Genomic DNA, 72,089 nt, shown 5'->3' on the forward strand with positions numbered 1-72,089 from the left:
AGTGTGAACATTTTCCGAGTGAACATTGTCCGAGTGAACACTGTCCGAGTGAACACTGTCCGAGTGAACAGTGTCAGAGTGAACATTGTCAGAGTGAACATTGTCCGAGTGAACATTGTCCGAGTGAACATTGTCAGAGTGAACAGTGTCAGTGTGAACATTGTCAGAGTGAACATTGTCCGAGTGAACATTGTCCGAGTGATCATTGTCCGAGTGAACATTGTCCGAGTGATCAATGTCAGAGTGAACATTGTCCAAGTGAACCTTGTCCGAGGGAACATTGTAAGAGTGAAAATTGTCCGAGTGAACATTGTCCGAGTGAACATTGTCAGAGAACATTGTCCCAGAGAACATTGTCCAAGTGAACATTGTCCGAGTGAACATTGTCAGAGTGAACATTGTCAGGGTGAACATTGTCAGAGTGAACATTGTCAGAGTGAACAGTGTCCGAGTGAACATTGTCCTAGTGAACATTGTCCGAGTGAACATTGTCAGAGTGAACATTGTCCGAGAGAACATTGTCAGATTGAACATTGTCCGAGTGAACATTGTCAGAGTGAACATTGTCAGAGTGAACATTGCCCGAGTGATCATTTTCAGTGTGAACATTGTCCGAGTGAACATTGTCCGAGTGAACATTGTCCGAGTGAACATTGTCAGAGTGAACATTGTCAGAGTGAACATTGTCCGAGTGAACATTGTCAGAGAACATTGTCCCAGAGAATATTGTCAGAGTGAACATTGTCAGTGTGAACATTTTCCGAGTGAACATTGTCCGAGTGAACACTGTCCGAGTGAACACTGTCCGAGTGAACAGTGTCAGAGTGAACATTGTCAGAGTGAACATTGTCCGAGTGAACATTGTCCGAGTGAACATTGTCAGAGTGAACAGTGTCAGTGTGAACATTGTCAGAGTGAACATTGTCCGAGTGAACATTGTCCGAGTGATCATTGTCCGAGTGAACATTGTCCGAGTGATCAATGTCAGAGTGAACATTGTCCGAGTGAACCTTGTCCGAGGGAACATTGTAAGAGTGAAAATTGTCCGAGTGAACATTGTCCGAGTGAACATTGTCAGAGAACATTGTCCCAGAGAACATTGTCCGAGTGAACATTGTCCGAGTGAACATTGTCAGAGTGAACATTGTCAGAGTGAACATTGTCCGAGTGAACATGGTCCGAGTGAACATTGTCCGAGTGAACATTGTCAGAGTGAACATTGTCCGAGTGAACATTGTCAGAGTGAACATTGTCCGAGTGAACATTGTCAGAGTGAACATTGTCAGAGTGAACATTGTCCGAGTGAACATTGTCAGAGTGAACATTGTCCGAGTGAACATTGCCCGAGTGAACATTGTCAGAGTGAACATTGTCAGAGTGAACAATGTCAGAGTGAACATTGTCAGATTGAACATTGTCCGAGTGAACATTGTCCGAGTGAACATTGTCAGAGTGAACATTGTCCGAGAGAACATTGTCCGAGTGAACATTGTCAGTGTGAACATTGTCAGTGTGAACATTGTCCGAGTGAACATTGTCCGAGTGAACACTGTCCGAGTGAACACTGTCCGAGTGAACACTGTCAGAGTGAACATTGTCAGAGTGAACATTGTCCGAGTGAACATTGTCCGAGTGATCAATTTCCGAGTGAACATTGTCCGAGTGCTCAATGTCAGAGTGAACATTGTCAGAGTGAACATTGTCAGAGTGAACATTGTCAGAGTGGACATTGTCAGAGTGAACATTGTCCGAGTGAACCTTGTCCGAGTGAACATTGTCAGAGTGAAAATTATCCGAGTGAACATTGTCCGAGTGAACATTGTCAGAGAACATTGTCCCAGAGAACATTGTCCGAGTGAACATTGTCCGAGTGAACATTGTCAGAGTGATCATTGTCCGAGAGAACATTGTCAGTGTGAACATTGTCAGTGTGAACATTTTCCGAGTGAACATTGTCCGAGTGAACACTGTCCGAGTGAACACTGTCCGAGTGAACAGTGTCAGAGTGAACATTGTCAGAGTGAACATTGTCCGAGTGAACATTGTCAGAGTGAACAGTGTCAGTGTGAACATTGTCAGAGTGAACATTGTCCGAGTGAACATTGTCCGAGTGATCATTGTCCGAGTGAACATTGTCCGAGTGATCAATGTCAGAGTGAACATTGTCCGAGTGAACCTTGTCCGAGGGAACATTGTAAGAGTGAAAATTGTCCGAGTGAACATTGTCCGAGTGAACATTGTCAGAGAACATTGTCCCAGAGAACATTGTCCAAGTGAACATTGTCCGAGTGAACATTGTCAGAGTGAACATTGTCAGAGTGAACATTGTCAGAGTGAACATTGTCAGAGTGAACAGTGTCCGAGTGAACATTGTCCTAGTGAACATTGTCCGAGTGAACATTGTCAGAGTGAACATTGTCCGAGAGAACATTGTCAGAGTGAACATTGTCCGAGTGAACATTGTCAGAGTGAACATTGTCAGAGTGAACATTGCCCGAGTGATCATTTTCAGTGTGAACATTGTCCGAGTGAACATTGTCCGAGTGAACATTGTCCGAGTGAACATTGTCAGAGTGAACATTGTCAGAGTGAACATTGTCCGAGTGAACATTGTCAGAGAACATTGTCCCAGAGAATATTGTCAGAGTGAACATTGTCAGTGTGAACATTTTCCGAGTGAACATTGTCCGAGTGAACACTGTCCGAGTGAACACTGTCCGAGTGAACAGTGTCAGAGTGAACATTGTCAGAGTGAACATTGTCCGAGTGAACATTGTCCGAGTGAACATTGTCAGAGTGAACAGTGTCAGTGTGAACATTGTCAGAGTGAACATTGTCCGAGTGAACATTGTCCGAGTGATCATTGTCCGAGTGAACATTGTCCGAGTGATCAATGTCAGAGTGAACATTGTCCGAGTGAACCTTGTCCGAGGGAACATTGTAAGAGTGAAAATTGTCCGAGTGAACATTGTCCGAGTGAACATTGTCAGAGAACATTGTCCCAGAGAACATTGTCCGAGTGAACATTGTCCGAGTGAACATTGTCAGAGTGAACATTGTCAGAGTGAACATTGTCAGAGTGAACATTGTCAGAGTGAACATTGTCCGAGTGAACATTGTCAGAGTGAACATTGTCCGAGAGAACATTGTCAGAGTGAACATTGTCCGAGTGAACATTGTCAGAGTGAACATTGTCAGAGTGAACATTGCCCGAGTGATCATTTTCAGTGTGAACATTGTCCGAGTGAACATTGTCCGAGTGAACATTGTCCGAGTGAACATTGTCAGAGTGAACATTGTCAGAGTGAACATTGTCCGAGTGAACATTGTCAGAGAACATTGTCCCAGAGAACATTGTCAGAGTGAACATTGTCCGAGTGAACATTGTCAGTGTGATCATTGTCAGTGTGAACATTGTCCGAGTGAACATTGTCCGAGTGAACACTGTCCGAGTGATCACTGTCCGAGTGAACACTGTCAGAGTGAACATTGTCAGAGTGAACATTGTCCGAGTGAACATTGTCCGAGTGAACATTGTCAGAGTGAACATTGTCAGAGTGAACATTGTCCGAGTGAACATTGTCCGAGTGATCATTGTCCGAGTGAACATTGTCCGAGTGATCAATGTCAGAGTGAACATTGTCAGAGTGAACATTGTCAGAGTGAACATTGTCAGAGTGAACCTTGTCCGAGTGAACATTGTCAGAGTGAAAATTGTCCGAGTGAACATTGTCCGAGTTAACATTGTCCCAGAGAACATTGTCCGAGTGAACATTGTCCGAGTAAACATTGTCAGAGTGAACATTGTCCGAGTGAACATTGTCCGAGTGAACATTGTCAGAGTGAACATTGTCCGAGTGAACATTGTCAGAGTGAACATTGTCCGAGTGAACATTGTCAGAGTGAACATTGTCAGAGTGAACATTGTCCGAGTGAACATTGTCCGAGTGAACATTGTCAGAGTGAACATTGTCCGAGTGAACATTGTCCGAGTGAACATTGTCAGAGTGAACATTGTCCGAGTGAACATTGTCAGAGTGAATATTGTCAGAGTGAACATTGTCAGAGTGAATATTGTCCGAGTGAACATTATCAGAGTGAACATTGTCCGAGTGAACATTGTCAGAGTGAACATTGTCCGAGTGAACATTGTCCGAGTGAACATTGTCAGAGTGAAAATTGTCAGAGTGAATATTGTCAGAGTGAACATTGTCAGAGTTAACATTGTCAGAGTTAACATTGTCCGAGTGAACATTGGCAGACTGAACATTGTCCGAGTGAACATTGTCCGAGTGAACATTGTCCGAGTGAACATTGTCAGAGTGAACATTGTCAGAGGAAACATTGTCCGAGTGAACATTGTCATAGTGAACATTGTCCGAGTGCTCATTGTCCGAGTGAACATTGTCACAGTGAACATTGTCACAGTGAACATTGTCCGAGTGAACATTGTCAGAGTGAAAATTGTCCGAGTGAACATTGTCCAAGTGAACATTGTCAGAGTGAAAATTGTCAGTGAACATTTTCCGAGTGAACATTGTCAGAGTGAACATTGTCAGAGTGAACATTGTCCGAGTGAACATTGTACGAGGGAACATTGTCCGAGGGAGCATTGTCCGAGGGAACATTGTCCGAGGGAACATTGTCCGAGGGAACATTGTCCGAGTGAACATTGCCCGAGTGAACATTGTCAGAGTGAACATTGTCAGAGTGAACATTGTCCGAGTGAACATTGTCAGAGTGAACATTGTCAGAGTTAATATTGTCAGAGTGAACATTGTCAGAGTGAACATTGTCAGAGAACATTGTCAGAGTGAACATTGTCAGAGTGAATATTGTCCGAGTGAACATTGTCAGAGTGAAAATTGTCCGAGTGAACATTGTCCGAGTGAACATTGTCAGAGTGAACATTGTCAGAGTGAACATTTTCAGAGTGAACATTGTCCGAGTGAACATTTTCCGAGTGAACATTTGCGAGTGAACATTGTACCAGTGAAAATTGTCCGAGTGAACATTGTCCGAGTGAACATTGTCCGAGTGAACATTGTCAGAGTGAACATTGTCAGAGTGAACATTGTCAGAGTGAACATTGTCACGGTGAACATTGTCAGAGTGAACATTGTCAGAGTGAACATTGTCCGAGTGAACATTGTCAGACTGAACATTGTCCGAGTGAACATTGTCCGAGTGAACATTGTCAGAGTGAACATTTGTCCGAGTGAACATTGTCCGAGTGAACATTGTCAGAGTGAGCATTGTCTGAGTGAACATTGTCCGAGTGAACATTGTCCGAGTGAACATTGTCCGAGTGAACATTGTCAGAGTGAAAATTGTCAGAGTGAACATTGTCCGAGTGAACATTGTCCGAGTGAACATTGTCCGAGTGAGCATTGTCAGAGTGAACATTGTCAGAGTGAACATTGTCAGAGTGAACAATGTCCGAGTGAACATTGTCAGAGTGAACATTGTCAGAGTGAACATTGTCAGAGTGAACAATGTCCGAGTGAACATTGTCAGAGTGAACCTTGTCAGAGTGAACATTGTCAGAGTGAACATTATCCGAGTGAACAATGTCCAAGTGGACATTGTCACAGTGAACATTGTCACAGTGAACATTGTCCGAGTGAACATTGTCCGAGTGAACATTGTCAGAGTGAACATTGTCAGAGTGAACATTGTCCGAGTGAACATTGTCCGAGTGAACATTGTCAGAGTGAAAATTGTCAGAGTGAATATTGTCAGAGTGAACATTGTCAGAGTTAACATTGTCCGAGTGAACATTGTCAGAATGAACATTGCCCGAGTGAACATTGTCAGAGTGAACATTGTCAGAGTGAACAATGTCAGAGTGAACATTGTCAGATTGAACATTGTCCGAGTGAACATTGTCCGAGTGAACATTGTCAGAGTGAACATTGTCAGACTGAACATTGTCCGAGTGAACATTGTGAGAGTGAACATTGTCAGAGTGAACATTGTCCGAGAGATCATTGTCCGAGTGAACATTGTCAGTCTGAACATTGTCAGTGTGAACATTGTCCGAGTGAACATTGTCCGAGTGAACATTGTCCGAGTGATCATTGTCCGAATGAACATTGTCCGAGTGATCAATGTCAGAGTGAACATTGTCAGAGTGATCATTGTCAGAGTGAACATTGTCAGAGTGAACATTGTCCGAGTGAACATTGTCCGAGTGAACCTTGTCCGAGTGAACATGTCAGAGTGAAAATTGTCCGAGTTAACATTGTCCGAGTGAACATTGTCAGAGAACATTGTCCCAGAGAACATTGTCCGAGTGAACATTTTCCGAGTGAACATTGTCAGAGTGAACATTGTCCGAGAGAACATTGTCCAAGTGAACATTGTCAGTGTGAACATTGTCAGTGTGAACATTGTCCGAGTGAACATTGTCCGAATGAACACTGTCCGAGTGAACACTGTCCGAGTGAATAGTGTCAGAGTGAACATTGTCAGAGTGAACATTGTCCGAGTGAACATTGTCCGAGTGATCATTGTCCGAGTGAACATTGTCCGAGTGATCAATGTCAGAGTGAACATTGTCCGAGTGAACCTTGTCCGAGTGACCATTGTCAGAGTGAAAATTGTCCGAGTGAACATTGTCAGAGAACATTGTCCCAGAGAACATTGTCCGAGTGAACATTGTCCGAGTGAACATTGTCAGAGTGAACATTGTCAGATTGAACATTGTCCGAGTGAACATGGTCCGAGTGAACATTGTCCGAGTGAACATTGTCAGAGTGAACATTGTCCGAGTGAACATTGTCAGAGTGAACATTGTCCGAGTGAACATTGTCAGAGTGAACATTGTCAGAGTGAACATTGTCCGAGTGAACATTGTCAGAGTGAACATTGTCCGAGTGAACATTGCCCGAGTGAACATTGTCAGAGTGAACATTGTCAGAGTGAACAATGTCAGAGTGAACATTGTCAGATTGAACATTGTCCGAGTGAACATTGTCCGAGTGAACATTGTCAGAGTGAACATTGTCAGAGTGAACATTGTCCGAGTGAACATTGTCAGAGTGAACATTGTCCGAGAGAACATTGTCCGAGTGAACATTGTCAGTGTGAACATTGTCAGTGTGAACATTGTCCGAGTGAACATTGTCCGAGTGAACACTGTCCGAGTGAACACTGTCCGAGTGAACACTGTCAGAGTGAACATTGTCAGAGTGAACATTGTCCGAGTGAACATTGTCCGAGTGATCAATTTCCGAGTGAACATTGTCCGAGTGCTCAATGTCAGAGTGAACATTGTCAGAGTGAACATTGTCAGAGTGAACATTGTCAGAGTGGACATTGTCAGAGTGAACATTGTCCGAGTGAACATTGTCCGAGTGATCATTGTCCGAATGAACATTGTCCGAGTGATCAATGTCAGAGTGAACATTGTCAGAGTGATCATTGTCAGAGTGAACATTGTCAGAGTGAACATTGTCCGAGTGAACATTGTCCGAGTGAACCTTGTCCGAGTGAACATGTCAGAGTGAAAATTGTCCGAGTTAACATTGTCCGAGTGAACATTGTCAGAGAACATTGTCCCAGAGAACATTGTCCGAGTGAACATTTTCCGAGTGAACATTGTCAGAGTGAACATTGTCCGAGAGAACATTGTCCAAGTGAACATTGTCAGTGTGAACATTGTCAGTGTGAACATTGTCCGAGTGAACATTGTCCGAATGAACACTGTCCGAGTGAACACTGTCCGAGTGAATAGTGTCAGAGTGAACATTGTCAGAGTGAACATTGTCCGAGTGAACATTGTCCGAGTGATCATTGTCCGAGTGAACATTGTCCGAGTGATCAATGTCAGAGTGAACATTGTCCGAGTGAACCTTGTCCGAGTGACCATTGTCAGAGTGAAAATTGTCCGAGTGAACATTGTCAGAGAACATTGTCCCAGAGAACATTGTCCGAGTGAACATTGTCCGAGTGAACATTGTCAGAGTGAACATTGTCAGATTGAACATTGTCCGAGTGAACATGGTCCGAGTGAACATTGTCCGAGTGAACATTGTCAGAGTGAACATTGTCCGAGTGAACATTGTCAGAGTGAACATTGTCCGAGTGAACATTGTCAGAGTGAACATTGTCAGAGTGAACATTGTCCGAGTGAACATTGTCAGAGTGAACATTGTCCGAGTGAACATTGCCCGAGTGAACATTGTCAGAGTGAACATTGTCAGAGTGAACAATGTCAGAGTGAACATTGTCAGATTGAACATTGTCCGAGTGAACATTGTCCGAGTGAACATTGTCAGAGTGAACATTGTCAGAGTGAACATTGTCCGAGTGAACATTGTCAGAGTGAACATTGTCCGAGAGAACATTGTCCGAGTGAACATTGTCAGTGTGAACATTGTCAGTGTGAACATTGTCCGAGTGAACATTGTCCGAGTGAACACTGTCCGAGTGAACACTGTCCGAGTGAACACTGTCAGAGTGAACATTGTCAGAGTGAACATTGTCCGAGTGAACATTGTCCGAGTGATCAATTTCCGAGTGAACATTGTCCGAGTGCTCAATGTCAGAGTGAACATTGTCAGAGTGAACATTGTCAGAGTGAACATTGTCAGAGTGGACATTGTCAGAGTGAACATTGTCCGAGTGAACCTTGTCCGAGTGAACATTGTCAGAGTGAAAATTATCCGAGTGAACATTGTCCGAGTGAACATTGTCAGAGAACATTGTCCCAGAGAACATTGTCCGAGTGAACATTGTCCGAGTGAACATTGTCAGAGTGAACATTGTCCGAGAGAACATTGTCAGTGTGAACATTGTCAGTGTGAACATTTTCCGAGTGAACATTGTCCGAGTGAACACTGTCCGAGTGAACACTGTCCGAGTGAACATTGTCCGAGTGGACACTGTCAGAGTGAACAGTGTCAGTGTGAACATTGTCCGAGTGAACATTGTCCGAGTGGACATTGTCAGAGTGAACAGTGTCAGTGTGAACATTGTCAGAGTGAACATTGTCCGAGTGAACATTGTCCGAGTGATCATTGTCCGAGTGAACATTGTCCGAGTGATCAATGTCAGAGTGAACATTGTCCGAGTGAACCTTGTCCGAGGGAACATTGTAAGAGTGAAAATTGTCCGAGTGAACATTGTCCGAGTGAACATTGTCAGAGAACATTGTCCCAGAGAACATTGTCCGAGTGAACATTGTCCGAGTGAACATTGTCAGAGTGAACATTGTCAGAGTGAACATTGTCAGAGTGAACAGTGTCCGAGTGAACATTGTCCTAGTGAACATTGTCCGAGTGAACATTGTCAGAGTGAACATTGTCCGAGAGAACATTGTCAGAGTGAACATTGTCCGAGTGAACATTGTCAGAGTGAACATTGTCAGAGTGAACATTGCCCGAGTGATCATTTTCAGTGTGAACATTGTCCGAGTGAACATTGTCCGAGTGAACATTGTCCGAGTGAACATTGTCAGAGTGAACCTTGTCCGAGAGAACATTGTCCGAGTGAACATTGTCAGTGTGAACATTGTCAGTGTGAACATTGTCCGAGTGAACATTGTCCGAATGAACACTGTCCGAGTGAACACTGTCCGAGTGAATAGTGTCAGAGTGAACATTGTCAGAGTGAACATTGTCCGAGTGAACATTGTCCGAGTGATCATTGTCCGAGTGAACATTGTCCGAGTGATCAATGTCAGAGTGAACATTGTCCGAGTGAACCTTGTCCGAGTGACCATTGTCAGAGTGAAAATTGTCCGAGTGAACATTGTCAGAGAACATTGTCCCAGAGAACATTGTCCGAGTGAACATTGTCCGAGTGAACATTGTCAGAGTGAACATTGTCAGATTGAACATTGTCCGAGTGAACATGGTCCGAGTGAACATTCTCCGAGTGAACATTGTCAGAGTGAACATTGTCCGAGTGAACATTGTCAGAGTGAACATTGTCCGAGTGAACATTGTCAGAGTGAACATTGTCAGAGTGAACATTGTCCGAGTGAACATTGTCAGAGTGAACATTGTCCGAGTGAACATTGCCCGAGTGAACATTGTCAGAGTGAACATTGTCAGAGTGAACAATGTCAGAGTGAACATTGTCAGATTGAACATTGTCCGAGTGAACATTGTCCGAGTGAACATTGTCAGAGTGAACATTGTCAGAGTGAACATTGTCCGAGTGAACATTGTCAGAGTGAACATTGTCAGAGTGAACATTGTCCGAGAGAACATTGTCCGAGTGAACATTGTCAGTGTGAACATTGTCAGTGTGAACATTGTCCGAGTGAACATTGTCCGAGTGAACACTGTCCGAGTGAACACTGTCCGAGTGAACACTGTCAGAGTGAACATTGTCAGAGTGAACATTGTCCGAGTGAACATTGTCCGAGTGATCAATTTCCGAGTGAACATTGTCCGAGTGCTCAATGTCAGAGTGAACATTGTCAGAGTGAACATTGTCAGAGTGAACATTGTCAGAGTGGACATTGTCAGAGTGAACATTGTCCGAGTGAACCTTGTCCGAGTGAACATTGTCAGAGTGAAAATTATCCGAGTGAACATTGTCCGAGTGAACATTGTCAGAGAACATTGTCCCAGAGAACATTGTCCGAGTGAACATTGTCCGAGTGAACATTGTCAGAGTGAACATTGTCCGAGAGAACATTGTCAGTGTGAACATTGTCAGTGTGAACATTTTCCGAGTGAACATTGTCCGAGTGAACACTGTCCGAGTGAACACTGTCCGAGTGAACAGTGTCAGAGTGAACATTGTCAGAGTGAACATTCTCCGAGTGAACATTGTCCGAGTGAACATTGTCAGAGTGAACAGTGTCAGTGTGAACATTGTCAGAGTGAACATTGTCCGAGTGAACATTGTCCGAGTGATCATTGTCCGAGTGAACATTGTCCGAGTGATCAATGTCAGAGTGAACATTGTCCGAGTGAACCTTGTCCGAGGGAACATTGTAAGAGTGAAAATTGTCCGAGTGAACATTGTCCGAGTGAACATTGTCAGAGAACATTGTCCCAGAGAACATTGTCCGAGTGAACATTGTCCGAGTGAACATTGTCAGAGTGAACATTGTCAGAGTGAACATTGTCAGAGTGAACATTGTCAGAGTGAACAGTGTCCGAGTGAACATTGTCCTAGTGAACATTGTCCGAGTGAACATTGTCAGAGTGAACATTGTCCGAGAGAACATTGTCAGAGTGAACATTGTCCGAGTGAACATTGTCAGAGTGAACATTGTCAGAGTGAACATTGCCCGAGTGATCATTTTCAGTGTGAACATTGTCCGAGTGAACATTGTCCGAGTGAACATTGTCCGAGTGAACATTGTCAGAGTGAACATTGTCAGAGTGAACATTGTCCGAGTGAACATTGTCAGAGAACATTGTCCCAGAGAACATTGTCAGAGTGAACATTGTCAGTGTGAACATTTTCCGAGTGAACATTGTCCGAGTGAACACTGTCCGAGTGAACACTGTCCGAGTGAACAGTGTCAGAGTGAACATTGTCAGAGTGAACATTGTCCGAGTGAACATTGTCAGAGTGAACAGTGTCAGTGTGAACATTGTCAGAGTGAACATTGTCCGAGTGAACATTGTCCGAGTGATCATTGTCCGAGTGAACATTGTCCGAGTGATCAATGTCAGAGTGAACATTGTCCGAGTGAACCTTGTCCGAGGGAACATTGTCAGAGAACATTGTCCCAGAGAACATTGTCAGAGTGAACATTGTCAGTGTGAACATTGTCCGAGTGAACATTGTCCGAGTGAACATTGTCAGAGTGAACATTGTCAGAGTGAACATTGTCCGAGTGAACATTGTCAGAGAACATTGTCCCAGAGAACATTGTCAGAGTGAACATTGTCAGTGTGAACATTTTCCGAGTGAACATTGTCCGAGTGAACACTGTCCGAGTGAACACTGTCCGAGTGAACAGTGTCAGAGTGAACATTGTCAGAGTGAACATTGTCCGAGTGAACATTGTCAGAGTGAACAGTGTCAGTGTGAACATTGTCAGAGTGAACATTGTCCGAGTGAACATTGTCCGAGTGATCATTGTCCGAGTGAACATTGTCCGAGTGATCAATGTCAGAGTGAACATTGTCCGAGTGAACCTTGTCCGAGGGAACATTGTAAGAGTGAAAATTGTCCGAGTGAACATTGTCAGAGTGAACAGTGTCCGAGTGAACATTGTCCTAGTGAACATTGTCCGAGTGAACATTGTCAGAGTGAACATTGTCCGAGAGAACATTGTCAGAGTGAACATTGTCCGAGTGAACATTGTCAGAGTGAACATTGTCAGAGTGAACATTGCCCGAGTGATCATTTTCAGTGTGAACATTGTCCGAGTGAACATTGTCCGAGTGAACATTGTCCGAGTGAACATTGTCAGAGTGAACATTGTCAGAGTGAACATTGTCCGAGTGAACATTGTCAGAGAACATTGTCCCAGAGAACATTGTCAGAGTGAACATTGTCAGTGTGAACATTTTCCGAGTGAACATTGTCCGAGTGAACACTGTCCGAGTGAACACTGTCCGAGTGAACAGTGTCAGAGTGAACATTGTCAGAGTGAACATTGTCCGAGTGAACATTGTCCGAGTGAACATTGTCAGAGTGAACAGTGTCAGTGTGAACATTGTCAGAGTGAACATTGTCCGAGTGAACATTGTCCGAGTGATCATTGTCCGAGTGAACATTGTCCGAGTGATCAATGTCAGAGTGAACATTGTCCGAGTGAACCTTGTCCGAGGGAACATTGTAAGAGTGAAAATTGTCCGAGTGAACATTGTCCGAGTGAACATTGTCAGAGAACATTGTCCCAGAGAACATTGTCCGAGTGAACATTGTCCGAGTGAACATTGTCAGAGTGAACATTGTCAGAGTGAACATTGTCAGAGTGAACATTGTCAGAGTGAACAGTGTCCGAGTGAACATTGTCCTAGTGAACATTGTCCGAGTGAACATTGTCAGAGTGAACATTGTCCGAGAGAACATTGTCAGAGTGAACATTGTCCGAGTGAACATTGTCAGAGTGAACATTGTCAGAGTGAACATTGCCCGAGTGATCATTTTCAGTGTGAACATTGTCCGAGTGAACATTGTCAGAGTGAACATTGTCAAAGTGAACATTGTCCGAGTGAACATTGTCAGAGAACATTGTCCCAGAGAACATTGTCAGAGTGAACATTGTCCGAGTGAACATTGTCAGTGTGAACATTGTCAGTGTGAACATTGTCCGAGTGAACATTGTCCGAGTGAACACTGTCCGAGTGATCACTGTCCGAGTGAACACTGTCAGAGTGAACATTGTCAGAGTGAACATTGTCCGAGTGAATATTGTCCGAGTGAACATTGTCAGAGTGAACAGTGTCAGAGTGAACATTGTCAGAGTGAACATTGTCCGAGTGAACATTGTCCGAGTGATCATTGTCCGAGTGAACATTGTCCGAGTGATCAATGTCAGAGTGAACATTGTCAGAGTGAACATTGTCAGAGTGAACATTGTCAGAGTGAACCTTGTCCGAGTGAACATTGTCAGAGTGAAAATTGTCCGAGTGAACATTGTCCGAGTTAACATTGTCCCAGAGAACATTGTCCGAGTGAACATTGTCCGAGTAAACATTGTCAGAGTGAACATTGTCCGAGTGAACATTGTCCGAGTGAACATTGTCAGAGTGAACATTGTCAGAGTGAACATTGTCCGAGTGAACATTGTCCGAGTGAACATTGTCAGAGTGAACATTGTCCGAGTGAACATTGTCCGAGTGAACATTGTCAGAGTGAACATTGTCCGAGTGAACATTGTCCGAGTGAACATTGTCAGAGTGAACATTGTCCGAGTGAACATTGTCCGAGTGAACATTGTCAGAGTGAACATTGTCCGAGTGAACATTGTCAGAGTGAATATTGTCAGAGTGAACATTGTCCGAGTGAACATTGTCTGAGTGAACATTGTCAGAGTGAACATTGTCAGAGAGAACATTGTCCGAGTGAACATTGTCCGAGTGAACATTGTCAGAGTGAACATTGTCCGAGTGAACATTGTCAGAGTGAATATTGTCAGAGTGAACATTGTCAGAGTGAATATTGTCCGAGTGAACATTATCAGAGTGAACATTGTCCGAGTGAACATTGTCAGAGTGAACATTGTCCGAGTGAACATTGTCCGAGTGAACATTGTCAGAGTGAAAATTGTCAGAGTGAATATTGTCAGAGTGAACATTGTCAGAGTTAACATTGTCCGAGTGAACATTGGCAGACTGAACATTGTCCGAGTGAACATTGTCCGAGTGAACATTGTCCGAGTGAACATTGTCAGAGTGAACATTGTCAGAGGAAACATTGTCCGAGTGAACATTGTCAGAGTGAACATTGTCCGAGTGCTCATTGTCCGAGTGAACATTGTCACAGTGAACATTGTCACAGTGAACATTGTCACAGTGAACATTGTCCGAGTGAACATTGTCAGAGTGAAAATTGTCCGAGTGATCATTGTCCGAGTGAACATTGTCAGAGTGAAAATTGTCCGAGTGATCATTGTCCAAGTGAACATTGTCAGAGTGAAAATTGTCCGAGTGAACATTGTCCGAGTGAACATTGTTAGAGTGAACATTGTCAGTGAACATTTTCCGAGTGAACATTGTCAGAGTGAACATTGTCAGAGTGAACATTGTCCGAGTGAACATTGTCCGAGGGAACATTGTCCGAGGGAGCATTGTCCGAGGGAACATTGTCCGAGGGAACATTGTCCGAGTGAACATTGCCCGAGTGAACATTGTCAGAGTGAACATTGTCAGAGTGAACATTGTCCGAGTGAACATTGTCAGAGTGAACATTGTCAGAGTTAATATTGTCAGAGTGAACATTGTCAGAGTGAACATTGTCAGAGAACATTGTCAGAGTGAACATTGTCAGAGTGAATATTGTCCGAGTGAACATTGTCAGAGTGAAAATTGTCCGAGTGAACATTGTCAGAGCGAACATTTTCAGAGTGAACATTGTCCGAGTGAACATTTTCCGAGTGAACATTGTCAGAGTGAACAGTGTCAGTGTGAACATTGTCAGAGTGAACATTGTCCGAGTGAACATTGTCCGAGTGATCATTGTCCGAGTGAACATTGTCCGAGTGATCAATGTCAGAGTGAACATTGTCCGAGTGAACATTGTCCGAGTGAACATTGTCAGAGTGAATATTGTCAGAGTGAACATTGTCCGAGTGAACATTGTCTGAGTGAACATTGTCAGAGTGAACATTGTCAGAGAGAACATTGTCCGAGTGAACATTGTCCGAGTGAACATTGTCAGAGTGAACATTGTCCGAGTGAACATTGTCAGAGTGAATATTGTCAGAGTGAACATTGTCAGAGTGAATATTGTCCGAGTGAACATTATCAGAGTGAACATTGTCCGAGTGAACATTGTCAGAGTGAACATTGTCCGAGTGAACATTGTCCGAGTGAACATTGTCAGAGTGAAAATTGTCAGAGTGAATATTGTCAGAGTGAACATTGTCAGAGTTAACATTGTCCGAGTGAACATTGGCAGACTGAACATTGTCCGAGTGAACATTGTCCGAGTGAACATTGTCCGAGTGAACATTGTCAGAGTGAACATTGTCAGAGGAAACATTGTCCGAGTGAACATTGTCAGAGTGAACATTGTCCGAGTGCTCATTGTCCGAGTGAACATTGTCACAGTGAACATTGTCACAGTGAACATTGTCACAGTGAACATTGTCCGAGTGAACATTGTCAGACTCAAAATTGTCCGAGTGATCATTGTCCGAGTGAACATTGTCAGAGTGAAAATTGTCCGAGTGATCATTGTCCAAGTGAACATTGTCAGAGTGAAAATTGTCCGAGTGAACATTGTCCGAGTGAACATTGTTAGAGTGAACATTGTCAGTGAACATTTTCCGAGTGAACATTGTCAGAGTGAACATTGTCAGAGTGAACATTGTCCGAGTGAACATTGTCCGAGGGAACATTGTCCGAGGGAGCATTGTCCGAGGGAACATTGTCCGAGGGAACATTGTCCGAGTGAACATTGCCCGAGTGAACATTGTCAGAGTGAACATTGTCAGAGTGAACATTGTCCGAGTGAACATTGTCAGAGTGAACATTGTCAGAGTTAATATTGTCAGAGTGAACATTGTCAGAGTGAACATTGTCAGAGAACATTGTCAGAGTGAACATTGTCAGAGTGAATATTGTCCGAGTGAACATTGTCAGAGTGAAAATTGTCCGAGTGAACATTGTCAGAGCGAACATTTTCAGAGTGAACATTGTCCGAGTGAACATTTTCCGAGTGAACATTGTCCGAGTGAACATTGTCCGAGTGATCAATGTCAGAGTGAACATTGTCCGAGTGAACCTTGTCCGAGGGAACATTGTAAGAGTGAAAATTGTCCGAGTGAACATTGTCCGAGTGAACATTGTCAGAGAACATTGTCCCAGAGAACATTGTCCGAGTGAACATTGTCAGAGTGAACATTGTCAGAGTGAACATTGTCAGAGTGAACATTGTCAGAGTGAACAGTGTCCGAGTGAACATTGTCCTAGTGAACATTGTCCGAGTGAACATTGTCAGAGTGAACATTGTCCGAGAGAACATTGTCAGAGTGAACATTGTCCGAGTGAACATTGTCAGAGTGAACATTGTCAGAGTGAACATTGCCCGAGTGATCATTTTCAGTGTGAACATTGTCCGAGTGAACATTGTCCGAGTGAACATTGTCCGAGTGAACATTGTCAGAGTGAACATTGTCAGAGTGAACATTGTCCGAGTGAACATTGTCAGAGAACATTGTCCCAGAGTACATTGTCAGAGTGAACATTGTCAGTGTGAACATTTTCCGAGTGAACATTGTCCGAGTGAACACTGTCCGAGTGAACACTGTCCGAGTGAACAGTGTCAGAGTGAACATTGTCAGAGTGAACATTGTCCGAGTGAACATTGTCAGAGTGAACAGTGTCAGTGTGAACATTGTCAGAGTGAACATTGTCCGAGTGAACATTGTCCGAGTGATCATTGTCCGAGTGAACATTGTCCGAGTGATCAATGTCAGAGTGAACATTGTCCGAGTGAACCTTGTCCGAGGGAACATTGTAAGAGTGAAAATTGTCCGAGTGAACATTGTCAGAGTGAACAGTGTCCGAGTGAACATTGTCCTAGTGAACATTGTCCGAGTGAACATTGTCAGAGTGAACATTGTCCGAGAGAACATTGTCAGAGTGAACATTGTCCGAGTGAACATTGTCAGAGTGAACATTGTCAGAGTGAACATTGCCCGAGTGATCATTTTCAGTGTGAACATTGTCCGAGTGAACATTGTCCGAGTGAACATTGTCCGAGTGAACATTGTCAGAGTGAACATTGTCAGAGTGAACATTGTCCGAGTGAACATTGTCAGAGAACATTGTCCCAGAGAACATTGTCAGAGTGAACATTGTCAGTGTGAACATTTTCCGAGTGAACATTGTCCGAATGAACACTGTCCGAGTGAACACTGTCCGAGTGAACAGTGTCAGAGTGAACATTGTCAGAGTGAACATTGTCCGAGTGAACATTGTCCGAGTGAACATTGTCAGAGTGAACAGTGTCAGTGTGAACATTGTCAGAGTGAACATTGTCCGAGTGAACATTGTCCGAGTGATCATTGTCCGAGTGAACATTGTCCGAGTGATCAATGTCAGAGTGAACATTGTCCGAGTGAACCTTGTCCGAGGGAACATTGTAAGAGTGAAAATTGTCCGAGTGAACATTGTCCGAGTATACATTGTCAGAGAACATTGTCCCAGAGAACATTGTCCGAGTGAACATTGTCCGAGTGAACATTGTCAGAGTGAACATTGTCAGAGTGAACATTGTCAGAGTGAACATTGTCAGAGTGAACAGTGTCCGAGTGAACATTGTCCTAGTGAACATTGTCCGAGTGAACATTGTCAGAGTGAACATTGTCCGAGAGAACATTGTCAGAGTGAACATTGTCCGAGTGAACATTGTCAGAGTGAACATTGTCAGAGTGAACATTGCCCGAGTGATCATTTTCAGTGTGAACATTGTCCGAGTGAACATTGTCCGAGTGAACATTGTCAGAGTGAACATTGTCCGAGTGAACATTGTCAGAGAACATTGTCCCAGAGAACATTGTCAGAGTGAACATTGTCCGAGTGAACATTGTCAGTGTGAACATTGTCAGTGTGAACATTGTCCGAGTGAACATTGTCCGAGTGAACACTGTCCGAGTGATCACTGTCCGAGTGAACACTGTCAGAGTGAACATTGTCAGAGTGAACATTGTCCGAGTGAACATTGTCCGAGTGAACATTGTCAGAGTGAACAGTGTCAGAGTGAACATTGTCAGAGTGAACATTGTCCGAGTGAACATTGTCCGAGTGATCATTGTCCGAGTGAACATTGTCCGAGTGATCAATGTCAGAGTGAACATTGTCAGAGTGAACATTGTCAGAGTGAACATTGTCAGAGTGAACCTTGTCCGAGTGAACATTGTCAGAGTGAAAATTGTCCGAGTGAACATTGTCCGAGTTAACATTGTCCCAGAGAACATTGTCCGAGTGAACATTGTCCGAGTGAACATTGTCAGAGTGAACATTGTCCGAGTGAACATTGTCCGAATGAACATTGTCAGAGTGAACATTGTCCGAGTGAACATTGTCCGAGTGAACATTGTCAGAGTGAACATTGTCCGAGTGAACATTGTCAGAGTGAATATTGTCAGAGTGAACATTGTCCGAGTGAACATTGTCCGAGTGAACATTGTCAGAGTGAACATTGTCAGAGTGAACATTGTCCGAGTGAACATTGTCCGAGTGAACATTGTCAGAGTGAACATTGTCCGAGTGAACATTGTCAGAGTGAATATTGTCAGAGTGATCATTGTCAGAGTGAATATTGTCCGAGTGAACATTATCAGAGTGAACATTGTCCGAGTGAACATTGTCAGAGTGAACATTGTCCGAGTGAACATTGTCCGAGTGAACATTGTCAGAGTGAAAATTGTCAGAGTGAATATTGTCAGAGTGAACATTGTCAGAGTTAACATTGTCCGAGTGAACATTGGCAGACTGAACATTGTCCGAGTGAACATTGTCCGAGTGAACATTGTCCGAGTGAACATTGTCAGAGTGAACATTGTCAGAGGAAACATTGTCCGAGTGAACATTGTCAGAGTGAACATTGTCCGAGTGCTCATTGTCCGAGTGAACATTGTCACAGTGAACATTGTCACAGTGAAAATTGTCACAGTGAACATTGTCCGAGTGAACATTGTCAGAGTGAAAATTGTCCGAGTGATCATTGTCCGAGTGAACATTGTCAGAGTGAAAATTGTCCGAGTGATCATTGTCCAAGTGAACATTGTCAGAGTGAAAATTGTCCGAGTGAACATTGTCCGAGTGAACATTGTTAGAGTGAACATTGTCAGTGAACATTTCCCAAGTGAACATTGTCAGAGTGAACATTGTCAGAGTGAACATTGTCCGAGTGAACATTGTCCGAGGGAACATTGTCCGAGGGAGCATTGTCCGAGGGAACATTGTCCGAGGGAACATTGTCCGAGTGAACATTGCCCGAGTGAACATTGTCAGAGTGAACATTGTCAGAGTGAACATTGTCCGAGTGAACATTGTCAGAGTGAACATTGTCAGAGTTAATATTGTCAGAGTGAACATTGTCAGAGTGAACATTGTCAGAGAACATTGTCAGAGTGAAAATTGTCAGAGTGAATATTGTCCGAGTGAACATTGTCAGAGTGAAAATTGTCCGAGTGAACATTGTCCGAGTGAACATTGTCAGAGTGAACATTGTCAGAGCGAACATTTTCAGAGTGAACATTGTCCGAGTGAACATTTTCCGAGTGAACATTGTCCGAGTGAACATTTTCCGAGTGAAAATTGTCCGAGTGAACATTGTCCGAGTTAACATTGTCCCAGAGAACATTGTCCGAGTGAACATTGTCCGAGTAAACATTGTCAGAGTGAACATTGTCCGAGTGAACATTGTCCGAGTGAACATTGTCAGAGTGAACATTGTCCGAGTGAACATTGTCCGAGTGAACATTGTCCGAGTGAACATTGTCCGAGTGAACATTGTCAGAGTGAACATTGTCCGAGTGAACATTGTCAGAGTGAATATTGTCAGAGTGAACATTGTCCGAGTGAACATTGTCCGAGTGAACATTGTCAGAGTGAACATTGTCAGAGTGAACATTGTCCGAGTGAACATTGTCCGAGTGAACATTGTCAGAGTGAACATTGTCCGAGTGAACATTGTCAGAGTGAACATTGTCAGAGGAAACATTGTCCGAGTGAACATTGTCAGAGTGAACATTGTCCGAGTGCTCATTGTCCGAGTGAACATTGTCACAGTGAACATTGTCACAGTGAACATTGCCCGAGTGAACATTGTCCGAGTGAACATTGTCAGAGTGAACATTGTCCGAGTGAACATTGTCAGAGTGAACATTGTCAGAGTTAATATTGTCAGAGTGAACATTGTCAGAGTGAACATTGTCAGAGAACATTGTCAGAGTGAACATTGTCAGAGTGAATATTGTCCGAGTTAACATTGTCAGAGTGAAAATTGTCCGAGTGAACATTGTCCGAGTGAACATTGTCAGAGTGAACATTGTCAGAGCGAACATTTTCAGAGTGAACATTGTCCGAGTGAACATTTTCCGAGTGAACATTGTCCGAGTGAACATTGTCACAGTGAAAATTGTCCGAGTGAACATTGTCCGAGTGAACATTGTCCGAGTGAACATTGTCAGAGTGAACATTGTCAGAGTGAACATTGTCAGAGTGAACATTGTCCGAGTGAAAATTGTCACAGTGAACATTGTCCGAGTGAATATTGTCACAGTGAACATTGTCACAGTGAACATTGTCAGAGTGAACATTGTCAGAGTGAACATTGTCCGAGTGAACATTGTCAGACTGAACATTGTCCGAGTGAACATTGTCCGAGTGAACATTGTCAGAGTGAACATTTGTCCGAGTGAACATTGTCCGAGTGAACATTGTCAGAGTGAGCATTGTCTGAGTGAACATTGTCCGAGTGAACATTGTCCGAGTGAACATTGTCCGAGTGAACATTGTCAGAGTGAAAATTGTCAGAGTGAACATTGTCCGAGTGAACATTGTCCGAGTGAACATTGTCCGAGTGAGCATTGTCAGAGTGAACATTGTCAGAGTGAACATTGTCCGAGTGAACAATGTCCGAGTGAACATTGTCAGAGTGAACATTGTCAGAGTGAACATTGTCAGAGTGCGCATTGTCCGAGTGAACATTGTCAGAGTGAAAATTGTCAGAGTGAATATTGTCAGAGTGAACATTGTCAGAGTGAACATTGTCAGAGGAAACATTGTCCGAGTGAACATTGTCAGAGTGAACATTGTCACAGTGAACATTGTCCGAGTGAACATTGTCCGAGTGAACATTTTCAGAGTGAACATTTTCAGAGTGAATATTGTCCGAGTGAACAATGTCCGAGTGAACATTGTCAGAGTGAACCTTGTCAGAGTGAACATTGTCAGAGTGAACATTGTCCGAGTGAACAATGTCCAAGTGGACATTGTCACAGTGAACATTGTCACAGTGAACATTGTCCGAGTGAACATTGTCCGAGTGAACATTGTCAGAGTGAACATTGTCAGAGTGAACATTGTCCGAGTGAACATTGTCCGAGTGAACATTGTCAGAGTGAAAATTGTCAGAGTGAATATTGTCAGAGTGAACATTGTCAGAGTTAACATTGTCCGAGTGAACATTGTCAGACTGAACATTGTCCGAGTGAACATTGTCCGAATGAACATTGTCAGAGGAAACATTGTCCGAGTGAACATTGTCTGAGTGAACATTGTCCGAGTGACCAATGTCCGAGTGAACATTGTCACAGTGAACATTGTCACAGTGAACATTGTCACAGTGAACATTGTCCGAGTGAACATTGTCAGAGTGAAAATTGTCCGAGTGAACATTGTCCAAGTGAACATTGTCAGAGTGAAAATTGTCCGAGTGAACATTGTCCGAGTGAACATTGTTAAAGTGAACATTGTCAGTGAACATTTTCCGAGTGAACATTGTCAGAGTGAAAATTGTCAGAGTGAATATTGTCAGAGTGAACATTGTCAGAGTTAACATTGTCCGAGTGAACATTGTCAGACTGAACATTGTCCGAGTGAACATTGTCAGAGTGAACATTGTCAGAGGAAACATTGTCCGAGTGAACATTGTCTGAGTGAACATTGTCCGAGTGACCAATGTCCGAGTGAACATTGTCACAGTGAACATTGTCACAGTGAACATTGTCACAGTGAACATTGTCCGAGTGAACATTGTCAGAGTGAAAATTGTCCGAGTGAACATTGTCCAAGTGAACATTGTCCAAGTGAACATTGTCAGAGTGAAAATTGTCCGAGTGAACATTGTCCGAGTGAACATTGTTAAAGTGAACATTGTCAGTGAACATTTTCCGAGTGAACATTGTCAGAGTGAACATTGTCCGAGTGAACATTGTCCGAGTCAACATTGTCCGAGGGAACATTGTCCGAGGGAGCATTGTCCGAGGGAACATTGTCTGAGGGAACATTGTCCGAGTGAACATTTCCCGAGTGAACATTGTCAGAGTGAACATTGTCAGAGTGAACATTGTCCGAGTGAACATTGTCAGAGTGAACATTGTCAGAGTGAACATTGTCAGTGTGAACATTGTCAGTGTGAACATTGTCCGAGTGAACCTTGTCCGAGTGAACATTGTCAGAGTGAAAATTGTCCGAGTGAACATTGTCCGAGTGAACATTGTCAGAGAACATTGTCCCAGAGAACATTGTCCGAGTGAACATTGTCCGAGTGTACATTGTCAGACTGAACATTGTCCGAGTGAACATTGTCCGAGTGAACATTGTCAGAGTGAACATTGTCAGAGGAAACATTGTCCGAGTGAACATTGTCAGAGTGAACATTGTCCGAGTGACCATTGTCCGAGTGAACATTGTCACAGTGAACATTGTCACAGTGAACATTGTCCGAGTGAACAATGTCCGAGTGAACATTGTCAGAGTGAACATTGTCAGAGTGAACAATGTCAGAGTGAACATTGTCAGAGTGAACATTGTCCGAGTGAACATTGTCCGAGTGAATATTGTCAGAGTGAACATTGTCAGAGTTAACATTGTCCGAGTGAACATTGTCAGACTGAACATTGTCCGAATGAACATTGTCCGAGTGAACATTGTCAGAGTGAACATTGTCAGAGTGAACATTGTCCGAGTGATCATTGTCCGAGTGAACATTGTCACAGTGAACATTGTCACAGTGAACATTGTCCGAGTGAACATTGTCCGAGTGAACATTGTCAGAGTGAAAATTGTCCGAGTGAACATTGTCCAAGTGAACATTGTCAGAGTGAAAATTGTCCGAGTGAACATTGTCCGAGTGAACATTGTTAGAGTGAACATTGTCAGTGAACATTTTCCGAGTGAACATTGTCAGAGTGAACATTGTCCGAGTGAACATTGTCCGAGTGAACATTGTCCGAGGGAACATTGTCAGAGTGAACATTGTCAGAGTGAACATTGTCCGAGAGAACACTGTCAGAGTGAACATTGTCAGAGTGAATATTGTCAGAGTGAACATTGTCAGAGTGAACATTGTCAGAGAACATTGTCAGAGAACATTGTCAGAGTGAACATTGTCAGAGTGAATATTGTCCGAGTGAACATTGTCAGAGTGAAAATTGTCTGAGTGAACATTGTCCGAGTGAACATTGTCAGAGTGAACATTGTCAGAGTGAACATTTTCAGAGCGAACAGTGTCCAAGTGAACATTGTCCGAGTGAACATTGTCCGAGTGAACATTGTCCGAGTGAACATTGTCAGAGTGAACATTGTCCGAGTGAAAATTGTCACAGTGAACATTGTCCGAGTGAACATTGTCACAGTGAACATTGTCACAGTGAACATTGTCAGAGTGAACATTGTCACAGTGAACATTGTCCGAGTGAACATTGTCAGACTGAACATTGTCCGAGTGAACATTGTCCGAGTGAACATTGTCAGAGTGAACATTTGTCAGAGTGAACATTGTCCGAGTGAACATTGTCCGAGTGAACATTGTCAGAGTGAACATTGTCTGAGTGAACATTGTCTGAGTGAACATTGTCCGAGTGAACATTGTCCGAGTGAACATTGTCCGAGGGAACATTGTCAGAGTGAAAATTGTCAGAGTGAACATTGTCCGAGTGAACAATGTCCGAGTGAACATTGTCCGAGTGAGCATTGTCAGAGTGAACATTGTCAGAGTGAACATTGTCCGAGTGAACATTGTCAGAGTGAACATTGTCAGAGTGAACATTGTCAGAGTGAACATTGTCCGAGTGAACATTGTCCGAGTGAACATTGTCAGAGTGAAAATTGTCAGAGTGAATATTGTCAGAGTGAACATTGTCAGAGTGATCATTGTCAGAGTGAACATTGTCAGAGGAAACATTGTCCGAGTGAACATTGTCAGAGTGAACATTGTCACAGTGAACATTGTCCGAGTGAACATTGTCCGAGTGAACATTTTCAGAGTGAACATTGTCACAGTGAACATTGTCGCAGTGAACATTGTCCGAGTGAACATTGTCCGAGTGAACATTGTCAGAGTGAAAATTGTCCGAGTGAACATTGTCCAAGTGAACATTGTCAGAGTGAAAATTGTCCGAGTGAACATTGTCCGAGTGAACATTGTTAGAGTGAACATTGTCAGTGAACATTGTCCGAGTGAACATTGTCAGAGTGAACATTGTCCGAGTGAACATTGTCCGAGTCAACATTGTCCGAGGGAACATTGTCCGAGGGAACATTGTCCGAGTGAACATTGCCCGAGTGAACATTGTCAGAGTGAACATTGTCAGAGTGAACATTGTCCGAGTGAACATTGTCAGAGTGAACATTGTCAGAGTGAACATTGTCAGTGTGAACATTGTCAGTGTGAACATTGTCCGAGTGAACATTGTCCGAGTGATCATTGTCCGAGTGAACATTGTCCGAGTGATCAATGTCAGAGTAAACATTGTCAGAGTGAACATTGTCAGAGTGAACATTGTCAGAGTGAACCTTGTCCGAGTGAACATTGTCAGAGTGAACATTGTCCGAGTGAACATTGCCCGAGTGAACATTGTCAGAGTGAACATTGTCAGAGTGAACAATGTCAGAGTGAACATTGTCAGATTGAACATTGTCCGAGTGAACATTGTCCGAGTGAACATTGTCAGAGTGAACATTGTCAGAGTGAACATTGTCCGAGTGAACATTGTCAGAGTGAACATTGTCCGAGAGAACATTGTCCGAGTGAACATTGTCACTGTGAACATTGTCAGTGTGAACATTGTCCGAGTGAACACTGTCCGAGTGAACACTGTCCGAGTGAACACTGTCAGAGTGAACATTGTCAGAGTGAACATTGTCCGAGTGAACATTGTCCGAGTGATCAATTTCCGAGTGAACATTGTCCGAGTGCTCAATGTCAGAGTGAACATTGTCAGAGTGAACATTGTCAGAGTGAACATTGTCAGAGTGAACATTGTCCGAGTGAACCTTGTCCGAGTGAACATTGTCAGAGTGAAAATTGTCCGAGTGAACATTGTCCGAGTGAACATTGTCAGAGAACATTGTCCCAGAGAACATTGTCCGAGTGAACATTGTCCGAGTGTACATTGTCAGACTGAACATTGTCCGAGTGAACATTGTCCGAGTGAACATTGTCAGAGTGAACATTGTCAGAGGAAACATTGTCCGAGTGAACATTGTCAGAGTGAACATTCTCCGAGTGACCATTGTCCGAGTGAACATTGTCACAGTGAACATTGTCACAGTGAACATTGTCCGAGTGAACAATGTCCGAGTGAACATTGTCAGAGTGAACATTGTCAGAGTGAACAATGTCAGAGTGAACATTGTCAGAGTGAACATTGTCCGAGTGAACATTGTCCGAGTGAATATTGTCAGAGTGAACATTGTCAGAGTTAACATTGTCCGAGTGAACATTGTCAGACTGAACATTGTCCGAATGAACATTGTCCGAGTGAACATTGTCAGAGTGAACATTGTCAGAGTGAACATTGTCCGAGTGATCATTGTCCGAGTGAACATTGTCACAGTGAACATTGTCACAGTGAACATTGTCCGAGTGAACATTGTCCGAGTGAACATTGTCAGAGTGAAAATTGTCCGAGTGAACATTGTCCAAGTGAACATTGTCAGAGTGAAAATTGTCCGAGTGAACATTGTCCGAGTGAACATTGTTAGAGTGAACATTGTCAGTGAACATTTTCCGAGTGAACATTGTCAGAGTGAACATTGTCCGAGTGAACATTGTCCGAGTGAACATTGTCCGAGGGAACATTGTCAGAGTGAACATTGTCAGAGTGAACATTGTCCGAGAGAACACTGTCAGAGTGAACATTGTCAGAGTGAATATTGTCAGAGTGAACATTGTCAGAGTGAACATTGTCAGAGAACATTGTCAGAGAACATTGTCAGAGTGAACATTGTCAGAGTGAATATTGTCCGAGTGAACATTGTCAGAGTGAAAATTGTCTGAGTGAACATTGTCCGAGTGAACATTGTCAGAGTGAACATTGTCAGAGTGAACATTTTCAGAGTGAACAGTGTCCAAGTGAACATTGTCCGAGTGAACATTGTCCGAGTGAACATTGTCCGAGTGAACATTGTCAGAGTGAACATTGTCCGAGTGAAAATTGTCACAGTGAACATTGTCCGAGTGAACATTGTCACAGTGAACATTGTCACAGTGAACATTGTCAGAGTGAACATTGTCAAAGTGAACATTGTCCGAGTGAACATTGTCAGACTGAACATTGTCCGAGTGAACATTGTCCGAGTGAACATTGTCAGAGTGAACATTTGTCAGAGTGAACATTGTCCGAGTGAACATTGTCCGAGTGAACATTGTCAGAGTGAACATTGTCTGAGTGAACATTGTCTGAGTGAACATTGTCCGAGTGAACATTGTCCGAGTGAACATTGTCCGAGGGAACATTGTCAGAGTGAAAATTGTCAGAGTGAACATTGTCCGAGTGAACAATGTCCGAGTGAACATTGTCCGAGTGAGCATTGTCAGAGTGAACATTGTCAGAGTGAACATTGTCCGAGTGAACATTGTCCGAGTGAACATTGTCAGAGTGAACATTGTCAGAGTGAACATTGTCCGAGTGAACATTGTCCGAGTGAACATTGTCAGAGTGAAAATTGTCAGAGTGAATATTGTCAGAGTGAACATTGTCAGAGTGATCATTGTCAGAGTGAACATTGTCAGAGGAAACATTGTCCGAGTGAACATTGTCAGAGTGAACATTGTCACAGTGAACATTGTCCGAGTGAACATTGTCCGAGTGAACATTTTCAGAGTGAACATTGTCACAGTGAACATTGTCGCAGTGAACATTGTCCGAGTGAACATTGTCCGAGTGAACATTGTCAGAGTGAAAATTGTCCGAGTGAACATTGTCCAAGTGAACATTGTCAGAGTGAAAATTGTCCGAGTGAACATTGTCCGAGTGAACATTGTTAGAGTGAACATTGTCAGTGAACATTTTCCGAGTGAACATTGTCAGAGTGAACATTGTCCGAGTGAACATTGTCCGAGTCAACATTGTCCGAGGGAACATTGTCCGAGGGAACATTGTCCGAGTGAACATTGCCCGAGTGAACATTGTCAGAGTGAACATTGTCAGAGTGAACATTGTCCGAGTGAACATTGTCAGAGTGAACATTGTCAGAGTGAACATTGTCAGTGTGAACATTGTCAGTGTGAACATTGTCCGAGTGAACATTGTCCGAGTGATCATTGTCCGAGTGAACATTGTCCGAGTGATCAATGTCAGAGTAAACATTGTCAGAGTGAACATTGTCAGAGTGAACATTGTCAGAGTGAACCTTGTCCGAGTGAACATTGTCAGAGTGAAAATTGTCCGAGTGAACATTGTCCGAGTGAACATTGTCAGAGAACATTGTCCCAGAGAACATTATCCGAGTGAACATTGTCCGAGTGAACATTGTCAGAGTGAACATTGTCAGAGTGAACATTGTCCGAGTGAACATTGTCCGAGTGAACATTGCCCGAGTGAACATTGTCAGAGTGAACATTGTCCGAGTGAACATAGACAGAGTGAACATTGTCAGAGTGAACATTGTCCGAGTGAACATTGTCAGAGTGAACATTGTCCGATTGAACATTGTCCGAGTGAACATTTTCAGTGTGAACATTGTCCGAGTGAACATTGTCCGAGTGAACATTGTCAGAGTGAACATTTGTCAGAGTGAACATTGTCCGAGTGAACATTGTCAGAGTGAACATTGTCTGAGTGAACATTGTCCGAGTGAACATTGTCCGAGTGAACATTGTCCGAGTGAACATTGTCAGAGTGAAAATTGTCAGAGTGAACATTGTCCGAGTGAACATTGTCCGAGTGAACATTGTCCGAGTGAGCATTGTCAGAGTGAACATTGTCAGAGTGAACATTGTCAGAGTGAACAATGTCCGAGTGAACATTGTCAGTGTGAACATTGTCAGAGTGAACATTGTCAGAGTGAACATTGTCCGAGTGAACATTGTCCGAGTGAACATTGTCAGAGTGAAAATTGTCAGAGTGAATATTGTCAGAGTGAACATTGTCAGAGTGAACATTGTCAGAGTGAACATTGTCAGAGGAAACATTGTCCGAGTGAACATTGTCAGAGTGAACATTGTCACAGTGAACATTGTCCGAGTGAACATTGTCCGAGTGAACATTTTCAGAGTGAACATTTTCAGAGTGAACATTGTCCGAGTGAACAATGTCCGAGAGAACATTGTCAGAGTGAACATTGTCAGAGTGAACATTGTCAGAGTGAACATTGTCCGAGTGAACAATGTCCGAGTGAACATTGTCAGTGAACATTGTCAGAGTGAACATTGTCCGAGTGAACATTGTCCGAGTGATCATTGTCAGAGTGAAAATTGTCAGAGTGAATATTGTCAGAGTGAACATTGTCAGAGTTAACATTGTCCGAGTGAACATTGTCAGACTGAACATTGTCCGAGTGAACATTGTCCGAGTGAACATTGTCCGAGTGAACATTGTCAGAGTGAACATTGTCAGAGGAAACATTGTCCGAGTGAACATTGTCAGAGTGAACATTGTCCGAGTGACCATTGTCCGAGTGAACATTGTCACAGTGAACATTGTCACAGTGAACATTGTCCGAGTGAACATTGTCCGAGTGAACATTGTCAGAGTGAAAATTGTCCGAGTGAACATTGTCCAAGTGAACATTTTCAGAGTGAACAGTGTCCAAGTGAACATTGTCCGAGTGAACATTGTCCGAGTGAACATTGTCCGAGTGAACATTTTCACAGTGAAAATTGTCCGAGTGAACATTGTCCGAGTGAACATTGTCCGAGTGAACATTGTCCGAGTGAACATTGTCAGAGTGAACATTGTCCGAGTGAAAATTGTCACAGTGAACATTGTCCGAGTGAACATTGTCACAGTGAACATTGTCACAGTGAACATTGTCAGAGTGAACATTGTCAGAGTGAACATTGTCAGAGTGAACATTGTCCGAGTGAACATTGTCAGACTGAACATTGTCCGAGTGAACATTGTCCGAGTGAACATTGTCAGAGTGAACATTTGTCAGAGTGAACATTGTCCGAGTGAACATTGTCCGAGTGAACATTGTCAGAGTGAACATTGTCTGAGTGAACATTGTCCGAGTGAACATTGTCCGAGTGAACATTGTCCGAGGGAACATTGTCAGAGTGAAAATTGTCAGAGTGAACATTGTCCGAGTGAACAATGTCCGAGTGAACATTGTCCGAGTGAGCATTGTCAGAGTGAACATTGTCAGAGTGAACATTGTCCGAGTGAACATTGTCCGAGTGAACATTGTCAGAGTGAACATTGTCAGAGTGAACATTGTCAGAGTGAACATTGTCCGAGTGAACATTGTCAGAGTGAAAATTGTCAGAGTGAATATTGTCAGAGTGAACATTGTCAGAGTGATCATTGTCAGAGTGAACATTGTCAGAGGAAACATTGTCCGAGTGAACATTGTCAGAGTGAACATTTTCACAGTGAACATTGTCCGAGTGAACATTGTCCGAGTGAACATTTTCAGAGTGAACATTTTCAGAGTGAACATTGTCCGAGTGAACAATGTCCGAGTGAACATTGTCAGAGTGAACATTGTCAGAGTGAACATTGTCAGAGTGAACATTTTCCGAGTGAACAATGTCCGAGTGAACATTGTCAGAGTGAACATTGTCAGAGTGAACATTGTCCGAGTGAACATTGTCAGAGTGAAAATTGTCAGAGTGAATATTGTCAGAGTGAACATTGTCAGAGTTAACATTGTCCGAGTGAACATTGTCAGACTGAACATTGTCCGAGTGAACATTGTCCGAGTGAACATTGTCCGAGTGAACATTGTCAGAGTGAACATTGTCAGAGGAAACATTGTCCGAGTGAACATTGTCAGAGTGAACATTGTCCGAGTGACCATTGTCCGAGTGAACATTGTCACAGTGAACATTGTCACAGTGAACATTGTCCGAGTGAACATTGTCCGAGTGAACATTGTCAGAGTGAAAATTGTCCGAGTGAACATTGTCCAAGTGAACATTGTCAGAGTGAAAATTGTCCGAGTGAACATTGTCCGAGTGAACATTGTTAGAGTGAACATTGTCAGTGAACATTTTCCGAGTGAACATTGTCAGAGTGAACATTGTCCGAGTGAACATTGTCCGAGTCAACATTGTCCGAGGGAACATTGTCCGAGGGAACATTGTCCGAGTGAACATTTCCCGAGTGAACATTGTCAGAGTGAACATTGTCAGAGTGAACATTGTCCGAGTGAACATTGTCAGAGTGAACATTGTCAGAGTGAACATTGTCAGTGTGAACATTGTCAGTGTGAACATTGCCCGAGTGAACATTGTCCGAGTGATCAATGTCAGAGTGAACATTGTCAGAGTGAACATTGTCAGAGTGAACATTGTCAGAGTGAACCTTGTCCGAGTGAACATTGTCAGAGTGAAAATTGTCCGAATGAACATTGTCCGAGTGAACATTGTCAGAGAACATTGTCCCAGAGAACATTGTCCGAGTGAACATTGTCCGAGTGAACATTGTCAGAGTGAACATTGTCAGAGTGAACATTGTCCGAGTGAACATTGTCCGAGTGAACATTGTCCAAGTGAACATTGTCAGAGTGAACATTGTCCGAGTGAACATTGTCAGTGTGAACATTGTCAGAGTGAACATTGTCCGAGTGAACATTGTCAGAGTGAACATTGTCCGAGTGAACATTGTCCGAGTGAACATTTTCAGTGTGAACATTGTCCGAGTGAACATTGTACGAGTGAAAAATGTCAGAGTGAACATTATCCGAGTAAACATTGTCCGAGTGAACATTCTCAGAGTGAACATTGTCAGAGAACATTGTCCCAGAGAACATTGTTCGAGTGAACATTGTCAGAGTGAACATTGTCCGAGTGAACATTGTAAGAGTGAACATTGTCCGAGTGAACATTGCCCGAGTGAACATTGTCAGAGTGAACATTGTCAGAGTGAACATTGTCAGAGTGAACATTGTCAGAGTGAACATTATCAGAGTGAACATTGTCCGAGTGAATATTGCCCGAGTGAACATTGTCAGAGTGAACATTGTCAGAGTGAACAATGTCAGAGTGAACATTGTCAGATTGAACATTGTCCGAGTGAACATTGTCCGAGTGAACATTGTCAGAGTGAACATTGTCAGACTGAACATTGTCCGAGTGAACATTGTCAGAGTGAACATTGTCAGAGTGAACATTGTCCGAGAGAACATTGTCCGAGTGAACATTGTCAGTGTGAACATTGTCAGTGTGAACATTGTCCGAGTGAACATTGTTCGAGTGAACATTGTCCGAGTGATTATTGTCCGAGTGAACATTGTCCGAGTGATCAATGTCAGAGTGAACATTGTCAGAGTGATCATTGTCAGAGTGAACATTGTCAGAGTGAACATTGTCCGAGTGAACATTGTCCGAGTGAACCTTGTCCGAGTGAACATTGTCAGAGTGAAAATTGTCCGAGTTAACATTGTCCGAGTGAACATTGTCAGAGAACATTGTCCCAGAGAACATTGTCCGAGTGAACATTGTCCGAGTGAACATTGTCAGAGTGAACATTGTCCGAGAGAACATTGTCCGAGTGAACATTGTCAGTGCGAACATTGTCATTGAGAACATTGTCCGAGTGAACATTGTCCGAGTGAACACTGTCCGAGTGAACACTGTCCGAGTGAACACTGTCAGAGTGAACAGTGTCAGAGTGAACATTGTCAGAGTGAACATTGTCCGAGTGAACATTGTCCGAGTGAACATTGTCAGAGTGAACAGTGTCAGTGTGAACATTGTCAGAGTGATCAATGTCAGAGTGAACATTGTCCGAGTGAACCTTGTCCGAGTGACCATTGTCAGAGTGAAAATTGTACGAGTGAACATTGTCCGAGTGAACATTGTCAGAGAACATTGTCCCAGAGAACATTGTCCGAGTGAACATTGTCCGAGTGAACATTGTCAGAGTGAACATTGTCCGAGTGAACATTGTCCGAGTGAACATTGTCCGAGTGAACATTGTCAGAGTGAACATTGTCCGAGTGAACATTGTCAGAGTGAACATTGTCCGAGTGAACATTTTCAGTGTGAACATTGTCCGAGTGAACATTGTCCGAGTGAACATTGTCCGAGTGAACATTTTCAGTGTGAACATTGTCCGAGTGAACATTGTCCGAGTGAACAATGTGAGAGTGAACATTATCCGAGTGAACATTGTCCGAGTGAACATTGTCAGAGTGAACATTGTCAGAGAACATTGTCCCAGAGAACATTGTTCGAGTGAACATTGTCAGAGTGAACATTGTCCGAGTGAACATTGTCAGAGTGAACATTGTCCAAGTGAACATTGCCCGAGTGAACATTGTCAGAGTGAACATTGTCAGAGTGAACATTGTCAGAGTGAACATTGTCCGAGTGAACATTGTCAGAGTGAACATTGTCCGAGTGAACATTGCCCGAGTGAACATTGTCAGAGTGAACATTGTCAGAGTGAACAATGTCAGAGTGAACATTGTCAGATTGAACATTGTCCGAGTGAACATTGTCAGAGTGAACATTGTCAGAGTGAACATTGTCCGAGTGAACATTGTCAGAGTGAACATTGTCCGAGAGAACATTGTCCGAGTGAACATTGTCACTGTGAACATTGTCAGTGTGAACATTGTCCGAGTGAACACTGTCCGAGTGAACACTGTCCGAGTGAACACTGTCAGAGTGAACATTGTCAGAGTGAACATTGTCCGAGTGAACATTGTCCGAGTGATCAATTTCCGAGTGAACATTGTCCGAGTGCTCAATGTCAGAGTGAACATTGTCAGAGTGAACATTGTCAGAGTGAACATTGTCAGAGTGAACATTGTCCGAGTGAACCTTGTCCGAGTGAACATTGTCAGAGTGAAAATTGTCCGAGTGAACATTGTCCGAGTGAACATTGTCAGAGAACATTGTCCCAGAGAACATTGTCCGAGTGAACATTGTCCGAGTGTACATTGTCAGACTGAACATTGTCCGAGTGAACATTGTCCGAGTGAACATTGTCAGAGTGAACATTGTCAGAGGAAACATTGTCCGAGTGAACATTGTCAGAGTGAACATTGTCCGAGTGACCATTGTCCGAGTGAACATTGTCACAGTGAACATTGTCACAGTGAACATTGTCCGAGTGAACAATGTCCGAGTGAACATTGTCAGAGTGAACATTGTCAGAGTGAACAATGTCAGAGTGAACATTGTCAGAGTGAACATTGTCCGAGTGAACATTGTCCGAGTGAATATTGTCAGAGTGAACATTGTCAGAGTTAACATTGTCCGAGTGAACATTGTCAGACTGAACATTGTCCGAATGAACATTGTCCGAGTGAACATTGTCAGAGTGAACATTGTCAGAGTGAACATTGTCCGAGTGATCATTGTCCGAGTGAACATTGTCACAGTGAACATTGTCACAGTGAACATTGTCCGAGTGAACATTGTCCGAGTGAACATTGTCAGAGTGAAAATTGTCCGAGTGAACATTGTCCAAGTGAACATTGTCAGAGTGAAAATTGTCCGAGTGAACATTGTCCGAGTGAACATTGTTAGAGTGAACATTGTCAGTGAACATTTTCCGAGTGAACATTGTCAGAGTGAACATTGTCCGAGTGAACATTGTCCGAGTGAACATTGTCCGAGGGAACATTGTCAGAGTGAACATTGTCAGAGTGAACATTGTCCGAGAGAACACTGTCAGAGTGAACATTGTCAGAGTGAATATTGTCAGAGTGAACATTGTCAGAGTGAACATTGTCAGAGAACATTGTCAGAGAACATTGTCAGAGTGAACATTGTCAGAGTGAATATTGTCCGAGTGAACATTGTCAGAGTGAAAATTGTCTGAGTGAACATTGTCCGAGTGAACATTGTCAGAGTGAACATTGTCAGAGTGAACATTTTCAGAGCGAACAGTGTCCAAGTGAACATTGTCCGAGTGAACATTGTCCGAGTGAACATTGTCCGAGTGAACATTGTCAGAGTGAACATTGTCCGAGTGAAAATTGTCACAGTGAACATTGTCCGAGTGAACATTGTCACAGTGAACATTGTCACAGTGAACATTGTCAGAGTGAACATTGTCACAGTGAACATTGTCCGAGTGAACATTGTCAGACTGAACATTGTCCGAGTGAACATTGTCCGAGTGAACATTGTCAGAGTGAACATTTGTCAGAGTGAACATTGTCCGAGTGAACATTGTCCGAGTGAACATTGTCAGAGTGAACATTGTCTGAGTGAACATTGTCTGAGTGAACATTGTCCGAGTGAACATTGTCCGAGTGAACATTGTCCGAGGGAACATTGTCAGAGTGAAAATTGTCAGAGTGAACATTGTCCGAGTGAACAATGTCCGAGTGAACATTGTCCGAGTGAGCATTGTCAGAGTGAACATTGTCAGAGTGAACATTGTCCGAGTGAACATTGTCAGAGTGAAAATTGTCAGAGTGAACATTGTCAGAGTGAACATTGTCCGAGTGAACATTGTCCGAGTGAACATTGTCAGAGTGAAAATTGTCAGAGTGAATATTGTCAGAGTGAACATTGTCAGAGTGATCATTGTCAGAGTGAACATTGTCAGAGGAAACATTGTCCGAGTGAACATTGTCAGAGTGAACATTGTCACAGTGAACATTGTCCGAGTGAACATTGTCCGAGTGAACATTTTCAGAGTGAACATTGTCACAGTGAACATTGTCGCAGTGAACATTGTCCGAGTGAACATTGTCCGAGTGAACATTGTCAGAGTGAAAATTGTCCGAGTGAACATTGTCCAAGTGAACATTGTCAGAGTGAAAATTGTCCGAGTGAACATTGTCCGAGTGAACATTGTTAGAGTGAACATTGTCAGTGAACATTTTCCGAGTGAACATTGTCAGAGTGAACATTGTCCGAGTGAACATTGTCCGAGTCAACATTGTCCGAGGGAACATTGTCCGAGGGAACATTGTCCGAGTGAACATTGCCCGAGTGAACATTGTCAGAGTGAACATTGTCAGAGTGAACATTGTCCGAGTGAACATTGTCAGAGTGAACATTGTCAGAGTGAACATTGTCAGTGTGAACATTGTCAGTGTGAACATTGTCCGAGTGAACATTGTCCGAGTGATCATTGTCCGAGTGAACATTGTCCGAGTGATCAATGTCAGAGTAAACATTGTCAGAGTGAACATTGTCAGAGTGAACATTGTCAGAGTGAACCTTGTCCGAGTGAACATTGTCAGAGTGAACATTGTCCGAGTGAACATTGCCCGAGTGAACATTGTCAGAGTGAACATTGTCAGAGTGAACAATGTCAGAGTGAACATTGTCAGATTGAACATTGTCCGAGTGAACATTGTCCGAGTGAACATTGTCAGAGTGAACATTGTCAGAGTGAACATTGTCCGAGTGAACATTGTCAGAGTGAACATTGTCCGAGAGAACATTGTCCGAGTGAACATTGTCACTGTGAACATTGTCAGAGTGAACACTGTCCGAGTGAACACTGTCAGAGTGAACATTGTCAGAGTGAAAATTGTCCGAGTGAACATTGTCCGAGTGATCAATTTCCGAGTGAACATTGTCCGAGTGCTCAATGTCAGAGTGAACATTGTCAGAGTGAACATTGTCAGAGTGAACATTGTCAGAGTGAACATTGTCCGAGTGAACCTTGTCCGAGTGAACATTGTCAGAGTGAAAATTGTCCGAGTGAACATTGTCCGAGTGAACATTGTCAGAGAACATTGTCCCAGAGAACATTGTCCGAGTGAACATTGTCCGAGTGTACATTGTCAGACTGAACATTGTCCGAGTGAACATTGTCCGAGTGAACATTGTCAGAGTGAACATTGTCAGAGGAAACATTGTCCGAGTGAACATTGTCAGAGTGAACATTCTCCGAGTGACCATTGTCCGAGTGAACATTGTCACAGTGAACATTGTCACAGTGAACATTGTCCGAGTGAACAATGTCCGAGTGAACATTGTCAGAGTGAACATTGTCAGAGTGAACAATGTCAGAGTGAACATTGTCAGAGTGAACATTGTCCGAGTGAACATTGTCCGAGTGAATATTGTCAGAGTGAACATTGTCAGAGTTAACATTGTCCGAGTGAACATTGTCAGACTGAACATTGTCCGAATGAACATTGTCCGAGTGAACATTGTCAGAGTGAACATTGTCAGAGTGAACATTGTCCGAGTGATCATTGTCCGAGTGAACATTGTCACAGTGAACATTGTCACAGTGAACATTGTCCGAGTGAACATTGTCCGAGTGAACATTGTCAGAGTGAAAATTGTCCGAGTGAACATTGTCCAAGTGAACATTGTCAGAGTGAAAATTGTCCGAGTGAACATTGTCCGAGTGAACATTGTTAGAGTGAACATTGTCAGTGAACATTTTCCGAGTGAACATTGTCAGAGTGAACATTGTCCGAGTGAACATTGTCCGAGTGAACATTGTCCGAGGGAACATTGTCAGAGTGAACATTGTCAGAGTGAACATTGTCCGAGAGAACACTGTCAGAGTGAACATTGTCAGAGTGAATATTGTCAGAGTGAACATTGTCAGAGTGAACATTGTCAGAGAACATTGTCAGAGAACATTGTCAGAGTGAACATTGTCAGAGTGAATATTGTCCGAGTGAACATTGTCAGAGTGAAAATTGTCTGAGTGAACATTGTCCGAGTGAACATTGTCAGAGTGAACATTGTCAGAGTGAACATTTTCAGAGTGAACAGTGTCCAAGTGAACATTGTCCGAGTGAACATTGTCCGAGTGAACATTGTCCGAGTGAACATTGTCAGAGTGAACATTGTCCGAGTGAAAATTGTCACAGTGAACATTGTCCGAGTGAACATTGTCACAGTGAACATTGTCACAGTGAACATTGTCAGAGTGAACATTGTCACAGTGAACATTGTCCGAGTGAACATTGTCAGACTGAACATTGTCCGAGTGAACATTGTCCGAGTGAACATTGTCAGAGTGAACATTTGTCAGAGTGAACATTGTCCGAGTGAACATTGTCCGAGTGAACATTGTCAGAGTGAACATTGTCTGAGTGAACATTGTCTGAGTGAACATTGTCCGAGTGAACATTGTCCGTGTGAACATTGTCCGAGGGAACATTGTCAGAGTGAAAATTGTCAGAGTGAACATTGTCCGAGTGAACAATGTCCGAGTGAACATTGTCCGAGTGAGCATTGTCTGAGTGAACATTGTCAGAGTGAACATTGTCCGAGTGAACATTGTCCGAGTGAACATTGTCAGAGTGAACATTGTCAGAGTGAACATTGTCCGAGTGAACATTGTCCGAGTGAACATTGTCAGAGTGAAAATTGTCAGAGTGAATATTGTCAGAGTGAACATTGTCAGAGTGATCATTGTCAGAGTGAACATTGTCAGAGGAAACATTGTCCGAGTGAACATTGTCAGAGTGAACATTGTCACAGTGAACATTGTCCGAGTGAACATTGTCCGAGTGAACATTTTCAGAGTGAACATTGTCACAGTGAACATTGTCGCAGTGAACATTGTCCGAGTGAACATTGTCCGAGTGAACATTGTCCGAGTGAACATTGTCAGAGTGAAAATTGTCCGAGTGAACATTGTCCAAGTGAACATTGTCAGAGTGAAAATTGTCCGAGGGAACATTGTCCGAGTGAACATTGTTAGAGTGAACATTGTCAGTGAACATTTTCCGAGTGAACATTGTCAGAGTGAACATTGTCCGAGTGAACATTGTCCGAGTCAACATTGTCCGAGGGAACATTGTCCGAGGGAACATTGTCCGAGTGAACATTGCCCGAGTGAACATTGTCAGAGTGAACATTGTCAGAGTGAACATTGTCCGAGTGAACATTGTCAGAGTGAACATTGTCAGAGTGAACATTGTCAGTGTGAACATTGTCAGTGTGAACATTGTCCGAGTGAACATTGTCCGAGTGATCATTGTCCGAGTGAACATTGTCCGAGTGATCAATGTCAGAGTAAACATTGTCAGAGTGAACATTGTCAGAGTGAACATTGTCAGAGTGAACCTTGTCCGAGTGAACATTGTCAGAGTGAAAATTGTCCGAGTGAACATTGTCCGAGTGAACATTGTCAGAGAACATTGTCCCAGAGAACATTATCCGAGTGAACATTGTCCGAGTGAACATTGTCAGAGTGAACATTGTCAGAGTGAACATTGTCCGAGTGAACATTGTCCGAGTGAACATTGCCCGAGTGAACATTGTCAGAGTGAACATTGTCCGAGTGAACATAGACAGAGTGAACATTGTCAGAGTGAACATTGTCCGAGTGAACATTGTCAGAGTGAACATTGTCCGATTGAACATTGTCCGAGTGAACATTTTCAGTGTGAACATTGTCCGAGTGAACATTGTCCGAGTGAACATTGTCAGAGTGAACATTTGTCAGAGTGAACATTGTCCGAGTGAACATTGTCAGAGTGAACATTGTCTGAGTGAACATTGTCCGAGTGAACATTGTCCGAGTGAACATTGTCCGAGTGAACATTGTCAGAGTGAAAATTGTCAGAGTGAACATTGTCCGAGTGAACATTGTCCGAGTGAACATTGTCCGAGTGAGCATTGTCAGAGTGAACATTGTCAGAGTGAACATTGTCCGAGTGAACAATGTCCGAGTGAACATTGTCAGTGTGAACATTGTCAGAGTGAACATTGTCAGAGTGAACATTGTCCGAGTGAACATTGTCCGAGTGAACATTGTCAGAGTGAAAATTGTCAGAGTGAATATTGTCAGAGTGAACATTGTCAGAGTGAACATTGTCAGAGTGAACATTGTCAGAGGAAACATTGTCCGAGTGAACATTGTCAGAGTGAACATTGTCACAGTGAACATTGTCCGAGTGAACATTGTCCGAGTGAACATTTTCAGAGTGAACATTTTCAGAGTGAACATTGTCCGAGTGAACAATGTCCGAGAGAACATTGTCAGAGTGAACATTGTCAGAGTGAACATTGTCAGAGTGAACATTGTCCGAGTGAACAATGTCCGAGTGAACATTGTCAGTGAACATTGTCAGAGTGAACATTGTCCGAGTGAACATTGTCCGAGTGATCATTGTCAGAGTGAAAATTGTCAGAGTGAATATTGTCAGAGTGAACATTGTCAGAGTTAACATTGTCCGAGTGAACATTGTCAGACTGAACATTGTCCGAGTGAACATTGTCCGAGTGAACATTGTCCGAGTGAACATTGTCAGAGTGAACATTGTCAGAGGAAACATTGTCCGAGTGAACATTGTCAGAGTGAACATTGTCCGCGTGACCATTGTCCGAGTGAACATTGTCACAGTGAACATTGTCACAGTGAACATTGTCCGAGTGAACATTGTCCGAGTGAACATTGTCAGAGTGAAAATTGTCCGAGTGAACATTGTCCAAGTGAACATTTTCAGAGTGAACAGTGTCCAAGTGAACATTGTCCGAGTGAACATTGTCCGAGTGAACATTGTCCGAGTGAACATTTTCACAGTGAAAATTGTCCGAGTGAACATTTTCCGAGTGAACATTGTCCGAGTGAACATTGTCCGAGTGAACATTGTCAGAGTGAACATTGTCCGAGTGAAAATTGTCACAGTGAACATTGTCCGAGTGAACATTGTCACAGTGAACATTGTCACAGTGAACATTGTCAGAGTGAACATTGTCAGAGTGAACATTGTCCGAGTGAACATTGTCAGACTGAACATTGTCCGAGTGAACATTGTCCGAGTGAACATTGTCAGAGTGAACATTTGTCAGAGTGAACATTGTCCGAGTGAACATTGTCCGAGTGAACATTGTCAGAGTGAACATTGTCTGAGTGAACATTGTCCGAGTGAACATTGTCCGAGTGAACATTGTCCGAGGGAACATTGTCAGAGTGAAAATTGTCAGAGTGAACATTGTCCGAGTGAACAATGTCCGAGTGAACATTGTCCGAGTGAGCATTGTCAGAGTGAACATTGTCAGAGTGAACATTGTCCGAGTGAACATTGTCCGAGTGAACATTGTCAGAGTGAACATTGTCAGAGTGAACATTGTCCGAGTGAACATTGTCAGAGTGAAAATTGTCAGAGTGAATATTGTCAGAGTGAACATTGTCAGAGTGATCATTGTCAGAGTGAACATTGTCAGAGGAAACATTGTCCGAGTGACCATTGTCCGAGTGAACATTGTCACAGTGAACATTGTCACAGTGAACATTGTCCGAGTGAACAATGTCCGAGTGAACATTGTCAGAGTGAACATTGTCAGAGTGAACAATGTCAGAGTGAACATTGTCAGAGTGAACATTGTCCGAGTGAACATTGTCCGAGTGAATATTGTCAGAGTGAACATTGTCAGAGTTAACATTGTCCGAGTGAACATTGTCAGACTGAACATTGTCCGAATGAACATTGTCCGAGTGAACATTGTCAGAGTGAACATTGTCAGAGTGAACATTGTCCGAGTGATCATTGTCCGAGTGAACATTGTCACAGTGAACATTGTCACAGTGAACATTGTCCGAGTGAACATTGTCCGAGTGAACATTGTCAGAGTGAAAATTGTCCGAGTGAACATTGTCCAAGTGAACATTGTCAGAGTGAAAATTGTCCGAGTGAACATTGTCCGAGTGAACATTGTTAGAGTGAACATTGTCAGTGAACATTTTCCGAGTGAACATTGTCAGAGTGAACATTGTCCGAGTGAACATTGTCCGAGTGAACATTGTCCGAGGGAACATTGTCAGAGTGAACATTGTCAGAGTGAACATTGTCCGAGAGAACACTGTCAGAGTGAACATTGTCAGAGTGAATATTGTCAGAGTGAACATTGTCAGAGTGAACATTGTCAGAGAACATTGTCAGAGAACATTGTCAGAGTGAACATTGTCAGAGTGAATATTGTCCGAGTGAACATTGTCAGAGTGAAAATTGTCTGAGTGAACATTGTCCGAGTGAACATTGTCAGAGTGAACATTGTCAGAGTGAACATTTTCAGAGCGAACAGTGTCCAAGTGAACATTGTCCGAGTGAACATTGTCCGAGTGAACATTGTCCGAGTGAACATTGTCAGAGTGAACATTGTCCGAGTGAAAATTGTCACAGTGAACATTGTCCGAGTGAACATTGTCACAGTGAACATTGTCACAGTGAACATTGTCAGAGTGAACATTGTCACAGTGAACATTGTCCGAGTGAACATTGTCAGACTGAACATTGTCCGAGTGAACATTGTCCGAGTGAACATTGTCAGAGTGAACATTTGTCAGAGTGAACATTGTCCGAGTGAACATTGTCCGAGTGAACATTGTCAGAGTGAACATTGTCTGAGTGAACATTGTCTGAGTGAACATTGTCCGAGTGAACATTGTCCGAGTGAACATTGTCCGAGGGAACATTGTCAGAGTGAAAATTGTCAGAGTGAACATTGTCCGAGTGAACAATGTCCGAGTGAACATTGTCCGAGTGAGCATTGTCAGAGTGAACATTGTCAGAGTGAACATTGTCCGAGTGAACATTGTCAGAGTGAAAATTGTCAGAGTGAACATTGTCAGAGTGAACATTGTCCGAGTGAACATTGTCCGAGTGAACATTGTCAGAGTGAAAATTGTCAGAGTGAATATTGTCAGAGTGAACATTGTCAGAGTGATCATTGTCAGAGTGAACATTGTCAGAGGAAACATTGTCCGAGTGAACATTGTCAGAGTGAACATTGTCACAGTGAACATTGTCCGAGTGAACATTGTCCGAGTGAACATTTTCAGAGTGAACATTGTCACAGTGAACATTGTCGCAGTGAACATTGTCCGAGTGAACATTGTCCGAGTGAACATTGTCAGAGTGAAAATTGTCCGAGTGAACATTGTCCAAGTGAACATTGTCAGAGTGAAAATTGTCCGAGTGAACATTGTCCGAGTGAACATTGTTAGAGTGAACATTGTCAGTGAACATTTTCCGAGTGAACATTGTCAGAGTGAACATTGTCCGAGTGAACATTGTCCGAGTCAACATTGTCCGAGGGAACATTGTCCGAGGGAACATTGTCCGAGTGAACATTGCCCGAGTGAACATTGTCAGAGTGAACATTGTCAGAGTGAACATTGTCCGAGTGAACATTGTCAGAGTGAACATTGTCAGAGTGAACATTGTCAGTGTGAACATTGTCAGTGTGAACATTGTCCGAGTGAACATTGTCCGAGTGATCATTGTCCGAGTGAACATTGTCCGAGTGATCAATGTCAGAGTAAACATTGTCAGAGTGAACATTGTCAGAGTGAACATTGTCAGAGTGAACCTTGTCCGAGTGAACATTGTCAGAGTGAACATTGTCCGAGTGAACATTGCCCGAGTGAACATTGTCAGAGTGAACATTGTCAGAGTGAACAATGTCAGAGTGAACATTGTCAGATTGAACATTGTCCGAGTGAACATTGTCCGAGTGAACATTGTCAGAGTGAACATTGTCAGAGTGAACATTGTCCGAGTGAACATTGTCAGAGTGAACATTGTCCGAGAGAACATTGTCCGAGTGAACATTGTCACTGTGAACATTGTCAGAGTGAACACTGTCCGAGTGAACACTGTCAGAGTGAACATTGTCAGAGTGAAAATTGTCCGAGTGAACATTGTCCGAGTGATCAATTTCCGAGTGAACATTGTCCGAGTGCTCAATGTCAGAGTGAACATTGTCAGAGTGAACATTGTCAGAGTGAACATTGTCAGAGTGAACATTGTCCGAGTGAACCTTGTCCGAGTGAACATTGTCAGAGTGAAAATTGTCCGAGTGAACATTGTCCGAGTGAACATTGTCAGAGAACATTGTCCCAGAGAACATTGTCCGAGTGAACATTGTCCGAGTGTACATTGTCAGACTGAACATTGTCCGAGTGAACATTGTCCGAGTGAACATTGTCAGAGTGAACATTGTCAGAGGAAACATTGTCCGAGTGAACATTGTCAGAGTGAACATTCTCCGAGTGACCATTGTCCGAGTGAACATTGTCACAGTGAACATTGTCACAGTGAACATTGTCCGAGTGAACAATGTCCGAGTGAACATTGTCAGAGTGAACATTGTCAGAGTGAACAATGTCAGAGTGAACATTGTCAGAGTGAACATTGTCCGAGTGAACATTGTCCGAGTGAATATTGTCAGAGTGAACATTGTCAGAGTTAACATTGTCCGAGTGAACATTGTCAGACTGAACATTGTCCGAATGAACATTGTCCGAGTGAACATTGTCAGAGTGAACATTGTCAGAGTGAACATTGTCCGAGTGATCATTGTCCGAGTGAACATTGTCACAGTGAACATTGTCACAGTGAACATTGTCCGAGTGAACATTGTCCGAGTGAACATTGTCAGAGTGAAAATTGTCCGAGTGAACATTGTCCAAGTGAACATTGTCAGAGTGAAAATTGTCCGAGTGAACATTGTCCGAGTGAACATTGTTAGAGTGAACATTGTCAGTGAACATTTTCCGAGTGAACATTGTCAGAGTGAACATTGTCCGAGTGAACATTGTCCGAGTGAACATTGTCCGAGGGAACATTGTCAGAGTGAACATTGTCAGAGTGAACATTGTCCGAGAGAACACTGTCAGAGTGAACATTGTCAGAGTGAATATTGTCAGAGTGAACATTGTCAGAGTGAACATTGTCAGAGAACATTGTCAGAGAACATTGTCAGAGTGAACATTGTCAGAGTGAATATTGTCCGAGTGAACATTGTCAGAGTGAAAATTGTCTGAGTGAACATTGTCCGAGTGAACATTGTCAGAGTGAACATTGTCAGAGTGAACATTTTCAGAGTGAACAGTGTCCAAGTGAACATTGTCCGAGTGAACATTGTCCGAGTGAACATTGTCCGAGTGAACATTGTCAGAGTGAACATTGTCCGAGTGAAAATTGTCACAGTGAACATTGTCCGAGTGAACATTGTCACAGTGAACATTGTCACAGTGAACATTGTCAGAGTGAACATTGTCACAGTGAACATTGTCCGAGTGAACATTGTCAGACTGAACATTGTCCGAGTGAACATTGTCCGAGTGAACATTGTCAGAGTGAACATTTGTCAGAGTGAACATTGTCCGAGTGAACATTGTCCGAGTGAACATTGTCAGAGTGAACATTGTCTGAGTGAACATTGTCTGAGTGAACATTGTCCGAGTGAACATTGTCCGTGTGAACATTGTCCGAGGGAACATTGTCAGAGTGAAAATTGTCAGAGTGAACATTGTCCGAGTGAACAATGTCCGAGTGAACATTGTCCGAGTGAGCATTGTCTGAGTGAACATTGTCAGAGTGAACATTGTCCGAGTGAACATTGTCCGAGTGAACATTGTCAGAGTGAACATTGTCAGAGTGAACATTGTCCGAGTGAACATTGTCCGAGTGAACATTGTCAGAGTGAAAATTGTCAGAGTGAATATTGTCAGAGTGAACATTGTCAGAGTGATCATTGTCAGAGTGAACATTGTCAGAGGAAACATTGTCCGAGTGAACATTGTCAGAGTGAACATTGTCACAGTGAACATTGTCCGAGTGAACATTGTCCGAGTGAACATTTTCAGAGTGAACATTGTCACAGTGAACATTGTCGCAGTGAACATTGTCCGAGTGAACATTGTCCGAGTGAACATTGTCCGAGTGAACATTGTCAGAGTGAAAATTGTCCGAGTGAACATTGTCCAAGTGAACATTGTCAGAGTGAAAATTGTCCGAGGGAACATTGTCCGAGTGAACATTGTTAGAGTGAACATTGTCAGTGAACATTTTCCGAGTGAACATTGTCAGAGTGAACATTGTCCGAGTGAACATTGTCCGAGTCAACATTGTCCGAGGGAACATTGTCCGAGGGAACATTGTCCGAGTGAACATTGCCCGAGTGAACATTGTCAGAGTGAACATTGTCAGAGTGAACATTGTCCGAGTGAACATTGTCAGAGTGAACATTGTCAGAGTGAACATTGTCAGTGTGAACATTGTCAGTGTGAACATTGTCCGAGTGAACATTGTCCGAGTGATCATTGTCCGAGTGAACATTGTCCGAGTGATCAATGTCAGAGTAAACATTGTCAGAGTGAACATTGTCAGAGTGAACATTGTCAGAGTGAACCTTGTCCGAGTGAACATTGTCAGAGTGAAAATTGTCCGAGTGAACATTGTCCGAGTGAACATTGTCAGAGAACATTGTCCCAGAGAACATTATCCGAGTGAACATTGTCCGAGTGAACATTGTCAGAGTGAACATTGTCAGAGTGAACATTGTCCGAGTGAACATTGTCCGAGTGAACATTGCCCGAGTGAACATTGTCAGAGTGAACATTGTCCGAGTGAACATAGACAGAGTGAACATTGTCAGAGTGAACATTGTCCGAGTGAACATTGTCAGAGTGAACATTGTCCGATTGAACATTGTCCGAGTGAACATTTTCAGTGTGAACATTGTCCGAGTGAACATTGTCCGAGTGAACATTGTCAGAGTGAACATTTGTCAGAGTGAACATTGTCCGAGTGAACATTGTCAGAGTGAACATTGTCTGAGTGAACATTGTCCGAGTGAACATTGTCCGAGTGAACATTGTCCGAGTGAACATTGTCAGAGTGAAAATTGTCAGAGTGAACATTGTCCGAGTGAACATTGTCCGAGTGAACATTGTCCGAGTGAGCATTGTCAGAGTGAACATTGTCAGAGTGAACATTGTCCGAGTGAACAATGTCCGAGTGAACATTGTCAGTGTGAACATTGTCAGAGTGAACATTGTCAGAGTGAACATTGTCCGAGTGAACATTGTCCGAGTGAACATTGTCAGAGTGAAAATTGTCAGAGTGAATATTGTCAGAGTGAACATTGTCAGAGTGAACATTGTCAGAGTGAACATTGTCAGAGGAAACATTGTCCGAGTGAACATTGTCAGAGTGAACATTGTCACAGTGAACATTGTCCGAGTGAACATTGTCCGAGTGAACATTTTCAGAGTGAACATTTTCAGAGTGAACATTGTCCGAGTGAACAATGTCCGAGAGAACATTGTCAGAGTGAACATTGTCAGAGTGAACATTGTCAGAGTGAACATTGTCCGAGTGAACAATGTCCGAGTGAACATTGTCAGTGAACATTGTCAGAGTGAACATTGTCCGAGTGAACATTGTCCGAGTGATCATTGTCAGAGTGAAAATTGTCAGAGTGAATATTGTCAGAGTGAACATTGTCAGAGTTAACATTGTCCGAGTGAACATTGTCAGACTGAACATTGTCCGAGTGAACATTGTCCGAGTGAACATTGTCCGAGTGAACATTGTCAGAGTGAACATTGTCAGAGGAAACATTGTCCGAGTGAACATTGTCAGAGTGAACATTGTCCGCGTGACCATTGTCCGAGTGAACATTGTCACAGTGAACATTGTCACAGTGAACATTGTCCGAGTGAACATTGTCCGAGTGAACATTGTCAGAGTGAAAATTGTCCGAGTGAACATTGTCCAAGTGAACATTTTCAGAGTGAACAGTGTCCAAGTGAACATTGTCCGAGTGAACATTGTCCGAGTGAACATTGTCCGAGTGAACATTTTCACAGTGAAAATTGTCCGAGTGAACATTTTCCGAGTGAACATTGTCCGAGTGAACATTGTCCGAGTGAACATTGTCAGAGTGAACATTGTCCGAGTGAAAATTGTCACAGTGAACATTGTCCGAGTGAACATTGTCACAGTGAACATTGTCACAGTGAACATTGTCAGAGTGAACATTGTCAGAGTGAACATTGTCCGAGTGAACATTGTCAGACTGAACATTGTCCGAGTGAACATTGTCCGAGTGAACATTGTCAGAGTGAACATTTGTCAGAGTGAACATTGTCCGAGTGAACATTGTCCGAGTGAACATTGTCAGAGTGAACATTGTCTGAGTGAACATTGTCCGAGTGAACATTGTCCGAGTGAACATTGTCCGAGGGAACATTGTCAGAGTGAAAATTGTCAGAGTGAACATTGTCCGAGTGAACAATGTCCGAGTGAACATTGTCCGAGTGAGCATTGTCAGAGTGAACATTGTCAGAGTGAACATTGTCCGAGTGAACATTGTCCGAGTGAACATTGTCAGAGTGAACATTGTCAGAGTGAACATTGTCCGAGTGAACATTGTCAGAGTGAAAATTGTCAGAGTGAATATTGTCAGAGTGAACATTGTCAGAGTGATCATTGTCAGAGTGAACATTGTCAGAGGAAACATTGTCCGAGTGAACATTGTCAGAGTGAACATTGTCACAGTGAACATTGTCCGAGTGAACATTGTCCGAGTGAACATTTTCAGAGTGAACATTTTCAGAGTGAACATTGTCCGAGTGAACAATGTCCGAGTGAACATTGTCAGAGTGAACATTGTCAGAGTGAACATTGTCAGAGTGAACATTTTCCGAGTGAACAATGTCCGAGTGAACATTGTCAGAGTGAACATTGTCAGAGTGAACATTGTCCGAGTGAACATTGTCAGAGTGAAAATTGTCAGAGTGAATATTGTCAGAGTGAACATTGTCAGAGTTAACATTGTCCGAGTGAACATTGTCAGACTGAACATTGTCCGAGTGAACATTGTCCGAGTGAACATTGTCCGAGTGAACATTGTCAGAGTGAACATTGTCAGAGGAAACATTGTCCGAGTGAACATTGTCAGAGTGAACATTGTCCGAGTGACCATTGTCCGAGTGAACATTGTCAGAGTGAACATTGTCCGAGTGACCATTGTCCGAGTGAACATTGTCACAGTGAACATTGTCACAGTGAACATTGTCCGAGTGAACATTGTCCGAGTGAACATTGTCAGAGTGAAAATTGTCCGAGTGAACATTGTCCAAGTGAACATTGTCAGAGTGAAAATTGTCCGAGTGAACATTGTCCGAGTGAACATTGTTAGAGTGAACATTGTCAGTGAACATTTTCCGAGTGAACATTGTCAGAGTGAACATTGTCCGAGTGAACATTGTCCGAGTCAACATTGTCCGAGGGAACATTGTCCGAGGGAACATTGTCCGAGTGAACATTGCCCGAGTGAACATTGTCAGAGTGAACATTGTCAGAGTGAACATTGTCCGAGTGAACATTGTCAGAGTGAACATTGTCAGAGTGACCATTGTCAGTGTGAACATTGTCAGTGTGAACATTGTCCGAGTGAACATTGTCCGAGTGATCATTGTCCGAGTGAACATTGTCCGAGTGATCAATGTCAGAGTGAACATTGTCAGAGTGAACATTGTCAGAGTGAACATTGTCAGAGTGAACCTTGTCCGAGTGAACATTGTCAGAGTGAAAATTGTCCGAGTGAACATTGTCCGAGTGAACATTGTCAGAGAACATTGTCCCAGAGAACATTGTCCGAGTGAACATTGTCCGAGTGAACATTGTCAGAGTGAACATTGTCAGAGTGAACATTGTCCGAGTGAACATTGTCCGAGTGAACATTGTCCGAGTGAACATTGTCAGAGTGAACATTGTCCGAGTGAACATAGACAGAGTGAACATTGTCAGAGTGAACATTGTCCGAGTGAACATTGTCAGATTGAACATTGTCCGATTGAACATTGTCCGAGTGTACATTTTCAGTGTGAACATTGTCCGAGTGAACATTGTCCGAGTGAACATTGTCAGAGTGAACATTTGTCAGAGTGAACATTGTCCGAGTGAGCATTGTCAGAGTGAACATTGTCTGAGTGAACATTGTCCGAGTGAACATTGTCCGAGTGAACATTGTCCGAGTCAACATTGTCAGAGTGAAAATTGTCAGAGTGAACATTGTCCGAGTGAACATTGTCCGATTGAACATTGTCCGAGTGAGCATTGTCAGAGTGAACATTGTCAGAGTGAACATTGTCCGAGTGAACAATGTCCGAGTGAACATTGTCAGTGTGAACATTGTCAGAGTGAACATTGTCAGAGTGAACATTGTCCGAGTGAACATTGTCCGAGTGAACATTGTCAGAGTGAAAATTGTCAGAGTGAATATTGTCAGAGTGAACATTGTCAGAGTGAACATTGTCAGAGGAAACATTGTCCGAGTGAACATTGTCAGAGTGAACATTGTCACAGTGAACATTGTCCAAGTGAACATTGTCCGAGTGAACATTTTCAGAGTGAACATTTTCAGAGTGAACATTGTCCGAGTGAACAATGTCCGAGAGAACATTGTCAGAGTGAACATTGTCAGAGTGAACATTGTCCGAGTGAACAATGTCCGAGTGAACATTGTCAGAGTGAACATTGTCAGAGTGAACATTGTCAGAGTGAACATTGCCCGAGTGAACATTGTCCGAGTGATCATTGTCAGAGTGAAAATTGTCAGAGTGAATATTGTCAGAGTGAACATTGTCAGAGTTAACATTGTCCGAGTGAACATTGTCAGACTGAACATTGTCCGAGTGAACATTGTCCGAGTGAACATTGTCCGAGTGAACATTGTCAGAGTGAACATTGTCAGAGGAAACATTGTCCGAGTGAACATTGTCAGAGTGAACATTGTCCGAGTGACCATTGTCCGAGTGAACATTGTCACAGTGAACTTTGTCACAGTGAACATTGTCCGAGTGAACATTGTCCGAGTGAACATTGTCAGAGTGAACATTGTCCGAGTGAACATTGTCCGAGTGAACATTGTCAGAGTGAAAATTGTCAGAGTGAATATTGTCAGAGTGAACATTGTCAGAGTGAACATTGTCAGAGTGAACATTGTCAGAGGAAACATTGTCCGAGTGAACATTGTCAGAGTGAACATTGTCACAGTGAACATTGTCCGAGTGAACATTGTCCGAGTGAACATTTTCAGAGTGAACATTTTCAGAGTGAACATTGTCCGAGTGAGCAATGTCCGAGAGAACATTGTCAGAGTGAACATTGTCAGAGTGAACATTGTCAGAGTGAACATTGTCCGAGTGAACAATGTCCGAGTGAACATTGTCAGAGTGAACATTGTCAGAGTGAACATTGTCAGAGTGAACATTGTCCGAGTGATCATTGTCAGAGTGAAAATTGTCAGAGTGAATATTGTCAGAGTGAACATTGTCAGAGTTAACATTGTCCGAGTGAACATTGTCAGACTGAACATTGTCCGAGTGAACATTGTCCGAGTGAACATTGTCAGAGGGAACATTGTCAGAGGAAACATTGTCCGAGTGAACATTGTCAGAGTGAACATTGTCCGAGTGACCATTGTCCGAGTGAACATTGTCACAGTGAACATTGTCACAGTGAACATTGTCCGAGTGAACATTGTCCGAGTGAACATTGTCAGAGTGAAAATTGTCCGAGTGAACATTGTCCAAGTGAACATTGTCAGAGTGAAAATTGTCCGAGTGAACATTGTCCGAGTGAACATTGTTAGAGTGAATATTGTCAGTGAACATTTTCCGAGTGAACATTGTCAGAGTGAACATTGTCCGAGTCAACATTGTCCGAGTCAACATTGTCCGAGGGAACATTGTCCGAGGGAGCATTGTCCGAGGGAACATTGTCCGAGGGAGCATTGTCCGAGTGAACATTGCCCGAGTGAACATTGTCAGAGTGAACATTGTCAGAGTGAACATTGTCAGAGTGACATTGTCAGAGGAAACATTGTCCGAGTGAACATTGTCAGAGTGAACATTGTCACAGTGAACATTGTCCGAGTGAACATTGTCCGAGTGAACATTTTCAGAGTGAACATTGTCAGTGTGAACATTGTCAGAGTGAACATTGTCCGAGTGAACATTGTCCGAGTGAATATTGTCCGAGTGAACATTGTCCGAGTGAGCATTGTCAGAGTGAACATTGTCAGAGTGTACATTGTCCGAGTGAACAATGTCCGAGTGAACATTGTCAGTGTGAACATTGTCAGAGTGAACATTGTCAGAGTGAACATTGTCCGAGTGAACATTGTCCGAGTGAACATTGTCAGAGTGAAAATTGTCAGAGTGAACATTGTCAGAGTGAACATTGTCAGAGTGAACATTGTCAGAGTGAACATTGTCAGAGGAAACATTGTCCGAGTGAACATTGTCAGAGTGAACATTGTCACAGTGAACATTGTCCGAGTGAACATTGTCCGAGTGAACATTTTCAGAGTGAACATTTTCAGAGTGAACATTGTCCGAGTGAACAATGTCCGAGAGAACATTGTCAGAGTGAACATTGTCAGAGTGAACATTGTCAGAGTGAACATTGTCCGAGTGAACAATGTCCGAGTGAACATTGTCAGAGTGAACATTGTCAGAGTGAATATTGTCAGAGTGAACATTGTCAGAGTGAACATTGTCCGAGTGAACATTGTCCGAGTGATCATTGTCAGAGTGAAAATTGTCAGAGTGAATATTGTCAGAGTGAACATTGTCAGAGTTAACATTGTCCGAGTGAACATTGTCAGACTGAACATTGTCCGAGTGAACATTGTCCGAGTGAACATTGTCCGAGTGAACATTGTCAGAGTGAACATTGTCAGAGGAAACATTGTCCGAGTGAACATTGTCAGAGTGAACATTGTCCGAGTGACCATTGTCCGAGTGAACATTGTCACAGTGAACATTGTCACAGTGAACATTGTCCGAGTGAACATTGTCCGAGTGAACATTGTCAGAGTGAAAATTGTCCGAGTGAACATTGTCCAAGTGAACATTGTCAGAGTGAAAATTGTCCGAGTGAACATTGTCCGAGTCAACATTGTCCGAGGGAACATTGTCCGAGGGAGCATTGTCCGAAGGAACATTGTCCGAAGGAGCATTGTCCGAGTGAACATTGCCCGAGTGAACATTGTCAGAGTGAACATTGTCAGAGTGAACATTGTCCGAGTGAACATTGTCAGAGTGAACATTGTCAGAGTGAACATTGTCAGTGTGAACATTGTCAGTGTGAACATTGTCCGAGTGAACGTTGTCCGAGTGATCATTGTCCGAGTGAACATTGTCCGAGTGATCAATGTCAGAGTGAACATTGTCAGAGTGAACATTTTCAGAGTGAACATTGTCAGAGTGAACCTTGTCCGAGTGAACATTGTCAGAGTGAAAATTGTCCGAGTGAACATTGTCCGAGTGAACATTGTCAGAGAACATTGTCCCAGAGAACATTGTCCGAGTGAACATTGTCCGAGTGAACATTGTCAGAGTGAACATTGTCCAAGTGAACATTGTCCGAGTGAACATTGTCCGAGTGAACATTGTCAGAGTGAACATTGTCCGAGTGAACATTGACAGAGTGAACATTGTCAGAGTGAACATTGTCCGAGTGAACATTGTCCGAGTGAACATTGTCCGAGTGAACATTTTCAGTGTGAACATTGTCCGAGTGAACATTTTTCGAGAGAACAATGTCAGAGTGAACATTATCCGAGTGAACATTGTCCGAGTGAACATTGTCAGAGTGAACATTGTCAGAGAACATTGTCCCAGAGAACATTGTTCGAGTGAACATTGTCAGAGTGAACATTGTCCGAGTGAACATTGTAAGAGTGAACATTGTCCGAGTGAACATTGCCCGAGTGAACATTGTCAGAGTGAACATTGTCAGTGAACATTGTCCGAGTGAACATTGTCAGAGTGAACATTGTCCGAGTGAACATTGCCCGAGTGAACATTGTCAGAGTGAACATTGTCAGAGTGAACAATGTCAGAGTGAACATTGTCAGATTGAACATTGTCCGAGTGAACATTGTCCGAGAGAACATTGTCCGAGTGAACATTGTCAGTCTGAACATTGTCAGTGTGAACATTGTCCGAGTGAACATTGTCCGAGTGAACATTGTCCGAGTGATCATTGTCCGAATGAACATTGTCCGAGTGATCAATGTCAGAGTGAACATTGTCAGAGTGATCATTGTCAGAGTGAACATTGTCAGAGTGAACATTGTCCGAGTGAACATTGTCCGAGTGAACCTTGTCCGAGTGAACATTGTCAGAGTGAAAATTGTCCGAGTTAACATTGTCCGAGTGAACATTGTCAGAGAACATTGTCCCAGAGAACATCGTCCGAGTGAACATTTTCCGAGTGAACATTGTCAGAGTGAACATTGTCCGAGAGAACATTGTCCGAGTGAACATTGTCAGTGTGAACATTGTCAGTGTGAACATTGTCCGAGTGAACATTGTCCGAATGAACACTGTCCGAGTGAACACTGTCCGAGTGAACAGTGTCAGAGTGAACATTGTCAGAGTCAACATTGTCCGAGTGAACATTGTCCGAGTGATCATTGTCCGAGTGAACATTGTCCGAGTGATCAATGTCAGAGTGAACATTGTCCGAGTGAAAATTGTCCGAGTGAACATTGTCAGAGAACATTGTCCCAGAGAACATTGTCCGAGTGAACATTGTCCGAGTGAACATTGTCAGAGTGAACATTGTCAGAGTGAACATTGTCCGAGTGAACATTGTCAGAGTGAACATTGTCCGAGTGAACATTGTCAGAGTGAACATTGTCCGAGTGAACATTGTCAGAGTGAACATTGTCAGAGTGAACATTGTCCGAGTGAACATTGTCAGAGTGAACATTGTCCGAGTGAACATTGCCCGAGTGAACATTGTCAGAGTGAACATTGTCAGAGTGAACAATGTCAGAGTGAACATTGTCAGATTGAACATTGTCCGAGTGAACATTGTCCGAGTGAACATTGTCAGAGTGAACATTGTCAGAGTGAACATTGTCCGAGTGAACATTGTCAGAGTGAACATTGTCAGAGTGAACATTGTCCGAGAGAACATTGTCCGAGTGAACATTGTCAGTGTGAACATTGTCAGTGTGAACATTGTCCGAGTGAACATTGTCCGAGTGAACACTGTCCGAGTGAGCACTGTCCGAGTGAACACTGTCAGAGTGAACATTGTCCGAGTGAACATTGCCCGAGTGAACATTGTCAGAGTGAACATTGTCAGAGTGAACATTGTCCGAGTGAACATTGTCAGAGTGAACATTGTCAGAGTGAACATTGTCAGTGTGAACATTGTCAGTGTGAACATTGTCCGAGTGAACGTTGTCCGAGTGATCATTGTCCGAGTGAACATTGTCCGAGTGATCAATGTCAGAGTGAACATTGTCAGAGTGAACATTTTCAGAGTGAACATTGTCAGAGTGAACCTTGTCCGAGTGAACATTGTCAGAGTGAAAATTGTCCGAGTGAACATTGTCCGAGTGAACATTGTCAGAGAACATTGTCCCAGAGAACATTGTCCGAGTGAACATTGTCCGAGTGAACATTGTCAGAGTGAACATTGTCCAAGTGAACATTGTCCGAGTGAACATTGTCCGAGTGAACATTGTCAGAGTGAACATTGTCCGAGTGAACATTGACAGAGTGAACATTGTCAGAGTGAACATTGTCCGAGTGAACATTTTCAGTGTGAACATTGTCCGAGTGAACATTTTTCGAGAGAACAATGTCAGAGTGAACATTATCCGAGTGAACATTGTCCGAGTGAACATTGTCAGAGTGAACATTGTCAGAGAACATTGTCCCAGAGAACATTGTTCGAGTGAACATTGTCAGAGTGAACATTGTCCGAGTGAACATTGTAAGAGTGAACATTGTCCGAGTGAACATTGCCCGAGTGAACATTGTCAGAGTGAACATTGTCAGTGAACATTGTCCGAGTGAACATTGTCAGAGTGAACATTGTCCGAGTGAACATTGCCCGAGTGAACATTGTCAGAGTGAACATTGTCAGAGTGAACAATGTCAGAGTGAACATTGTCAGATTGAACATTGTCCGAGTGAACATTGTCCGAGAGAACATTGTCCGAGTGAACATTGTCAGTCTGAACATTGTCAGTGTGAACATTGTCCGAGTGAACATTGTCCGAGTGAACATTGTCCGAGTGATCATTGTCCGAATGAACATTGTCCGAGTGATCAATGTCAGAGTGAACATTGTCAGAGTGATCATTGTCAGAGTGAACATTGTCAGAGTGAACATTGTCCGAGTGAACATTGTCCGAGTGAACCTTGTCCGAGTGAACATTGTCAGAGTGAAAATTGTCCGAGTTAACATTGTCCGAGTGAACATTGTCAGAGAACATTGTCCCAGAGAACATTGTCCGAGTGAACATTTTCCGAGTGAACATTGTCAGAGTGAACATTGTCCGAGAGAACATTGTCCGAGTGAACATTGTCAGTGTGAACATTGTCAGTGTGAACATTGTCCGAGTGAACATTGTCCGAATGAACACTGTCCGAGTGAACACTGTCCGAGTGAACAGTGTCAGAGTGAACATTGTCAGAGTCAACATTGTCCGAGTGAACATTGTCCGAGTGATCATTGTCCGAGTGAACATTGTCCGAGTGATCAATGTCAGAGTGAACATTGTCCGAGTGAAAATTGTCCGAGTGAACATTGTCAGAGAACATTGTCCCAGAGAACATTGTCCGAGTGAACATTGTCCGAGTGAACATTGTCAGAGTGAACATTGTCAGAGTGAACATTGTCCGAGTGAACATTGTCAGAGTGAACATTGTCCGAGTGAACATTGTCAGAGTGAACATTGTCCGAGTGAACATTGTCAGAGTGAACATTGTCAGAGTGAACATTGTCCGAGTGAACATTGTCAGAGTGAACATTGTCCGAGTGAACATTGCCCGAGTGAACATTGTCAGAGTGAACATTGTCAGAGTGAACAATGTCAGAGTGAACATTGTCAGATTGAACATTGTCCGAGTGAACATTGTCCGAGTGAACATTGTCAGAGTGAACATTGTCAGAGTGAACATTGTCCGAGTGAACATTGTCAGAGTGAACATTGTCAGAGTGAACATTGTCCGAGAGAACATTGTCCGAGTGAACATTGTCAGTGTGAACATTGTCAGTGTGAACATTGTCCGAGTGAACATTGTCCGAGTGAACACTGTCCGAGTGAGCACTGTCCGAGTGAACACTGTCAGAGTGAACATTGTCAGAGTGAACATTGTCCGAGTGAACATTGTCCGAGTGATCAATTTCCGAGTGAACATTGTCCGCGTGCTCAATGTCAGAGTGAACATTGTCAGAGTGAACATTGTCAGAGTGAACATTGTCAGAGTGGACATTGTCAGAGTGAACATTGTCCGAGTGAACCTTGTCCGAGTGAACATTGTCAGAGTGAAAATTATCCGAGTGAACATTGTCTGAGTGAACATTGTCAGAGAACATTGTCCCAGAGAACATTGTCCGAGTGAACATTGTCCGAGTGAACATTGTCAGAGTGAACATTGTCCGAGAGAACATTGTCAGTGCGAACATTGTCAGTGTGAACATTTTCCGAGTGAACATTGTCCGAGTGAACACTGTCCGAGTGAACACTGTCCGAGTGAACAGTGTCAGAGTGAACATTGTCAGAGTGAACATTGTCCGAGTGAACATTGTCCGAGTGAACATTGTCAGAGTGAACAGTGTCAGTGTGAACATTGTCAGAGTGAACATTGTCCGAGTGAACATTGTCCGAGTGATCATTGTCCGAGTGAACATTGTCCGAGTGATCAATGTCAGAGTGAACATTGTCCGAGTGAACCTTGTCCGAGGGAACATTGTAAGAGTGAAAATTGTCCGAGTGAACATTGTCCGAGTGAACATTGTCAGAGAACATTGTCCCAGAGAACATTGTCCGAGTGAACATTGTCCGAGTGAACATTGTCCGAGTGAACATTGTCAGAGTGAACAGTGTCCGAGTGAACATTGTCCTAGTGAACATTGTCCGAGTGAACATTGTCAGAGTGAACATTGTCCGAGAGAACATTGTCAGAGTGAACATTGTCCGAGTGAACATTGTCAGAGTGAACATTGTCAGAGTGAACATTGCCCGAGTGATCATTTTCAGTGTGAACATTGTCCGAGTGAACATTGTCCGAGTGAACATTGTCCGAGTGAACATTGTCAGAGTGAACATTGTCAGAGTGAACATTGTCCGAGTGAACATTGTCAGAGAACATTGTCCCAGAGAACATTGTCAGAGTGAACATTTTCCGAGTGAACATTGTCAGTGTGAACATTGTCAGTGTGAACATTGTCCGAGTGAACATTGTCCGAGTGAACACTGTCCGAGTGATCACTGTCCGAGTGAACACTGTCAGAGTGAACATTGTCAGAGTGAACATTGTCCGAGTGAACATTGTCCGAGTGAACATTGTCAGAGTGAACAGTGTCAGAGTGAACATTGTCAGAGTGAACATTGTCCGAGTGAACATTGTCCGAGTGATCATTGTCCGAGTGAACATTGTCCGAGTGATCAATGTCAGAGTGAACATTGTCAGAGTGAACATTGTCAGAGTGAACCTTGTCCGAGTGAACATTGTCAGAGTGAAAATTGTCCGAGTGAACATTGTCCGAGTTAACATTGTCCCAGAGAACATTGTCCGAGTGAAGATTGTCCGAGTAAACATTGTCAGAGTGAACATTGTCCGAGTGAACATTGTCCGAGTGAATATTGTCAGAGTGAACATTGTCCGAGTGAACATTGTCCGAGTGAACATTGTCAGAGTGAACATTGTCCGAGTGAACATTGTCAGAGTGAATATTGTCAGAGTGAACATTGTCAGAGTGAATATTGTCCGAGTGAACATTATCAGAGTGAACATTGTCCGAGTGAACATTCTCAGCGTGAACATTGTCCGAGTGAACATTGTCCGAGTGAACATTGTCAGAGTGAACATTGTCAGGGTGTAAATTGTCAGTCCACAGTGTACCCGAATGCACTGTGTCGATTTTATCTTCTCATTTGCACAATGCACATTCAATCATAGAATCATAGAATAATACAGCAGAGAAGAATGACATTTTCTGATCGCGTCTGCTGTTGTTAGTCCCAGACCCCTGCCCTTTCCCTATATCCCTGCAATATTTTCTCCTGCAAGCATTTCTGCGATTCCCTTTTGAAGGCTACTATTGCCTATGTATCCAGCACCCTCTCAGGCAGCTCATTCCAAATCCTAAACATCCATTGCATAAAAATTTATTTCCTCCTGTCGGCTCTGGTTCTCTTCCAAACATCTTAAATCTGTGCTCTCTCGTTATCAACCCTTCAGCCATTGGAAACAGTTTCTCTATCTAAACCGTTAAAACACTTCTATCATATCTCCTTAACCTTCCCTGCTCCAAGGAGAACAACCCCGCCTTCTCCAGTCTATCCACGTAACTGTAATCCCTCATCCCTGGGATCTTTCTCGTAAATCTCTTCTGCACCTCTCCAAAGCCTTCATGTGCTTCCTAATGTGTGTTGCCTAGAATTGAACACAATACTCCAGCAGGGTGGAACTAATGTTTTATATAGGTTTGTATTTTAAATAGATACATAGATACATAGACGATAGGAGCAGGAGTAGGCCATTCGGCCCCTCGAGCCTGCTCCACCATTCAATAAGATCATGGCTGATCCAATCTTGGCCTCAACTCCACTTTCCCGCTCTCTCCCCGTACCCCTTGACTCCCCTGTAGTTCAAATGTCTGTCAATCTCCGCCTTGAATATATTCACTGACTCCGCCTCCACAGTTCTCTGGGATAGAGAATTCCAAAGATTCACAACCCTCTGAGAGAAGAAATTCCTCCTCATCTCCGTCTTAAATGGGCGACCCCTTATTCTGAAACTATGCCCCCTAGTTCTAGATACCCCCACTAGGGGAAACATCCACTCAGCATCCACCCTGGCAATCTCCCTCAGAATCTTATATGTTTCAATAAGATCCCCTCTTATTCTTCTTAACTCCAATGAGTATAGGCCCAGCCTGCTCAACCTTTTGTCATACGTCAACCCCTTCATCCCAGGAATCAACCTAGTGAACCTTCTCTGAACTGCCTTCAATACAAGTATATCCTTTGTTAAATATGGAGACCAAAACTGTACGCAATACTCCAGGTGTGGTCTCACCAGCACCACGTAAAGTTGCATCAAAACTTCCCTACTTTTATATTCCATACATTCGCCTTCCTAATTACTTGCTGTACCTGCATGCTAACTTGTTGTGTTTCATGTACTAGGACCCCCAGATCCCTTGTACCGCAGCATTTTGTAGCCTCACTCCATTTAAATAATCATTTGCTTTTTCATTCTTCCTTCCCAAGTGGATAACCTCACATTTTCCCACATTATACTCCATCTGCCAAATTTTTGCCCACTCACTTAACCTGTCTATATCCCTTTGCAGACTCTGTGTCCTCCTCACAACTTGCTAACCCACCTATCTTAGTAGGGATGTAACAGGTAGAGAATAAACTAGTTTGGGAGTAAACTAGGAGACTAGGGCTAGATTTTCAGTTGCTTGCGCCAGCAGTTAGCGCCTTAAGAGAAGTGATTTTCGGGCGCTATGCGTGTAGCGCCTGGGCGCAGCGCAGTTTGCGCCCCGCCCCAAATTAAGTTGCCCGTTAGCGCCGGCGCAAAGTTTAGCGGCCGCCCGGATGCGCGCGCAGAAAATGACGTCACATCCTCGTGCAACGCCCTTTGGCCGCCCCGAATCCAAACTTCAGTCGGACCGCCCCATTGTGCGGCTGGCGTCCAGAGCGTTTGTAAAATGGAACGCAACACACCCTGGGGAGCGCAAATTAAAGGCCACTCGTACAAAAGGCACTCTGCATGTGTTGTGTGGAAGTAAGCTGTGTGTTGCCTCCTCCTCCTCCTCCTCCTCCTCCTCCTCCTCCTCCTCCTCTTTTCCCCCCCAGACTCTGCCTTTGAAAAAAACACATGCACCCTTCCCCTTTAAGAGCTCACTGGCACCAGAGTGCCTGCCGTGCGCTGCGCCCGAGCTCGGGTGTTGCGCTCTGCACCGCCGGCTTAGCGCCTAAAGATAGTAGTGGAACGCCTCTTTTAGCGCTCCACCAACCTCTTAGGGCGAAGCCACTGAATTTCCGGCAACGGGGCGCTACTTTGGGGCGGGCGCTAACAAACTGTCTATACTGAAAATCTAGGCGTAGAAGTTTCTATAAGCACCGTAGAACATGGATATTATGTCTTCCTTTGCTAAAGGTTAGCCATTTAAGCTGGGGTATTCAGACATTCTTGGGAAGATTAGATAGATGCAGATTGAGCTTTCCTGGGCTGTGCTGTGCCGTATGAAATTCCTGGTAGCTTTCATTACTAATCCATTTTTCTTTTCTTTAGAATCTTTTTTATGTCTTGTGGTGGGATTCAACTGAGTGTAATGTATGGTTTCTAAATCCCATCTCTTTGATCTGCTTTCAGGGAGACTTGGGATAACAGAACCTTCACAACTGGCACACCAATCAGCTGCATAACCTCAAGAAGGTAACGTATAAAGGAAACCCACTGCCTGCAGTGCCGCCTATCACTTTGTATGGTGCAAATTCCCCACTTACTCTTGTAGTTGAATTCCATTTTTTTTATTCTACAGTTTGACTTGATAGTCTTAAACTGGAGTCTAAAATAATACTCTTGCCAGTGTTGGTAATACAGTCATAATCCCCACAAACAAGGTGACCAGGATAATCCATAAACATAGACCTCTGAGGGCAGATAGTTAGGGCTCTTAATTTTGGAAAGACTCTAGGACCTGGCAAGATATAAAACTATTTTAAATGAGGAAAGGGTTAGGTGTAGTAGCTTTGAATAAGATACTAAAATGCATGAGGCAAGCCTACACAGTGAGGAAGAAAAATAGAAGCTAACGTTTAGGGAAGGAAATCTTACTCAATCTGGCCTATATGTGACTCCAGACCCACAGCAAACTGGTTGACTCTTAACTGCCCTCTGAAATGGCCTCACAAGCCACTCAGCTGTACAAAACCGCTACGAAAAAAGACCTTCACCACACGGACTGCTGCAGTGGTTTAAGAAGGCGGCTCACCTACTCGAGCAATTAGGGATGGGCAATAAATGTTGGCTTTGCCAGTCGCGCCCACATCCCGTGAATCAATAAAATAAAAAAATAGAGACAAGCCCACACATTATGTAAACAGGAAGTATAGAGATGAGTCTGTAAAGTAGGTTAGAAGTATCAAGGTAAGTATAAAAATTAGGTAGGTAGAAAGTATTTATTTCTTTACAGTTGCTCCCCTTAGTGACATGCCCTGCATTAATTTTGTCTGATTTTGATTCCTCTATGGGGGCATGTTATTGGGTGGGCGGGTTCAGGTCAGTTTGCTAGTAATGTATCATGGGTAACCATGGTCTCCTGGAGCTTTGCTTGACTGCTCTTATGGGGGTCGGGGAGGAATTTCCCAAAGTTTTTCCTGCAATTGGCCGCAGGTTTTTTGCTTTGGTTTTTTGCCTCCCCCAGGAGTTAGCATCACTAGTGGGTTGGGGGGCGGGTAGGGGTTTGAGGAGCTGATGTTCAGGGTAAGCATGGATGGGGTCGATGGAGGTCTTTTCCTAGCCCTCCAATCAAGACAGTCTGGTTAGAGTCGCAGGGGAGCAAGTAAAAGAACTATCGCTCTCCTGCAACCCGAAGTGTCAAATATAAAAGTCCCTCAGTAATATTTAAAATAAAATAAAATTTAACAAAACAAAATCGCATCTTTGTCCTGTGCCCTTTTTCCTTCAATGCATTACTTTTATCACTCTGCATCTTAGGCCGCGATTTACGTACAGGTAAACAAACGCTAGTGGCACAATGGGGAATTCTAAGGCAGCCTCATCCCCTGCGACAAACCCCCAATCAATATGAAAGCTCTGCTCAAAAGCTATCAGGTCAGGAGACAATCTGAGGGCTTACCTGAAAAAGATCAAAAAGAACAAAAGAACATGAGGGCGATTTTCCCCAGATATTTTAGGTGCTAAAGAGCCTCCAAGATGGAAAGGGGTGGGTCTTAAGCTGCAATGCTGGTTTTGCCCGCGTTTAGCGCAAGACGCCATCTCGGTAAAGAAGTCAAAGCACGCGCTAGGAACGGCTGCCCGGAGGATCATTAAGGGGCTGATTGACAATTAAATTGCCTGCTAGTGCTTATTAAAGGGGCTGCACACCATTTTGGTAGGTAACGCTTCATTTAACAACCTCTAACAATAACCAGCTGAACAGGAATAATCAAGTTGTCTCTGAGGATTTCGATCACTACTTAAAGCATACACGGAGTATAAGGAACAAATTGAATGAATCGTCAACTTAGAGGATACGACATGGTAGTCAAGACCATCAGGACTGGGAACTGACTATACCAAGTTACAAAGTCTACAGGAAGGATAGGGGGAGGAGTAGCATTAGTGATTAAAAATGAAATGTTATGATAAGAGGTGATGTAACGAGAGAGGTAAGCAGGTGGAGACATTATGGGTAGAATTAAGAAATAGAAAAGGACTTAAGACTGTAGTGGGAGTTATGTATAGGCCCCTGGTAGCAGCTGTGAAATGGCAGAATGTATTCATGCAGAGATTAGACAAGCGTGCAGTAAAGGCAGAGTGGTTTTAATGGGGGATTTTAACTTCCATATAAATTAGGATAATCAGACGAGCTGGTGTCAGAAAGGTAGCGAATTTCTTGAGTGTTAAGGATAGTTTTCAGCAACAATATGTTCTAGAAGCAATAAGGGGCAGGCCATATTAGATTTAATAATGAGCAATAAGCTACATTTAGTTAACAGCATAACAGAAGCAAAGGGTAATAGTCGACAGAAGGCTGTTTCCAGTCGGGTTCCACAGGGCTCAGTATTAGGTGGCCCCTGCTTTTTGTGGTATATATCAATGATTTAGACTTCAATGTAGGGGGCATGATTAAGAAGTTTGCAGATGATACAAAAATTGTCCGTGTGGTTGATAATGAGGAACAAAGCTGTAGACTGCAGGAAGATACCAATGGACTGGTCAGGTGGGCAGAAAAGTGGCAAATGGAATTCAATCCAGAGAAGTGTGAGGTAATGCATTTGGGGAGGGCTGAAACGACAAGGGAATACACAATAAACATCGTAGGGGTTACCATTGAGCAGAAACTTAACTGGACCAGCCACATAAATACTGTGGCAACAAGAGCGGGTCAGAGGCAGGGTATTCTGCGGCGAGTGTCTCACCTTCTGACTCCCCAAAGCCTTTCCGCCATCTACAAGACATAAGTCGGAAGTGTGATGGAAAACTCTCCACTTGCCTGGATGAGTGTAGCTCCAACAACTCTCAAGAAGCTCAACACCATCCAGGACAAAGCAGCCCGCTTGATTGGCACCCCATCCACCACCTTAAACATTCACTCCCTCCACCACCGGCGTACCGTGGCTGCAGTGTGTACCATCTACAAGATGCACTGCAGCAACTCGCCAAGGCTTCTTCGGCAGCACCTCCCAAACCCGCGACCTTTACCACCTAGAAGGTCAAGGGCAGCAGGCGCATGGGAACATCACCACCTCCAAGTTATGTACCATCCTGACTTGGAAATATACTGCTGTTCATCATCGCTGGGTCAAAAACCGGGAACTCCCTCCCTAACAACACTATGGGAGTAACTTCACCACACGGACTGCAACAGTTCAAGAAGGCGGCTCACCACCACCTTCTCAAGGGCAATTAGGGATGGGCAATAAATGCTGGCCTTGTCAGCGATGCCCACATCCCAGGAACAAATAAGAAAAAGGTAGACAAGGTTGTTAAGAAGTCATACGGGATACTTTCCTTTATTAGCCGAGTCATAGAATCTAAGAGCAGAGAGGTTATGCTAGAACTGTATAAAACATTAGTTCGGCCACAGCTAGAGTACCACAGAGAGCTGTGGATGCTCAGTCGTTGAGTATATTCAAGACAGTGGTCAATACATTTTTGGGAACTAAGGGATTTGGGGATAGTGCGGGAAAGTGGAGTTGAGGTAGAAGATCAGCCATGATCTTGTTGAATGGCGGAGCAGGCTCGAGGAGCCAAATGGCCGACTCCTGCTCCTACGTCTTATGTTCTTATGTACTGTGTACAGTTCTGGTCAGCACATTACAGGAAGGATGTGATTGCACTAGAGTGGGTACAGAGGAGATTTACGAGGATGTTGCCAGGACAGGAGAATTTTAGCTATGAGGAAAGATTGGATAGGCTGAGGTTGTTTTCTTTGGAACAGAGGAGGCTGAGGGGAGAGTTAATTGAGGTGTATAAAATTATGAGGGGCCTAGATAGAGTGGATAGGAAGGACCTATTTTCCTTAGCAGCGAGGCCAATAACCAGGTGGCATAGATTTAAAGTAATTGGTCGGAGGTTTAGAGGGGAATTGAGAAATGTTTTCACCCAGAGGGTGGTGGGGGTCTGGAACTCACTGCCTGAAAGGGTGGTGGAGGCAGAAACCTTCATGTTTACAAAATATTTGGATATGTACTTGAAGTGCCGTAACCTACAAGGCTATGGACCAAGAGCTGGAAAGTGGGATTAGGATGGATAGCTATTTTTCAACCGGCGTAGACACAATGGGCCGAATGGCCCCCTTCTGTGCCGTAAATTTCTATGATTCCATGATCTATCTAATACTTATCCTAATATGATTGAGTTCAGTGTTGTGTTTGAAAGGGAGAAGCGCAAAACAGCGACTAAGATTCTAGATTTAGGTAAGGCTGCCTTCAGTGGGGTGATACAAAGACTGTCCACAGTAAACTGGGCAAATCTGTTAATGAGTAAAACGATAGAAGATCAGTGGGAGGTTTTCAAAAAATAATTTAAGGTGATACAGAACCAATTTATACCCCGAAGGGGCAAGAGTTCTAATTGCCAAAAAAAAAGCCTTGGCCTAAGATGACACAAAGATAGGCAGCATTGCCAGCATTGTAGACAAAAGTAAAAAATTACAAAGACAATTACATCGATTAAATGAACTGAGTGATTACTTGCAACGCATTTTTGACTCCATGCGCATGCGTGCCAATTTGGTAGAATAGATCGGAGGGAGGGCGGAGAGAGAAGAGATCGGACGGGGGGAGGAGAGAGAAAGGAGATCGGAGGAGGGGAGAGAGAGAGGAGATTGGATGGATGGAGAGAGGAGATCGGAGGGGGGAGAGAGAGGAGGTCGGGGGGGGTAGAAGAGATCGGAGGGGGGTCGAGAGAGAGGAGATCAGAGAGGGGAGAGAGAGGAGAGGGTCCCTTACAGGCTGAGGCAGGAGAAATTATAATGGGTAATAAGGATTTTCAGAAGGCATTCGATAAGGTGCCACACAAGAGGTTATTAAACAAAATTAGGGCTCATGGAATTGGGGGTAATATACTAGCATGGATTTAGGATTGGTTAACGGACAGAAAACAGAGTAGGAATAAATGGGTCATTTTTGGGTTGGCAGGCTGTAACTAGTGGGGTAGCACAAGGTCAGTGCTTGGGCCTCAGCTATTCACAATCTACATCAATGATTTGGATGAGGGGACCAAATGTAATATATCCAAGTTTGCTGATGACACAAAGCTGGGTGGGAATAAGTTGTGAGGAGGATGCAAGGAGGCTTCAAGGGGATAGAGACAGGCTAAGTGAGTGGGCGAGGACATGACAAATGGAATAAATTGTGGAGAAATGTGAAGTTATCCACTTTGGTAGGAGAAAAACAGAAAAGCAGAATATTTTTTAAATGGTGAGAGATTGGGAAATGTTGGTGTTCAGAGGGACCTGGGTGTCCTTGTACACGAATCACTGAAAGTTAACATTCAGGTACAGCAAGCAATTAGGAAAGCAAATGGTATGTTGGCCTTTATTGCAAGTGGATTTGAGTATAAGAGTAAAGACGTCTTACTGCAATTATAAAGGGCCCTGGTAAGACCACACCTGGAATATTGTGTACAGTTTTGATCTCCTTAACTAAGGAAGGATATACTTGCCATAAAGTGAGTGCAACAAAGGTTCATAGAAACATAGAAACATAGAAGATAGGAGCAGGAGTAGGCCATTTGGCTCCTCGAGCCTGCTCCACCATTCAATGAGATCATGGCTGATCATCCAATTTCAGTACCCTGTCCCTGCCTTCTCCCCATATCCCTTGATCCCTTTAGCCTTAAGAAATATATCCAACTCCTTCTTGAATATATTTAATGAATTGGCCTCCACTGCTTTCTGTGGTAGAGAATTCCATAGGTTCACCAGTCTCTGGGTGAAGAAATTCCTCCTCATCTCTGTCCTAAATGGCTTACTCCTTATCCTTAGACTGTGACCCCTGGTTCTGGACTCCCCGGCCATCGGGAACATCCTTCCTGCATCTAGTCTGTCCAGTCCTGTTAGAATTTTATAAGTTTCAATGAGATCCCCTCTCATTCTTCTAAACTCCAGCGAGTATAAGCCCAATCGACGCAATCTCTCCTCATACGTCATTCCTGCCATCCCAGGTATCAGTCTGGTGAATCTTCGCTGCACTCCCTCCATGGCAAGAACATCCTTCCTCAGATAAGGCAACCAAAACTGCACACAATACTCAAGGTGTGGTCTCACCAAGGTCCTGTACAACTGCAGCAAGACATCCTTGTTCTTGTACTCGAACCCTCTCGCTATGAAGGCCAACATACCATTTGCCTTCTTAACCGCCTGCTGCACCTGCATGCTTACCTTCAGCGACTGGTGCACAAGGACACCCAGGTCTCGTTGCACTTCCCCTTCTCCCAATCTATTGCCGTTCAGATAAAAATCTGCCTTCCTGTTTTTGCCACCATAACCTCGCATTTATCCACATTATACTGCATCTGCCATGCTTCTGCCCAATCACCCAACCTGTCCAAATCATACTGGAGTTTCTCGGCATCCTCTTCACAGCATACATGCCCACCCAGCTTTGTGTCGTCTGCAAACTTGGAGATATTACATCTAGTTCCCTCGTCTAGATCATTTATATATATTGTGAATAGCTGGGGTCCTAGAACCAATCCCTGCGGTACCCCACTAGTCACTGCCTGCCACTCGGAAAAAGAGCCGTTTATTCCAACTCTTTGCTTCCTGTCCGCCAACCAGTTCTTTATCCAAGTCAGTACCTTGCCCCCAATTCCATGTGCCTTAACTTTTCACGCTAATCTCTTATGCGGGACCTTATCGAAAGCCTTCTGAAAATCCAAATACACCACGTCCACTGGTTCTCCCTTATCTATTTTACCAGTTATATCCTCAAAAAACTGGTTCCTGAGATTGGGGGATTGTCCTATGAGGGCAGATTGAGTAGACAAGGCCTATATTCTCTAGAGTTTGGAAGAATGAGAGGTGATCTCATTGAAACATACAAAATTCTTACAGGTCTTGACAGGGTAGATGCAGGGAAGATGTTTCCCCTGGCTGGGGAGTCTAGAACCAGAGGTCACAGTCTCAGAATAAGGGATCAGCCATTTAGAACTGAGATGAGGAGAACTTTCTTCATTCAGAGTGTGGTGAATCTTTGGAATTCTCTACCCCAGAGGGCTGCGGAGGCTCAGTCGTTGAGTATATTCAAGACAGAGATCGATAGATTTTTAATATTAAGGAAATCAAGGGATATTGGGTTAGTTCAGGAAAGTGAGATGAGGTAGAAGATCAGCCATGATCTTATTGAATGGCGGAGCTTACTCGAAGGGCCAAATAGCCTTTTCCTGCTCCTATTTCTTATGATCTTATGTTCTTATTTGAGGGGGGGAGAGAGAGAGGAGATCAGAGGGGGAAGAAAGAGAAGATCAGGAGGGGAGAGAGAGGGAAAGAGAGGAGATCGGATGGGGGGAGAGAGAGGAGATCCGAGGGGGGAGGGGGGATTGGAGGGGGGTAGAGAGGGGAGATTGGAGGGGGGAGAGAGAGAGGAGATTGGAGGGGGGAGAGAGAGAGGAGATCGGAGGGGGGAGAGAGAGGAGATTGGAGGGGGGAGAGAGAGGAGATCGGAGTGGGGAGAGAGAGGAGATTGGAGGGGGAGAGAGAGAGGAGATCGGAGGGGGGAGAGAGAGGGGAGATCGGAGGGGGGAGTGAGAGGAGATTGGAGGGGGGAGAGAGAGGAGATCGGAGGGGGGAGAGAGAGGAGATTGAAGGGGGGAGAGAGAGGAGATTGGAGGGGGGAGAGAGAGGGGAGATCGGAGGGGAGAGAGAGGAGATAGAGAGGAGATTGGAGGGGGGAAGAGAGAGAGGAGATCGGAGGGGGAGAGAGAGGCGATCATGAAGGGCAAGAAAGAGGAGTTCGGAGGGGGAGAGAGAGGAGATTGGAGAGGCGCGAGAGAGGAGATCGGAGGGGGGGAGAGGAGATCAGATATGGGGAGGAGAAGAGATTGGAGCGAGGGAGGAGTTTGGTGAGAGATGTTCGGTGAGGGAGGAGCTCAGAGAGAGAGGAGCTCGGGGGGGGAGAAGGTCAGGAGCTGGGGGTGCTGGTGAGGTCAGGAGCTCGGCGGGGAGGTTAGGAACTTGTTGGCGGCGGAGCACAGTGAGAACAGTGCGGAGGGGAGGAAGAACGTGATCCAGGGAAGATAGATCAAGTTCTCCTGCCCTCTGTTAGGCCTGGATCATGTTCTTCCACCCTCACCCCCTTTACGCCTGCACCAAGTTCGCCCTCTCCACGCTCACCCCAGCCCCCACCCCATGCCGCAGCAGTTCAAGAAGGCAGCTCACTACCATCCCCTTAAGGGCAACTAGGGATGGGCAATAAATAAAGGAATTGATTAAAATGAGAGCGTTCTGTGTTGGTCCTACAACACGCAAACCTCACATTTATGTGTTATTTGACGGACTCGACTATTCCAATGTTCTCCTGACCAGTCATCATCTTCCACCCTCAATGAACTTGAGCTTATCCAAAACTCTGCTGCACGTATCCTAACACCCAGTAAGTCCCATTCACTCATCACCCCTGTGCTCGCTAAGCTGCGTGGCTGCACAGCTGTCTGCAGGTCCCGCGCAGCCCACTATCTATTATTTCAGATTTCCAGCATCCACCGTATTTTGCTTTTGTATTAGGGGGAAATTTGTGCAACAACACCTTGATTTTAAAATTCTCATTCTCATGTTAAAATCCCTCCATGGCCTCACCCCTTCCTATCTGAACTCGGCAGTGTGAGTGCTCCTAACCCAGGAGGGTGAGCCCTGCCTGTTCTCTGAAAGCAGTAGTGTTAGCACTGTTGATCTATGGAACTGGCTGTCACAATGTATTACACTTTGCAAAGTACTTGATTACTCAGGCAGGCAGGATCTAATTACACATTCCAGACAAAATGTTGGGTATGTCTTGTCCTCAAGGGGACCAATCAGAAATCTGGTCTTGTCCTCCAACGGGACCAAACAGACCTTTGGTGTTACAAATAGTTACACCCTTAAATGAATGGGCAAAACTGTGGCAAATGGATTTCAATATAGGCAAGTATGAGGTTATCAAATTTGGACCTAAAGGGTCATCGACCTGAAACGTTAACTCTGTTTCTCTCTCCATAAATGCTGTCTGACCTGCTGAGTGTTGCCAGCATTTTCTGTTTTTATTAAAATGTCATGGCAGGTACAAAAAATAATCAAACAGATTAATGGAATGCTGGCTTTTATATCCAGAGGACTAGAACACAAGGGCCTAGAAATTCAGTAAGGCCCCGCCAGGTCTTCAGCGCCCGAAATTTAGCGCTCGCCCGGATTCCCGCAGCGCCCGCCTGAAATTCAGTTGCGACGGGCCAAGACGGAGGCGGGCGCTACTGCAGGGTTTGGCCGCCTCGCTTGGGGCGATGAAAGTCTATTTCAGGCGTCCAGCTGCCGCTGCGCCACCCGATGCGGTGCGGCAGGCTGGGGTACTGCAGGCCTCCTCCTTCTCTTAAGGAGGAGCTGCCTGCAGCCGTGAGATCGCCGCTGGATTCCCCCGGCAAATGAGCCCGGCACCACGGAGAAGTGCCGGGCTCGCGGGAGTCAGACAGCAATGCCGCGGGGGGGTGGTGCAGGAGTCCGGGGAGGGAGGTGCGGCCATGCGGCCACCGGGAAAGCGGCCGGCCGTCCCTCCACCTTTATGCGCCGGCCTCTCGGAGCTGCAAGGCCCCGTTTTCCAAACGTTGTTTGCGGCCGCTGCGGGCGAGGCGGCCGCAACGGAATTTGGCCTCGGAACGGAATCGCGTTGGAACCGGGGCGCTGCGCACACCGATGACGTCATCGGTGCCGGCGCAGCGCTACCGGCTAACGCTGATGTTAGGGCCCAACTTAATTTCGGGCACTAAAAAACTTCCGGCGCAACCCACTCTTTCGCCCCTAAGTGGGCGCAAACACAACTGAATTTCTAGGCCAAGGGGTTAGAAGTCATGCTGCAGCTATCTGTACAAAGCCCTGGTTGGACCACACCTGGAGTACTGTGAGCAGTTCTGGGCACCACATCTCAGGAAGGATATACTGGACTTATACATTGTCACAGTGTGTGCTGTGTGACGATGTATACACTGTGTGTGCTGTGTGACAATGTACACATTAAACCGAGGCCCAGTCTGTGCTCTCAGGTGGACATAAAAGATCACACGCCACTATTTCGTAGAAGAGCAGGGGAGTTATCCTTGGTGTGCTGGCCAAAATGTACCCCTCAATCAACATCACTAAAAACCGATGATCTGGTCATTATCACATTGCTGTTTCCTACATTACAATCGTGACCACACTTCAAAAAGTACTTCATTGGCTCTAAAGTGCTTTGTGATATCCAGTGGTTGTGAAGGGTGCTATATAAATGCAAGTCTTTCTTTATTTATTGAATGGCGTAACAGGCTCAAGGGGCTAAATTGCGTACTCCTGTTCCTATGTTTCTATTTTCCATGCTCAGCTTTCACTGTTCACTTGCTAACTGAGATTGACTAACTACACTGCATTTGAAGAGGACTATTAAGACACATTGGAAGACTTTTTGGGACACTTTGTTAAGACTTCACCAACCCCTCTGTCAACATGTTTCCTGGAAATTCTCTCACGACTTCACCTAAAAAAATGAGTGCTGCGCTACTCTACCTTATTGGACATCTTTACGGAGTCATTTTTCTGGGGATCCCCCTTGCTCTGCATGAGGAATTGGAGGAGGAGATGAGGCCAGGCAGAGTAGCACCAGCTGCAGCAGGAGAGAGGGACAGGAGGGCGAGGAGGTCTCTCAGCAGGAGGCCCTATCCACCCAGGGTATTCTGAGAGCAGTACACTGACATTCACCTGACACAAGACCAGTGCATGAGGAAGTTGCTCTTTACCAAGGAGGTCATCACAGAGATCTGTGGCCTCGTGGAACGAAGACACAGGCGTTGCAGCACATTGCATTGCCTGTGGCAGTCAAGGTCACAGTAGCAATTACTTTTATACTACTGGAACCTTCCAGGCTGTCACATGTGCTATAAGTCACATATCACAATCTCTGCACTTCTGCATAAGTGAGGTCTCTGTGGCTCTATACGCTCTGAAGAATGACTATATATCATTCCCTATTGCCAGAGAAGGCCAGAGGCAGAGAGCGCTAGGATTCAACAGGAATGCGGGATTCCCCATGGTCCAGGGAGCCTTTGACTGCACACATGTGGACATACGAGCCCCTCACTCCAACTTGGAGGTGTTCTGGAACAGAAAGGGATTCCATTCCCTCAATGGGGGAGAAATTGGGTGCCTTTGCGCCTCCTGGTAGCGCCTCCCGGGGTC

The sequence above is a fragment of the Somniosus microcephalus genome, chromosome 7 (assembly GCF_052327205.1).
Source record: "Somniosus microcephalus isolate GS21.2 chromosome 7, FLI_Smic_1.0, whole genome shotgun sequence".
In the NCBI taxonomy this organism is placed as follows: domain Eukaryota; kingdom Metazoa; phylum Chordata; class Chondrichthyes; order Squaliformes; family Somniosidae; genus Somniosus; species Somniosus microcephalus.